Here is a 72,089-nt window from a genome sequence, read left to right on the forward strand (position 1 = left end):
CTCTCCTGCACTGCATCTTCCAGTGAGTCCAACCTCATACACTCTTCCAATTGTTCTGGAGGGTAACTCATGGCCTTGAACACATTGAATGTCATCTTTTCATTGTGTAATCTCAGGGTGAGATCACCTTTTTGGACATCAATGATAGCTCCTGCAGTAGCTAAGAACGGTCTTCCCAGGATGATGGAGGCCTTGGCTTCCTCCTACATGTCTAACACTACAAAGTCTGCTGGGAAGATGAAATTCCCCACCTTCACCAACAAATCTTCAACTACACTATAAGGGAACTTGAACGATCGGTCTGCCAGTTGTAGGGCCATTTTTGTTGGCTTAGCCTCCTCGATCTTCATTTTTCTCATCATAGCTACTGACATCAGATTTATGCTGGCTCCTAAGTCACATAGAGCTTTTCCCACTGTGATCTCCCCTATAATACAAGGGATCTGGAAGCTCCCAGGATCCTTCAATTTCTGGGGTAGTTTATGCTGAATGATAGCACTACATTCTTCGGTTAGTATCACAGTTTCGTTGCTCTTCCAACTTATCTTCTTAGTCATTAACTCCTTTAAAAACTTGGCGTAAAGCGGCATTTGTTCTATTGCTTCAGCAAAGGGTATGTTGATCTGTAGTTTCTTGAAGATTTCCAAAAATCTTAAGATCTGATTGTCATCCCCCTTATTCTTCAATTGCTGAGGGTATGGGACTCTTAGGACGTCTGGCTTCAACATTTCTTCCTTTTTTTTTTGCGGACTCGAAGTGGAAACTCGATCTCCATCTTGCTCTTCTTTCTTTTCATTTGAGCCCTTTTCTTGTGGTTTCTGGGAAGCTTCTTTCAGTTCTTTCCCACTCCTGAGGGTGATAGCCTGACACTCCTCCCTTTGGTTTGAGTCAGTATCGCTGCGAGGGTTGTGGCTGGGAATTTGCTTGAATAGGTAGCCAATTTGTGTCTCAAGTTTTTTGATGGCAGCATTTTGATTTTGCATATTGGAACGCACTTCTTCTCGGAATGCCTTACTGTCTTGAATCTCTTTGCATATGCCTTCAAGTAGTGTCTCAATCCTTGAGAGTCTATCTTCAGAGGATGGAGAGTTGAGGTTGGAGGGATGAGAAGGGCCATTTTGGCTTTGGTATGGATGTTGAGGTGTGTTGTTAGGTGGGTGTTGATATGATCTTTACGTGGAATGTTGGTGGGCTGCATTGTTGTTGGGGTTGTGGCGTCTCTGATCTTGGTCTTGGTCTTGTTGATTTCCCCACCCAAAGTTTGGGTGGTTCCTCCAACCAGGATTGTAGGTCTTGGAGTATGGATCATGTGCTTTCCTAGGTGAGTTTCCAATGTAGTTGGCTTGTTCTTGCTCATCCTCTGCCTCTGCATTCATTCCCTCTTGGGTTGCTGATGAGGTGGTGATTGCTGCTACTTGGTTCCTCTCCATCTTCTTGGTAAGATCAGCCAGCTGCTTGGTAATAAGCTTGTTTTAGGCCAGCAGTGCATCCACATTGTTCAGCTCCATCACTCCTCTTGTGTTGCCTCTTTCAGAAGCATAGAAGTAGTCATTCTCTGCTACAGTCTCAATGACATCTATGACTTCTTTAATGGTCTTCTTCTTGTTCAAAGATCTCCGAATGAGTGGTCTACTGCCTTCTTCGATTCATAAGAAAGACCTTCATAGAAAATGTGCAGCTGCACCCATTCATTGAACATATATGGTGGGCACCTTCTAGTCAGGTCCTTAAACCTCTCCCATGCTTTATATAGAGTCTCACCATCTTGCTGCCTGAAGGTTTGTACCTCAGCTCTCAACCTGTTGATCCGTTGAGGAGGATAGAATCTTGCCAAGAATTTGTTCACCACATCTTCCCAGGTTGCTAAACTCTCCTTTGGGAAGGATTCTAGCCATTTATATGCATTGTCCTTGAGTGAGAAAGGGAATAGAAGTAGTCTATAGGTGTCAGGATGAACACTATTAGACTTCATAGTATCACATATCCTCAGGAAGGTGGTTAGATGTTGATTGGGGTCTTCTTGGACACTCCCTCCGAATGAACAATTGTTCTGAACAAGGGTGATGAGCTGTGGCTTTAGTTCAAAGTTGTTGGCATGTATGGTTGGCCTTTGGATGCTACTTCTGTAATTTCCTGGGTTTGGATTGATGTACGAACCCATAACCCTTCTCTCTTGCCCAGCCTGATGTGCTGGACCTTCTCGGCCATGGTTGTGAGCCTCTTCTTCATAATGGTTCTTCATATTCTCATCCATATCTGGTTCAAAGTACTCCTCCTCTTCCTCAGCACCAACTACTCTCTTTCCTCTTGCTTCCCTCCTTAATCTAAGGAAGGTCCTCTCAGGTTCAGAATCAAAGGAAGTTGAAGCCCCACTTCTTCTACCTGTCATACAACTAACAAGGCAACCGCAAGAAAGAAAGATGCAGATAGTAACTTCTTCAGAAATGCTGTTAGTGTGAGTGATGCAATATATTAAACAATTAGTGGGTTAGTGGCTGAATTGTAAACAAGTAAGAAAATGGGTAAGGGAAAGGGAGGAAAATAACTGAACAGAAAGTAAATTACTCAAATGAACTTAAATCAAATAAAATAAAAACAAATGCTCAATCTAGTTATCCACCAATTTAATCATTGTTGATACAAAATCAATCCCCGGCAACGGTGCCATAAACTTGATGCATGGAAACTTGTCTCTCAACAATTTTCCTTCGGCAAGTATACCGAATTATCGTCAAGTAAAAACTCACAATAGAGTGAGGTCAAATCCCACAGGGATTGATTGGTCAAGCAACTTTAATTAGAGGAATGTTCTAGTTGAACTAAGCAGAATTGGATTTGAGATTTGCAGAAAATTAAATGGCAGGAAAGTAAATAGCAGAAACGTAAATGCTGGAAATAAAGAGTGGAATGTAAATAGCGAAAAGTAAATTGCAGAATCTTAAATAGGAAGGGGAGTTTAGCATGAAATTAAATAGCAGAAAGTAAAGAGAATGGGTAAGATCAGAAATGGGAAATTCATTGGGCTTAGGAGATGTTGCATTCTCCGGATCAAGTTCATTTTCATCTCTTCCTCAATCAATGCATTCATTGATCTCCTTAGCAATCTTAAGTGATTGAATTCCAATTTCATGGTAATTCAATCTCTCAAATCTTGATCAATAGCCAATTCCTTGGTCAATTGCTCATGAGAAGAGATGAAGTATGGTCACTGATTATACCACATGTATTTCCAAATCAAAGTGTTGGTAGGATTATATGTCACTATATCCATCCAAACCCCAATTTAGTCCAACATGAGAAAGCATTTCTAGCATAATCTCTTCATTCCTTTTCCAAAGTTCCGAAGAGATCCAAGTATGAATAGCTTCTTTTCCAAGATAACTACCCAATTGAATGAAGATTGAAAGCTTTCTAGTAAAATCAAGAGAAAAGATAGAAGAAGAATAATGAAAACTAATATTGATCCATCAAATTTACAACAGAGCTCCCTAACCCAATGAAAGGGGTTTAGTTGTTCATAGCTCTGGGAATGAAAAACATAGATGGAGAGTACATTCTTGAGAATTAAACTAAAAGTTACAGAGAAAGTAAAATACAGAGAGTAGTTCTCAAATTTCCAACCCACTTTCTGATTCAAAACTACCCCTATATATACTACTCTTCTGATCTTCTAGTTGGTTCTTCAAATCTTGGATATGGGCCTTTGGATCTTGAGTTTGAAGCAGTTATCCTCTTTAGTGGGCTTAGCTTTACTTGCAGAGAGAAAGTATGAAGTAGGCAGGGACTTTTAGCTTAGGACGTTAGTGGCGTTAACGTTAAGTGAAAGTGTGAGTTCGAGAACGTTAGTGGCAGTCACCTTTTTCACTAATGTTCCTAACCCAATGGTGACCCACGTTAACTTCAACGTTAGTGGCACCAACGTGACCACTAACGTTGCCTCTTGATCCTTCACACACGTTATTGGGACTTACCTTTTCCAATAACGTTGAGAATCCTCCCTTCCCTACGTTAGAGTTAACGTTAGTGTGGCTAACGTGACCTTTAACGTAGGCTTTCCAAATCTTCAAAAACGTTAGTGATACTTACCTTTGTCACTAACGTTTCAAAACGTCGCTACTTCCCACGTTAGAGTTCACGTTAACTAGGTTAACATGGCTTCTAACGTGGTGGTGATAGCCATCTCCAATGTTAGCGACAAAGGTGAGTGTCACTAACGTTGGCTCATCATTCTTTCATCCACGTTAGCTTCCACGTTAACTAAGTTAACGTGGGAGTTAACATTGCTCATAGTGGCTCATTCCAACGTTAGTGACAAAGGTGAGTGTCACTAACGTTGGTGATTCTTGCTCCCTCCACGTTAGCTTCCACGTTAACTAAGTTAACGTGGCAACTAACGTGGCTCAAAGTGGCTTAGTCCAACGTTAGTGACGAAGGTGAGTGTCACTAACGTTGGCCATTCTTTTGCTTCCCCACGTTAGAGTCCACGTTAACTGAGTTAACGTGGCTCTTAACGTGGCCAATATGAGCTTGGTCCAACGTTAGTGACAAAGGTGATTGTCACTAACGTTGGCTTCATTTCCTTCTTCCATGTTAGAGTTCACATTAACTTAGTTAACGTAACTCTCAACGTGGGCTATGATGGCTTCGAGGACGTTCTTGGCGATTACTTTTCTCATTAACGTTGCAAGCTAGCTCCCATTCCACGTTAGAGGTCACGTTAGTTAGACTAACGTGGCTGCTAACGTGGTTCTTCCTTGCTTCCTTTGTCCTGAAATCAAGCAATAAAGTGCATCAAAGTTCTAGTCCAAGTTATGAGATATGCATCATCCAATTTATCATTCAATTTATGCATAATTCTCATGAATTCATATAAAAATCACAATATTTGCTTGAATCAAGATGTAAGTGAAATTCTACTCAAAACTTGCTTATTTCCTAAGAAAGTGCATGAAACTACCCTAAAACCATAAAGAAAAGGTCAGTGAAACTAGACAAAATGCCCTGGCATCACCCCCTGATATAAATTCCTCCTAACAAGCTTTCTTTTATTGTGGTTAACTGGATTCTCCTTGCTTGTTGGGGTAGAGGTTAGATTATTTTTTGCTGACCTTCTCTTTTTCATGGATATTTTCTTCTATTTCTTGGTCAAAATCCCTTTTCAGTGCTTTCCTTGGTTGCCTTCACTTCTTTAATTTCAAAATTTGGGTGTTGTGTGATGGTTGGTGTGTACCCTTTATCCAGAATTTCTTTAATTGGTGGTTCAATAAAATCACCCTCTATGCCACTCTCTGCTTCGTTAGGACCAAGGAAAGCATATTCAAGTGTTGGGGGAGAAGACTTCAATTCAAATGTGATCAGTGCATTCAGATTTTTCTTCTCAGGAGCTTGCATGCAGAGAATTATAGGGACTTGTATGGCTTCCTCCGGAATTATTGGAATGTGCAAGCATGGAGTGTGCATGGCTTCCTCCTTTGTTGTGTATCATCCTCCTTTGTTTGTGCATCTTCCTCCTTTATTTTTGCATCTTCCTCTTCTTCCATGTGTGAGGATGGAGAGTTCTCTAATTCATTGGAGTATGAACTCCTTTGATTGATTTTCTCACTTTCTTCCATAGGATCTCACATTGTATCTCTTGGGAAGGAATTTGCTTGTTCCTCTTCTTGGGGCTTGGTAATCAACTTCACATATTTTTCTATATTTTTTACACTCATCTTCATATCATGTATGAATTCTTTCATGGATAGCTCAAGAGCTAATGGTTCTTGATATGAAAAAGAAGAGGAGGGTGGTTCTTGATATGAATAACTAGGAGATGATGGTTCTTGATAAGAGTAAAAAGAGGATGGTTCTTGGTATGGATAGGGAGATGGTTGCTCTTGATATGGGTAGAAAGATGATGGTTCTTGATATGGATAGAGAGGTGGTGGTTCTTGGTATGAATATAGATATGGTGGTTCTTGATAGTTGGAACATGGAGCATTGAAGTTTCTTTAGTTTTGACTTTGCCAACCTAAATTCGGGTAGTTCCTCCATCCACAATAATATGAATCACTCCTTGGGTGTGAGTAGTAACCCATATGATCTCTCTCCATTATTTTTCTTAGCACAAAGCACCAAACAGAATTAAACGCACCATGTGGTAAATAGACAAGCAAAGAAGAAAGAACATAAAAAAAATAAAATAAAATATAAAAGAAAAATAAAATAAAGAAAATAAACTGAATAATTAAGAAAATAAAATAAATAATAAGCAAAAAGGAGTATAAAATTTAAACTCAATATATAAAATAACTAGGAAGAATAAAACAACAAAAGGGACACCAAACTTAATTTCAGAAATTAAGAGAAAAAAATTTAAATAAAATAAATCAAAAAAATTATTTTATTTAAAGAAATAAGTTAAATCAAATTAAAGCAAGAACGCCTAATCTAAGTAATCAAACAACCAATAGTTTTTAATCACAGTCAATCTCCGGTAACGGCGCCAAAAACTTGGTGCGGAATCTAAAGTCCACAAAATAACCGACAAGTGAACCGGGTCGTACCAAGTAATACGTCAGGTGAGTGAGGGTCGATCCCACAAGGATTGATGGATTAAGCAACAAAGGTTAAGTGATTTACTTAGTTAGACAAATAGAAAAGAGTGTTGAGATTTCAAATGCATCAAACAGTAATTCAGAGAATCAGAAAACAAGTAGTAAATTGAGGTGAAATATATATGGAGAAAACAGTTAAGGCTTCAGAGTTATCTATTTTTCATATTGACTTTTCTTACTAACTATTTTAATCATGCAAGATTTAATTCATGGCAAACTATAAGTGACTAAACCCTAATTCCTTAGATCTTTTTAGTCTCCTCAGAACCTTCATTAACTGCTAATTCCTTGATCACTTAATTCCAATTAGAAGGTGAAGTTCAATTCTAGTTTATATGCCACAGAAATCATAATTACCCAAATATAAGAGGATTATATGTCATGTATCCCGTTAAGACCAGATAATTAGTGATTTAGGAGAATATGTTTTCAAGCTGTTGTTCAAGTAAAGAGCTTTTTCAAGTTATACAAGAACTCAGTTAGAACAAGGGTCATATTTCTGTTCCACCCAAATTCATAAAATAAAGAACAAAAACAATTCTTGAATTATAAATTAGTACATGAATTAAAATAGAAAAATAATAGTATCAATCCATACAATAGACAGAGCTCCTAACCTTAACAGTGGAGGTTTAGTTGCTCATGGTTCAAAGAGAAAAACTAGGATTTGTAAAACTGTAAAGTACGGAATGAGGTAGAAGAGAAGAGAAGAACTCGAAGGGCTGATTCTTTTCCCTTTTATATCTAATCCTAATTAATGTAAAATATATTTCCTAAAAACTAAATAATATCTTTTCCAAATTTTAATAATAAAAGTTAAATCAAATTTGCAAAACCTTCACGTGTAATGCATCCTGGGACGAGTGGGGACCATTGGACTCATTAAGGTTGACGCCGAACTTGAAGAACTTCAAGTTTGGCATGGAGAAGGCAGCGTTGCTTTCTCTTGCTTTCCTTGAGTTGATGCCGAACTTGAGAAACTCAAGTTCGGCATGGAGATGGCAGTACGATTTCTCTTTGGAGGCCTTGAGCTAGCGCCAAACTTGAGCTTCCTCAAGTTTGGCGTGAAGTGGCCCATACGAAATGGAAGAAAAGGGTATACTATTATATATTGTTGGAAAGCTCTGGAATCACGTCAATTTGTGAAGTTGAGATGCGAGTTGTGTTGGTACATGTGATATTTATGTTGATGTTGAGATTGAGGATGAGTAAAGGTGAAGGAAAATGTGGTAAGTTTGGTGTAAAATGACATAAAGGGTTGATTTTGATGATAAATAGAGTTTGGAATGGTTTGGTATGGTTTTGGTTGTGTTTTATGAGAAGTTGTGGAAATTGTGAATTTTGGGTAAAAGTTGGTTTTTTGGTGAACTTTGTTTGATTATAACTTTTGCCTCGGTTTTCAAAATTTGATGAAACTTATCTGGAATTAAGGATCTTTGAAAATCCTTTTAATCAATATAAAGTTTGTGAAATTTGGAATTTTGTAGAGGAAGTTATGATCATTCAAAGTTAGTGTTAAAAATCTGAAATTCTGCAAAGTTGCAGAATTTCAGGATTTCTGATATGTGCGCACGCACAACCCTGCGAATATCTTATTCTGTGCGGACGCACAGACCTGTGCGTACGCATAGGCAGGAAAAGGCTCTCTGCTTGCAACGTTAGCACAGCTTGTGCGCGAACACATCAATGAAGAATTGCAACCTGTGCGTACGTGCGTACGCACAGCCCTGTGCGCACGCACAAGTCGGGAAGGGTCGTCTGTTGGGGGTGCTAGCACACCCTGTGCGAGTGAACAGACATTACAAGTTTTAGTACCTGTGTGTATGCACAGGGTGTGCGTACGCACACTTTCAAATTCTTCCTGGGCGTGCACACGCACACCTCTGTGCGTACGTACACGCCCTGTTTCACAAATTTAAACTTTGTTTTCAACTATTTCACCTTTCCAACAAAATTTTAAGCTTCTATAACACCATTTTAAGGCTTTTGGGCTTAATTTTGAGTATGGAAATATGGAAAATAAGCTAAGGGTTTTAGATAATATTATTTGGAAAAATTAGAGAACGGAGGCCTAGGTTTCTGGTGTGTTGGGGATGGTTTGATGGTATGTGACGAAAGGTTGATGTATAAGATGAGATTTGAGGAACTGTTGAGTTCGGGATGAAAATGTGAATTGACAGTGGTTGAGATGAGTCGAGGACTCGAAGGAGTGATGAGGAATTACTGATACGTTGAAAATATTTTCTGAAAAACCACTGTACTACTATTTTATATTGAGATTATGAGACGCTATGCGCTCGGCAGGGACGTGTGGTTGGATCCCGCCTATCGAGGTAGCGGCGGCGGCGTAAGGGCGGTGGTTCGTCCCGCTTGCATTGAGATGCAAGGTCGGTGGCAAGAGTATCCCTCTCGCATCCCTTAGATTAATAGAGCGTGCAGGCACAAAACCCTGGACAGTGATCCGAGCACTATATCTCGGGGGTTCCCATATGATGATTCCAAAGGACGACATCTCCATGGAGATGTGTCGGGTTGGCAGTTGAACCGACAATGTGATATCACAGCCAGTAGGGCAGGCATTAATCATGTGCATCTTCTATATGTTTGTTTGCTTTGCCGACTTGTAATTGTATGCCTATTTGTATAACATGTCTAAATGCTATTTGAGTTACTTGCTTTATATGCTTCTACTTGTGTATTACTTGCATTGTATATAACTGTGTTTTCTACTGGGATTGAGGAGGTTCGGAAGGCAGTGGCGATGGGATCGCATGGAGGATAGGTTGGGAAAGGCTGTGGGACAACGGTGTTTGGTTAGAATAGAAATCCCTAAGATAGAGTACCCTGTTTACTTATGATAAGGTTTATATTATCATGCTTTATTGTTTTAGTATGCCTTAAGATTGGAATCTCGTAATGGATATGGAGTCTAGGATTGCCTTCGGTGTTCCGAGGTCTTATATCCTACATCACTGGGCACTGTTACCATACTGAGAACCTCCAGTTCTCATACCATATTTCTGTTGTGTTTTCAGATGCAGGTCGTAACCCACCTCGGTGAGTTGTTTGGTTGGTGACAGAAGCGGAGGATCCGGATACTTCTTTTGAGTTATTTTATATTTCGTTTTGCCTAGAGGCATGTATTGAGAGAACAAACTTGTATAAGCCATTCTAAACTTCAGTTTCCTTTTTGTCTGTATATTTGGTTAGCCGGCTTAAACTCCACGGGCCGTGGCTAGTTTCTTATGATATTACACTATTATACTATTATCTTTGTTTATACCACATCTATTTCTTGTGCTTTAAGTTAGACGCTTCATTAGTACGTTTTACGCTTTTAAAATCCTATTTTTGAGTTATATCTTTCATCGGGCTTCTAGATTATATTATTCTTTCTATATATATACTAGGTATGAGCTTAGAACTGTCGTAATCTCTGATTAACCTTTGCCTTAGACGCGAGGTAAAGCTTAGGCTAATTAGGGTGTTACAGGCCATGAGCTCATGTGTCAGTTTGTTGCCCGATTCCTAACACTGGTCCTGAGATAAGCGTTTTGTATCGTTGTCCCTATCTCAACCAACCTCCCCTTCATGAGTGTTACGCATCGCCGTCCTCATGGGGGAAGCTTCTTTTCGGTCTCTAGTGAGCGTTACGCATCACCATCCCACTGACCCATCCCTATAGTATCAAGTGAGTGTTACGCATCGCCGTCCTCACTAGACACTTGGCACTAAGGCCCAAACAGCACTCAATTTCTTTTCAATTTTTGCTTTCTACTCTATTGCGGTAGAGATCCCTTTAACTAATGCCTTCTTTTCTATCTGCTCTGCTCTACTATGGTAAACGTTCATTATAATCTTTTCAGTCACTGCTCTCTGCTCTTCTTTGGCAGAGATCATTTTACTTAATACATTCTTCTCTTTTTGTTCTTTTTCTTTTCTTTTCTTTCTTATCTCTCTTCTTTTTTTTCTCTTCTTTTCTTTCCTATCACTCCATAATATAAATTATCTTCGTGTTATTCCCTCGCATTTTTCTAAGTGTCTTATAAAAAAAATTATAAAGTACTTTAATTAAGTCTGTATTCTCTAAAGCTTTTAAAATTATTTTGTTTACTCTGCTCTGACTTAAAATAATATTAATAATGTCTTACTAGATAATATTTTTAATAAAATAATAATAACAATAATACAAATAAGATATTTTAAATGGCAAATAAATAATATTTATATCTATTCTTAAAAATTAAAAGCTTTACGAAGCTAAGTTTTTAATTTTTAAACTCTTGTTATCTATGTTTTAAACTTCAAACTTTTAAATATTTTATTTTTAACTCAATATTTTTATAAAATTATATTTGAAACCTCACTCATCTCAGTATTTATAAAAGTAACCCTGAACTTTTATAAAATACTCATTTTTACTCCCGTACTTTATTTATTACCCAAAATACCTGAAAATTTATATAATTACAAATTGTATCTCGATTTTTATATACAAATATAATGTTTCCCTTCAAACATAAAGTTTAAATACTAATCTTTCTCTTATACCAAAACTTAAACCCTTAACCATTTCCTTTCAAAATACTACTTGTATTTTAATTCATTTATGAGTTTTTTGGCTACCGATTTTTCACAGCTTTTAATTTAATCTTTCAACCACCAAATTTCATCAATTTTCTCAATATTCAAGCTTAACAACAGCCCTCAAATACATCAAAAACAGTTTAGTTCTTATCAGATCTATAATGGACGAACTGTAAAGCATCAAAATCAACGAGATTCAACAAAACTTTAAGCACAAAATTATAATTATCAAACCAACAATCACACATCAAGAATACATTTAATTCACATTAAAATTACCAAACTCTATTTCCGTACAAAATTAAAATATTCGAAGCTCCGAAGAAGTTTTCTGATCGAGCTGTCGAAGCAAAAAACGTCAGAAATTACATATGTCTCCCAGAACTTCAATTGGCCGAATTTAAGGAAAAGGGAAGTTACGTCACCATCAACTTCTACTAAACAAAAATGACACCAACATATAGAAAAAGAAGATACAAATACTTTTATCGGATTAATTTTTTAATTAGAGTTACGAAATCAAGAAATCGAACGCCAAAGATCAAAAGCTCCATAGATTCTCATTCTCTCTCTCCATCGGTCTTCTTTCTTTTTCTTTCTTCTTTGGATTCGGTCACATTGAAAAAAAATGGGTGAGATGATGATTAATTAGGTAAAAGGTAATTAAATGTCATGCTTTATTTATATATATATATATATGCCAGCCACGTTTTGTTTCATTCCTTTCCTTTGGTTTTTTTAATGACATATATATATATATATATATATATATATATATATATATATATATATATATATATATATATATAAAAGTCATGTTTCATTTTCTTTCTTTTGCTGCCAAATGGCTTCGACCAAAAGAATGGAATTAAATAATAATAATAATAATAATAATAATAATTTTTTATTTTATTAAAATAATTTATTATAATAAAAATTATTTAAAAATTTTAATAAATTTTAAATTTAAAATATTATAAATATTTAATTTAATTATTTTAAAAAAAATAATTTTTTTTTAATAAAATAATAAATTATGAATAATTTATTATTTAATTTTCAAAAACTTAGAATTGTTATAGACTCCTCTTCCCATCAGTGGTCTTTTGCCATTTATGGCTATCAGCATTAACACGGGAACATTCCCTTAAACACCAGCAGTTAGACTTATTGGGTTATTTTCTTGGTATTACTCCTAAGTCATCTACGATATGGGATGAGATTTATTTGTGAAAGGTCTAATACTCTTGAATGTAATGGCATGTGCTCTCTTTCTTGTTTCGTATTGTTTTTTTTTATTTGGTCTGCTGTGCAAATAAAATTAACAAAATATGAAAATTGGATTGGTAATTTTGCTTTTTATTTGGCGATAATGCTGCTTTATTGCTGGTGAGCCATTTTCTATAAATTTTTTAAGTTGATATAAGTAGTATGCAGGTGGTGAGGGAGTTTGCTAAATAATTTTTGAAGTTACTTATTAGTTATTAATATTTACTTAAGCTTAAGTTTATTTTATTTTAGGATTTAGGTCATTTTAATTTAAATGGTAATAATTAGCGCTGTTGTTTGTGTCTTATATTTATAAGTTGTAAATGACCTGAAATTGATATGTTAAAATTAATTAGTTTAGATTTTAATAATTTTTTTTTTCTCAAAGACACTTAATGCTGGTCAAATTATATCGAAGTTGCATGTTATTGAGTTCGATGCACAATTAAGTCTACATATTTTTGCCTCTCACACCTGGCTCTGTCACTACTAGAAATAGGACTTTTTCAGACAAAAATTTCAGACGAAATTTATTTCGTCTGAATGACTTTTTAATTTTGGATAAATTTGAAACAAATGTTGAACAACTTTTAGTGGAGGTTTTGGAAGAATATATTATGTCCTAAGTTTTTTTATATTTTGTCCCGAATTTTGACGCCAAATTTTTTCTGGATGGTGCCAAAATTTTCATATAGATTAGCAACATATTTTGGACAAAAACTATAATTCATCTGTATTCCATCTGAATATGTGCAATAACTTTCGACGGATTTGGGACGTAATTTAAAAAATATTAATTCTATCCCAAATTTGTCTATAATTAGTCTTAAATGATTTTACTATAGCTAACCTTTCAAAGTAACCAAAACTTTTTTCCAAAAATTTCGGACGAAAATAACATTATTTGTATATTCCGTTTGAAAGTGCATCTGTTTTCAAACGGATTTCAAATGTTTATTTAAAAATTTTAACATTTAGTATAAAAATATTATTTATATTTTAAATTTGTCTATGATTTGTCCCAAATGTTTTTATTATTCCAAAATAAAGTTTCCTTTTTCTAAAATGACCTTAATTTTATATAACTTATAAAACGGTAAATTTTTTATTTCTAAGACTCAATTTTAAAACTTTTTTATCAAAATATGAAATAATGATCATACTAATTAACATCTCATTTATTATTATACATATTTTAAAAAATTGGATTAATAAGTACGTTAGTGCTTATTTATGCACCTGTCTTTTATAGTTACTAAATTTTTTGTCTTTACAAAATTAGTTTAATATGTTTTAATATTATTCATATATTAGTAATATTATCTTTTAATCCACACAAAAATATAGAATAAAATAAAATAAAAGTAAAACCAAACAAAATTTTTGTCTTTAATTTATGCAAAATTTATCTCAATTTCATTTCAAAATTCGTCCGAAAAATACTGATTTCTAATAGTGATCCTATGTATTTATTTTATGGCAACACGAGTGTTTAAAGCGGTTGTTGTATGTCGGCCATTTTATAAACAATGCAGATATTTAATTTTTGGCTTGTTTTTCTGCTTTTTTTTTTTTTACAAATATCCCACAAATACGATTTGATTTATGTGATTACCAAACTTGGGCTACTATTTGTGTATGATTTGGAGACAACAACTGTTGTATATAGAAACAGAATTTGCAATTAATCTTGCCAAAAGAGGAAATCTTGCTGAGACTGAAAAGCTGGTATGTCATTCTTTCGTAGAACTCAGCTTCAGTGAAAATATTTCTAAATTTGGGTTGTTGCCAAGGCAGATGCCGAGAATTTGAATGTGTTACCTATTAATTTTCTGCGTTTGATATAGTTCCCAAATGTTAACTTGCATGAAGTTTGATTGTCCGCTTGCAATAAAAATACAGTACTTAGATCGGTAATTTTTAAATTTTCATATTAGCATGCATGAGTTTAACTCCATGACTCTCTCCCGAGTCTTAATAGACATTTTCTTACCTTACTTATATTTGTCTCATACCTTGTTTATGAATGACCATGATGATGAACGTTGGAAATTTGTTGCTTTTTAAGTCACTTACTTTACATGTACATTCTACATTCTTCATTGTGTTGGTCACTTTTACAGACATTTTCTTACCCACATTTTTTCTCATTTTTACTAACTTTTCTATATTTTCATTCTTTTTTGTTTTGGGTCTGAACTATCTTGTCTAATTCACAACATTTCAAATTATGTAGGGCAGTGATGAAAACAATAGAGCTCACAAATGGATGATCACGTAATTATAAATTTTATATTTCATATTGAAGTATGTAAAGAAAATAAACATGTATAATTGTTAGAATTGTGGATAATGTATTAGGGATTCATAAGTAGTTGTTATCATCACTTTGATATTTGGTACTTTGTTAGAATGTTGTCACGTAATCAAAGTTTTTTTTGTGTGACAAATATGATGATGGAAGTTTATGTATGTTGGATTCCTTAATTTAAAATTATATATTGGATTTGTAAAGTTAATTAGGAAGATTCAGAAAAAAGTGTAGCCATAGGTTTTCTGAGTTAAGAATTAGCCATGCTTATGGTCATGTTGTACAGTTTAACTATAGGCACGCTTCGAAAGCATGTCTTAGGGTATGTAAAATCCCATATTTTTGGAAATTAAATAACAAGTTATTTACGATTTATTATATTTATTTAGGATTATATTTTCAAAGATTTTTATATATAAGTTGGACAATTTCTTATTTATAATTTAGAGCTTTAGTAATTAAAAAATAATGAGAATTTATATACTTTATTTTAAATATTTAGACTTTGGACATTATTTTATGAATAAAAGAAAAAATAATTTGATTAATCTCTAATTTTCATTGAATTAGTATTTATTTAAAAATAAATTTACAAGTTGATAATTAAATGGTATTTTAAAGATAATTATTTTGTATTATAATCTAATTTTAAATTATTACTCTACCTTTTTATTTTTATTAAAATTCTTACTCTACTCAAACCCTAATTTACACAATACACACTCTCCCTCACCCACGCTCCCTAACCCTAGCCGTCACTCACCCTTACCCCCTCACCCCTTACCCATGGTAAGAAAGAAAGAAAGGAAGAAAGAAAGAAAAGAGAAAGAGAGGGAGCTCAGAGAGGGAAGAGGTAGGAGAAAGGGAGACGAAGAGAGGGACATGACGGCGCCGAAGGGTCCGAGTGCCGTCGTCGCTGTCATTGTTAAGCATGAAGGAAAGAGATAGAGGTCTGCAGAGGAGAGAGAGGGAGCTTGTGAGGGAGCTGCCACCATCAAAACTGGGTTCGTCGCTGCCTTTCGTGCCTCCGTTACCGTCAGATCTGTCACTATCGTCATGCACACAGTCGCCGGGAGAGAAGCAGACACAATGGAGGGGAGGATGCTCATCGCTGCCGCTATTAGGTCCCGTTGCTGTCAGATCCGTCACCACTGCTGCATTGCCGTCGATGAAGCTTCTGTCAACGTCGCCGAAGCTTCATGTCGTCGTTCTAGCCGCCGAAAACCGCTGCTAAAATCCCCATTTTCTTGGTAAGCTCTAGCCTTGTTTTAGATTTCCTTTTTTCACTACAAGGAAAAGCAATATTTATAACAAAAAAAATTGCTACAAAAAAAAGGGTGTTGCAGTATGTTCCGTTACAAAAAATTTTTGTAACAAAAAATGGAATTGTTACAATTCAAAGTAATATTTTGTAACAATTTATTTTAATACAAAAACCAAAATTTGTTACGAAAGTGGTAACACTTTTTTACTTTTAAAATATTTTTCGTAACAATTTAGATTTTTATGTCATAATATTTTGTTACAAAATACTACTTACTTTTGTAGCATTTTTTATTCTTTTAGTTACAAAAATAGAAAGTTGATTTTAAAATATTTAATTAAATAATTGATATATCAATTAATTTTCTAATCCCACTAACTCAACATTTATATGATATATAATCATATAGATAATTAAAATATCTTACATGTCATTAAGATTCTTGTATAATAAAATAAGTTCTACAAATTCAACTAAACACAACTTTTTCCTAACATAAAATTATATCATATCGGATTTATAATTCTTGACTCTTTTAGCATATTTCAGTCAATATAAAGTCTAGCATGTTGGCATCAATTTTGTACCCCTGTAAATATAAATAATGAGAACCAAAATTAAAAAATAACACATAACACCACTATAAGATTTCTATTTATTTATGGGAATTTTTTTATGGAGATTTTTTAAAATCTCCCCAATATTTTTTATTTGTGGCATAATATAAAACTCCCATTAATTACTACTAGTTAAAATTTAAAAATCCCTAAGTCTAATTATTATCTAAACAAATCTTTATACTCTAAATTATTATAATTAAGCCCTAATAAATTTCACTCTAAATAAAAACTTGTCCAAACAAATTTATAATTGAAAAAAAAAATTTGAGATCTGAACCCTAGATCTACTCGCCGCATCTCCGCCATTATCATCATTAAGCTCGCTGTAGTGTTCGTGATCAGAGGGAGAGTAAGCTCGCCACTGTCGTCGTTCATATCCTCATCGTTGCCGCCATCAAGCTTCTATGTCAATGTCGTTGCTCACCGTCTTCCTCTGATCATTCCGCTGTTGTTCATCGTCATGTCATTCTTTTCTCACCATTGCCTCCTCTACTCAGTCCTTTGTCACAGATCATCGCATCGCTGTCCAGATCTGTCATTGCTCATCATCGTGTCGTTCTTTTCTCACCGTTGCCTCCTCTGCTTGCCGCCTCCTCTGGTCTCACTATTTTTGTTGTTCTTTGCTTTTAGCGCTGTTTATTTTTGTCTAGTAGCCAAACTTGAGAAATTGAATCTATATACTATGTTTGATTCTGTGTATGACTTGCATTGACTGGTAGTGGTAGGTGATATCTTCGTGCTTAAGCTAATTCGGCAGCTCTTCTCGTTAGGAAAACCTTTTTATTGATTTATTCATTTATGTATATGGAGGACATGGTTATGTTCTTCCCAACAATAAATTAAATTATAAATTTTTTTGAGTAAAGTATTGAATCTTATTTGAAGAAAAATTGGCATATAATACATAGAGTGGGGAATTTAGTATGCAATTCTTTGTAGTTATTTTTGGTCAAGTGAGAAAAAAAGGATTGGTCCTCAAATTCAGTATAATTTATTTGAGATATGGTGAACCATGAGTAGAATATGTTTGTAAATTTGCCTCAGTGAATGTAGGTACACTGCTATGACTATCATATAATTATAAAGTGAGCATGTAATAGTTACTCACCGATTTTAACTGAGAATTCAGATTACTTACTAGTGCGGGAAAGGGAGTATGGTGTCATAAACAGTTGAGCTCCTAAAGAATGAGATTCCTCTGGAGCAGGAGTCAGTGGTATTAACCGAAGCCACTGTCAATGGTCTTGTTCTTGTGGACATCATAAATGGATTCTATACTGTTAGTTCTGGAAATCTGGTACTCTTTATTAACTAGTATTCAGATTTGAGACCCTTCATGTGTGTTTGTGATTGATTTACTTGCTTTTCAGGCTCCAAGAGAAGCCAACAAACAGATATCAGGGATGATCAATAAATCAGAAAGGCTAGCAAGATTGTTCTGTGAGAAGAAATTTTCAGTCATGGCTTTCTTGGATTCTCACCACCCTAACAAGTCAGAGGACCCATATCCTCCTCACTGTATTGTTGGATCTGACGAATCAAATCTTGTTCTAGGTTTACCAATTGTCAAATCTTGTTTAGCTTTTTCTCAATAGTTCAAATAATTCAGGCATGACATGACATGGCATGATCTGTATAATTTTACATTGAATTGTAGCTTTAAGATAGTTAGAGAATGAAAGCAACGTCACAATCAAACGAAAGGATTGTTTCGATGGATACTTGGGGTCGATAGAAGAAGACATTTCCAATGTTTTTGTAGATTGGGTGAAGAAGAATAAAATCAACAGTGAGTAATTTGTGATTGTTTCTAGCAAAGTAAACTACTAATTTTTTATATCATATCATTACAAGTTATAACCACTAATGTAATGCATTTTCTTTTGTTGCTTGGATTGGGAAGCTGGTGGTTGTAGGCGTATGCACAGATATTTGCATGCTGGATTTCATGTGCTCAACCATGTCTGCTAAAAATCGCGGCTTTCTGGAGCCTCTAAAGAGCATAGTGGTGTATTCGCGTGGCTGCACAACCTTTGATATCCCACTTGAGGTAGCCTATGACACCAAAGGAACTCTAGCTCATCCTCAGGTTTACTTTATTTTCACTATTTCCTTTTCATGTAATACTCTAACTACCAAAGCTCCTGCTTCCGGCTGCGCGACTCTGATAGCTCGGACATTACGATGACACTTATACTATTTAATAGTAAAATATGAGCCTGTTTAAAACTTTAAACCGTAATACCGCTCCCAAAAATACTTTTGCTATATAACGTACATCCATACATACCATACAACTTACAGAAACTCATAAAGAGTACATCCATATATATGCATAAATATATATAAATAACATTACAAGCATTAACCAATACAATTCCTATCCCTCTTACAGAATATATCAAGATAAAGGCGAGGGTACAATAAATAATCTAAAGCAACACAGAGCATTTCAACAACAATTAAATAAACTCTTCGTGACTTCTGCGCCCATATCCTGAAAGGGGAAAAATGTAGGGGGGTGAGAACATCATCCTCGAAAGGGTTCTTAGTAGAGGGTTTTTGGGAATTACTGTAATAGGATACGTGAAGATAAACCGTACCAGTGATTAATAACCGTCTTATGCCTCCTTTTCAAAAATAACGGTTTACAATAAAAGTAAAGTCTAAAAATCCTTTTTGAAAGAAGAACCGTTCAATTCTCAAAAACTCAAAAGCCTTTCAAAAAATGTTTATCTATGCTGAACTAAAATAGCCTTTCATATTTTTCCAAACCAGAAACACAAAGCCGAAGTCAACCATCGGCTCATCTCATTTCAACCACGGCCCTAGGCCCAAACAATCCAACCATCAACCAATCACCACAATCCAACAGAGTCCCAGTTGCAAACACAGATAGGAAGTTCAAGCACAAACAAACAGTTACAGCAAGTAGAACAAATAGCAGTTAATCACAAGTAGTCACAAAGGCAAAACAAGTACAATATGCACACCCAAACAATGTCACATAGATGCATATGATGCATGCCTGTCCCTAGTGGCTGATGATATCATCTGTCGGTTATATAGCCAACCCGACACGTCCTGGTAGCTAACCATGGACAGAAACACCCATCGCGGAGCAAGTAGGTTTGAGCTACAACCCCATTGCTACTACCCGCTCAACCCAGAGCCAGTGGAATAACCACTACTGCGGCTACTACCCAGGCGGGTGTTTAAAAGCTCAACCTGGAGCGAGTGGAATCACCACTACTACCGTTACTAGCCAGGCGTCACAGTCTCTGACATGGAGAAAGTGAGATGAACCACAACCCTTGCTACTATCCAGGTATCTCAAGGATATATTCATTCAGTCACAGCCATGGATCAACATCCATCTCAGCCATCCGGCTTAAATTCATAATTCATAGTCATCCATACGGCCCATAACTCATTCAGCAATCAGCCATAAATCAATATCATACACAGCCATTCCGGCTCACAATTCAATCCAAAACCAGCCAATATTCATAATCATACACAGCCATTCCGGCCCATAACAAAACAGCACTTCCACCATTCAACATCATCAAATTCAAAAAACCGGCATTTAAGCCACAAATCACTTTTCTCAAGCTATTTCACTTTGAAATCAAATTTCAACTCTTTTCAGCCTTGGCTTTAAAGATCTCATTTCTCAAATCATCTCAGGCTCATAAGCCAAATTTACTCAAAGTGAGTTCCCTGTTTAAAACAAAAGCCACTCTCGGCATTCTCTTTCCAAAACTTCCAAAACCATGGCAAGTTTAAGATTTATTTCAAAGTATTCAAAACCACCCATCCAACAATGGGATTTTATAATAAAAGCTTCTCAGCAGAGTCCCAAGTTTTTAGGGAAGGTCAACCTATATCAATTCCTTAAAATTTATTGAAACTCTTAAAATCATGGATTCTCAGTTCAAGTAAATAAAACTGAATTTATTATGAAACCGACCATACAAAATCACAAGTTCCAACCCGGTCCAAAAATCAACTCATTTGAAAAGGAACCGGTTCATTTGAATCAAACCACTTTCAGGTTTCTTTTTGGAACCCATTTTTCTAACTCTTCCAAAATGCCTCAAACTTAATTACTCAATCAAAAGTCTAGATTCCTTTGAAATCACTAAAAGCTCCTTTTTATATTGAAATCAATATTAGAGCATCATTCTTTCCTTCAGTGATTCAAACGGTAAAAATAGTTCATTTCTAAATAAGTCAAACTCAAGGCATAAGGTTCACTAAATAAATTAAGCTTGAAAATATAAATATTCTCTTAATGAATCAAATAATACAGCTTCTCAAATCCAATCCTTTTTAAATAACTTTTCAAACAAGACTAGGATTTTGTAGAAATTTCGGCAGCACCTCCCCTAAAACTTGGACTTTTGCCACCCGGTTCGGGTCCCAACTAAACCGTTTCTCATTCCTTTTCAACAGCTCAAAACCAGAAATCAATTCAAAGCAAGCTAAATCCAACAGTCGCCTCAGTGGCATATCTCAAGAAAACCATTTCAAAATCAACTCAATATCAACCGATTTACTCATTTCCAAAGCTTTAAAGAAACGGTTCAGTAACAAATCATTTGTCCAAGATCAAGTCAATTAAAGTAAACCAGGCTGAATTCAAAAGTGCATTCGACTTTTCACATCATCAAATAATTGACTCAAATCAAATCAATTCTCAACGGATTAAACTCAGATTTCAAATCTTTAAAGAATCACTTCAAAACATTACATTTCACAAAGCCGCACAACAATTCAACCAACAGACGTTCATAACCAACCAAGGCAAATCAAGCCATACATAAGGTCGATACAATCACCAAATACACATTCTCTCACATTAGTATCCATATGTAATAATTCCAATATATAAAAATATAGTTTTTGGAAAGCGCCCCTACCTCAAAACGCAAATTCCATAATCCAAACGTCTCACAGAGTCCTTTCCGCCTCAACCCGAACTGACGGCAACCAAAACCTCGGCTCCCAGTCACGTTCGCAATAACCATAGCAATACTAATCGCAACATACAATAATCAGGACTCAACCCCACGTTATCAAAACTCATATTCATTAACCGAACACAACAGAATACTAACGCGAGGCTTTTCCAAAATATAAATACTTACTGAACTAGCAAAACGAAGTAGCTACAATTTCGAACAGGCCCGGCAACAGCTCCGGCGGCGGCCAGAAGCTCTGGTGGATCAACTATAAAAAACCGCGCAGCATCAAAATCTTTTCGAAACCCAAAATGACAGAAACCACAAATTTAACACCCTTACCGCAAAGTCGGAACTCGCAGAAATCACTGACCATAGCAGCTCCATCAACGGCAGCTCGTACCGCAGCGACCCAGGCAGCGGCATCAGCTAAACAGCAGCTCCGATGATGCTATTCCAGTGAGTTTCCTTACTTTGGCAGTAACACAGCGACTCAGAATCAGCATAGCCGCACGCAATCATCAACGGCGACTCGATTAGCAACCACCATAGCACCCTGGCCTCAACAGCGGCTTCCAAAGGCAACGGTGGCGGTAGGGGAATTCCGGTGGCATGAACCCCTTTTCTGACATGGTGGCTCAATGGCGGACCGATTTCTCCCTCGCGTTCTGTTCTTCCCGCACTGATCTCTCCTCGCCGGCGACAGTGACGGAGGCAATCCCCAACAGCGGAGGCAGCAAGGCCGACTCAACTGTAGCAGAGCGCGACACACCTCTCCCCTGATCTCTCGCTCCCTCTTCTAGCCACGGTTCACGGCGGCGATAGCAGCGCCGTCCTCCACTCCCGCGCATGCGCTCTCGGCTCGTGGGTCACCAAGGACAGCGATGACGGTGCAACCTCAGGGAGCGGCGGCGCTTCCCTCCGCGGACCCTCTCTCTCTCTCCGTCGCATCTCTCTTCAGCTGGCGTCGATGAAGACAACGACACGGTGACGGGCTCGGCGGCAACGCTCCTCGCGGTTCCGGCGACGGGGATGATGGCGTCTCTCTCTCTCTCCACACGCGGGGAACTCCTTTCCTTCTCCCTCAAATTCGTTTCTTCCTTCGTTCATCTTGCAGCTGCTGCTGCGGGAGTATTGGTTTGAGGAAAGGGGGAAAGCAATTGCGTTGCTGCTGCTAGGTTGGGTGAGGAGGAAACCGGGTCATGGGTTAGGGTTTTTGAGAAAATTAGGGCTAGGTGCATTTTAGTAATTTTCAATAAAATTGTGGATAATATAGTAATTGAACCCCAATTTAAATCCAACACTAATTGCATATAGAAAATATTATTTGCTCATCAATCTTACAAATTATTTTCCATAAAATGCCCAAATCAAAATAATTAGAAATAATATAATTAAACCCTTTATTTTCCAAAGTAACAGTATTAATATTTAGAATATTAATTATCTAACCCAAATCATATAAAAATCCTTATTATTTCATAACTACCAACTTTATAATATAATTATAGAAAATAATCCAATAATTATAAAATTGGATAATAATCTCAATTTATTTCAAATTCAATAAATCAAAACTTGCTTTAATTTTCTTTAATAGAGAAGTTTCTGAAATTAAAGCTACAGAAATACTGAATTTGAAATTAGCTAATCATAGCCCTCTTTCAAAGGTTTTGGGTCTTACATTCTACCCACCTTATAAAAATTTTCGCCCTCGAAAATTGATACAAAACGAAAGAAATTTCATAACAGTTCACCCTTGAACACATTTAAGGAATAAGCAAAAATATCTCAAAATATAAACATATATCCGGTTTCCAAATACTTGGATGGTCGTATACATAAGGATACAAAGGTAGGAGTATGATTGCAAAGCGAACATTACAAGACAGGCTCAACGCAAAAAGGTGACATGGTTCAACATGTAGAAGAATAAGGCATCAAAGGCTATAAAACAGCATGGGGTTAAAACGATGTGCTCAACATTCGCACACTGATCTCATATCAACCTCAAAGCTTTAACTTTCTAACTCCATCAAGCACTTTACAATCCCCATATTCGATCATAAGCCTGACAACCGCAAACCCGTTCGCAAGAAACAAAACACCCACAACTCATAACGTTGCACACCTACCGCTTCAACTTCCATATACCCATATCACGTCTTAAAGAACTAACGCATCACGTTACTATGTCTACAAGTCGCACATGATATCAAAACAATTTTCGAGTCTACTCAAAAGGATACCAGATTCAGAAAGGAAAGACATATGTCAAGAATAATACTCATAGATTTGGGAGAATGTATCCAATCCAGGTAAACAAAGACACTCAACCAATGAAATTTGCTAGAAATAAATCGATTGACAACTTCAAAGATAACCCTTGTATCAAAGAAATCCAACAGGAATAATAAGAAGAAAATTCAGCGCATTATTTTGAAACAAACTCAAGCTGAGTCGAGAAAGCATGAGGTTTACAGAAGAGAATATTTCAAACCCAAGACAAAGCTCACAGATCTCAAGAGCATGATTAAAAATACTTCTGAATACATTGTTCATGAAAGAGTCGAAAGCTTGCAAAAATCACTTTGCAGTCTGAAAGAGAAGTTGAACAACAAGCCTTCTTCAAGAGAGATAAAAGCATAAGCATGGTTTTGCTTTAATACCATTTCATGTTGAAATAGATTATGTAGAGTTTTAAAAACAAAATGCACACAAGTTTGGCTAAGAGCTAAAATATTTTCTCAAATATTTTAGAAAGATAATTAGGTGTACAGCCTAACCAAAAGAAGTTCATAAAAACTCGAAAGTAATCAAATGCTTGTTCAAAAATCCTCAAAGTTCATATTCAAACAAGCGTGTATAACATTTATAGCAAGGACGAAAGAGGAAGTTAAACTCTTTTTAGAAAAGAAACTCTGGGGTAAAAATTTGCTTACAACTTGGTAAAGTAAATAAGTGATGCGTTACAAACGAACCGGTTTCCACTAAACAAGGAAGCTTTCCAAAACCTCATTTAAAATAGCGCATGCCAACTTTAAATTAACTTCGTCAAAATTGAACAATGGTTTCAATCTCAATCAAGCAACAGAAAATAATTTCCGTTTCGTATTTCTTCAAAGAGAATTCAAAACTTCTTTAAAAGTTCAAAACAAGACTCCAAAAGTGTTCTTGAAATCACCATCTCAGAAGAACATTCAAGAAGTTTAAGATGTACTAAAAAGGAGTCAAGCCATGTAAGAAAGGATCTTAAACCAAGATAGTTCAAACAAGATCCACTAGGCATGAAACATCAAACAAGCTTTCAATTGATTCAAAAGAGTACAAAAGTCATAGGAAAATACAATCCAATCATTAGTAATTTTCCCAAGGATAAATCTTTGACTAAAAACTCTTGTAAAGACAATGAGAGGATAAATGATGCACTATTTTTGAAACGAATCAAACTAACTCATAAGAATGAGATTCACCAGAGAAAGGAAAGTTGAGATTGATTGTAGTGTTCCCAAAAGGTAGATGTATAATTAAAAACAGAATCACATATGACATTCATAGAGGTGAAAAGCTTATGAAGGAACGAGTTCGCTCATAAGAAAGCCATGAATCCAACATTTTCAAAAGAACAATAATGGAATAAACCATGTAGTATGCTAAACCAAATTCCAGTCAAAAATAAATTAGGTAAAGTTTATCAAACGAACTCAGCCGGGATAAAAGTGAAAAATCCTTTCTTTCCAGAATTTTGAAAAATACCCAAATACATAATCAAATGAAGATGTGCACTGGAGCTATAGTAGAATTACTAGAAAGTCAATTTACTTTTAAAGTAAGTGCAGTTCTGTAAACCAGTAAAAGTACAGGCGAGGTATTAGAGATAAATTGTTAAACTGTATAAGAAATCTTCAAAGTTCCACATATAGATAAGTGTATATCTAGTCAACAGCAACTTTTATAAAAATCTCAAAATTGGTTGTAATCACTGTCAAGTAAGAGAAAAACTGAATCAACAATTTCTCAAAGAATGGACTCAGAACCTGGAGTTAAAAGGCACAGTGCATTAAGACAAGTTCAAAGCTATATCAAAGAATACCTAAATCAAGAAGAACTCAAACAGAGGAAGATAGACGCAACAAGGATTTCAAACAAGCATATGCAATTAAGATCAAACAAGAATGCATATGAATAGAGGAATAGAGTTGAAAAATCAAACTACTTTTCAAAAGGATTAGCAAACAAGAACTTCAAATTAGGACATGAAAGAAAAGGTTGACTCGAACAGAATTCAAGACACACAACTGAATAGCCTCGAGAAATAGTTTCCAACGTTCCCAAAACTCGTGATTCGCTTTACTCAAAACTCGTATATCATCTATGATAACCCATCAGTGCTTTCATATACATGATTCACTAGTATTAAGCCGGCCAAACTTAATATCAGGAATCATGCAACTCGAAATTAACAGCGTTAATCAATAGATCGTCATGTGCATAAAGCTCTAATTCTCGTCATTCGACAAGACCTATTACATGACAATTACTCAGAGTATGCAATCGAAACATAGTCGGTCCATCCCTCAGGCTCTACAGGAAAGACCGCTCTGATACCATAACGTAACAACCCAGACCACCCGCTAGCACGATATTGTCCGCTTTGGCACACAAGGCCTCACGGTTTTGCCTTTGACGATAGGGATGATAGCCGAAGCCCCCCACACTTACTCGTCAAAACGCGTCATGCTAGGGAGAGGTATCCACATCCTTATAAGGCATGCTTCGTTCCCCTCTCCAACCGATGTGGGCCTTACAATCCACTGTGGAGAGAGAGAGAGACGCCGTCATCCCCGTCGCCGGAACCGCGAGGAGCGTCGCCGCCGAGCCCGTCACCGTGTCATTGTCTTCATCGACGCCAGCTGAAGAGAGATGCGACGGAGAGAGAGAGAGGGTCCACGGAGCGAAGCGCCGCCGCTCCCTGAGGTTGCACCGTCGTCGCTGTCCTTGGTGACCCACGAGCCGAGAGCGTACGCGCGGGAGTGGAGGACGGCGCTGCTGTCGCCGCTGCTTCCATGTCTTCCAACGGCGCTGCTATCGCCGCCGTGAACCGTGGCTAGAAGAGGGAGCGAGAGATCAGGGGAGAGGTGTGTCGCGCTCTGCTGCAGTTGAGTCGGCCTTGCTGCCTCCGCTGTTGGGGATTACCTCCGTCATTGTCGCCTGCGAGGAGAGAGCAGTGCGGGAAGAACAGAACGCGAGGGAGAAACTGGTCCGCCATTGAGCCGCCGTGTCAGAAAAGGGGTTCATGCCACCGGAATTCCCCTGCCTTTGGAAGCCGTTGCTGAGGCCAGGGTGCTATGGTGGTTGCTAACCGAGTTGCCGTTGATGATTGCGTGCGGCTATGCTGATTCTGAGTCGCCGTGTTACTGCCAAAGCAAGGAAACTCACTGGAATAGCATCATCGGAGCTGCTGTTTAGCTGATACCGCTACCTGGGTCACTGCGGTACGAGCTGCCGTTGATGGAGCTGCTACGTTCAGTGATTTCTGCGAGTTCTGACTTTTCCGTAAGGGTGTTAAATTTGTGGTTTCTGTCATTTTGGGTTTCGAAAAGATTTTGATGCTACGCGGTTTTTTATAGTTGATCCACCAGAGCTTCTGGCCGCCGCCGGAGCTGTTGCCGGGCCTGTTCAAAATTGCAGCTGCTTCGTTTCGCTAGTTTTGTAAGTATTTATATTTCAGAAAAGCCTCGTGTTAGTATTTTGTTGTGTTCGGTTAATGAATATGAGTTTTGATAACGTGGGGTTGAGTCCTGATTATTGTATGTTGCGATTAGTATTGCTATGGTTATTGCAAACGTGACTGGGAGCTTAAGTTTTGGTTGCCGTCAGTTCGGGTTGAGGCGGAAAGGACTCTGTGAGACGTTTGGATTATGGAATTTGCGTTTTGAGGTAGGGGCGCTTTCCAAAAACTATATTTTTATATATTGGAATTATTACATATGGATACTGATGTGAGAAAATGTGTATTTGGTGATTGTATCGACCTTATGTATGGCTTGATTTGCCTTGGTTGGTTATGAACGTCTGTTGGTTGAATTGTTGTGCAGCTTTGTGAAATGTAATGTTTTGAAGTGATTCTTTAAAGATTTGAAATCTGAGTTTAATCCGTTGAGAATTGATTTGATTTGAGTCAATTATTTGATGATGTGAAAAGTCGAATGCACTTTTGAATTCAGCCTGGTTTACTTTAATTGACTTGATCTTGGACAAATGATTTGTTACTGAACTGTTTCTTTAAAGCTTTGGAAATGAGTAAATCGGTTGATATTGAGTTGATTTTGAAATGGTTTTCTTGAGATATGCCACTGAGGCGACTGTTGGATTTAGCTTGCTTTGAATTGATTTCTGGTTTTGAGCTGTTGAAAAGGAATGAGAAACGGTTTAGTTGGGATCCGAACCGGGTGGCAAAAGTCCAAGTTTTAGGGGAGGTGCTGCCGAAATTTCTACAAAATCCTAGTCTTGTTTGAAAAGTTATTTAAAAAGGATTGGATTTGAGAAGCTGTATTATTTGATTCATTAAGAGAATATTTATATTTTCAAGCTTAATTTATTTAGTGAACCTTATGCCTTGAGTTTGACTTATTTAGAAATGAACTATTTTTACCGTTTGAATCACTGAAGGAAAGAATGATGCTCTAATATTGATTTCAATATAAAAAGGAGCTTTTAGTGATTTCAAAGGAATCTATACTTTTGATTGAGTAATTAAGTTTGAGGCATTTTGGAAGAGTTAGAAAAATGGGTTCCAAAAAGAAACCTGAAAGTGCTTTGATTCAAATGAACCAGTTCCTTTTCAAATGAGTTGATTTTTGGACCGGGTTGGAACTTGTGATTTTGTATGGTCGGTTTCATAATAAATTCAGTTTTATTTACTTGAACCGAGAATCCATGATTTTATGAGTTTCAATAAATTTTAAGGAATTGATATAGGTTGACCTTCCCTGAAGACTTGGGACTCTGCTGAGAAGCTTTTATTATAAAATCCCATTGTTGGATGGGTGGTTTTGAATACTTTGAGATAAATCTTTAACTTGCCATGGTTTTGGAAGTTTTGGAAAGAGAATGCCGAGAGTGGCTTTTGTTTTAAACAGGGAACTCACTTTGAGTAAATTTGGCTTATGAGCCTGAGATGATTTGAGAAATGAGATCTTTAAAGCCAAGGCTGAAAAGAGTTGAAATTTGATTTCAAAGTGAAATAGCTTGAGAAAAGTGATTTGTGGCTTAAATGCCGGTTTTATGAATTTGATGATGTTGAATGGTGGAAGTGCTGTTTTGTTATGGGCCGAAATGGCTGTGTATGATTATGAATATTGGCTGGTTTTGGATTGAACCGTGAGCGGAAATGGCTGTGTATGATATTGATTTATGGCTGATTGCCGAATGAGTTATGGGCCGTATTGCTGACTATGAATTATGAATTTAAGCCGGATGGCTGAGATGGATGTTGATCCATGGCTGTGACTGAATGAATATATCCTTGAGATACCTGGATAGTAGCAAGGGTTGTGGTTCGTCTCACTTTCTCCATGTCAGAGACTGTGACGCCTAGCTAGTAACGGTAGTAGTGGTGATTCCACTCGCTCCAGGTTGAGCTTTTAAACACCCGCCTGGGTAGTAGCCGCAGTAGTGGTTATTCCACTGGCTCTGGGTTGAGCGGGTAGTAGCAATGGGGTTGTAGCTCAAACCTACTTGCTCCGCGATGGGTGTTTCTGTCCATGGTTAGCTACCAGGACGTGTCGGGTTGGCTATATAACCGACAGATGATATCATCAGCCACTAGGGACAGGCATGCATCATATGCATCTATGTGACATTGTTTGGGTGTGCATATTGTACTTGGTTTGCCTTTGTGACTACTTGTGATTAACTGCTATTTGGTCTACTTGCTGTAACTGTTTGTTTGTGCTTGAACTTCCTATCTGTGTTTGCAACTGGGACTCTGTTGGATTGTGGTGATTGGTTGATGATTGGATTGTTTGGGCCTAGGGCCGTGGTTGAAATGAGATGAGCCGATGGTTGATTTCGGCTTTGTGTTTCTGGTTTGGAAAAATATGAAAGGCTATTTTAGTTCAGCATAGATAAACATTTTTTGAAAGGCTTTTAAGTTTTTGAGAATTGAACGGTTCTTCTTTCAGAAAGGATTTTTAGACTTTACTTTTATTGTAAACCGTTATTTTTGAAAAGGAGGCATAAGACGGTTATTAATCACTGGTACGGTTTATCTTCACGTATCCTATTACAGTAATTCCCAAAAACCCTCTACTGAGAACCTTTTCGAGGATGATGTTCTCACCCCCTACATTTTTCCCCTTTTAGGATATGGGCGCAGAAGTCATGAAGAGTTTATTTAATTGTTGTTGAAATGCTCTGTGTTGCTTTAGATTATTTATTGTACCCTCGCCTTTATCTTGATATATTCTATAAGAGGGATAGGAATTGTATTGGTTAATGCTTGTAATGTTATTTATATATATTTATGCATATATATGGATGTACTCTTTATGAGTTTCTGTAAGTTGTATGGTATGTATGGATGTACGTTATATAGCGAAAGTACTTTTGGGAGCGGTATTACGGTTTAAAGTTTTAAACAGCCTCATATTTTAGTATTAAATAGTATAAGTGTCGTCGTAATGTCCGAGCTATCAGAGTCGCGCAGCCGGAAGCAGGAGCTTTGGTAGTTAGGGTATTACATTATGGTATCAGAGCCAGAACCCGGATCGATGTGCCAGCGAGGGCGCTGGGCTCCCTTAGGGGGGTGGATTGTAAGGCCCATATCGGTTGGAGAGGGGAACGAAGCATGCCTTATAAGGATGTGGATACCTCTCCCTAGCATGACGCGTTTTGACGAGTGAGTGTGGGGGGCTTTGGCTATCATCCCTATCGTCAAAGGCAAAACCGTGAGGCCTTGTGTGCCAAAGCGGACAATATCGTGCTAGCGGGTGGTCTGGGCTGTTACATTTCATATGCATGTCTTCTACTCGCTTCTTTTCAGGTAGCTCTGATATTGGAGGATCTTTTGAATTCCCTTGATTCATTCTTTTCTATTATTTCTAGTGCTAACTTTTTTTTAGGTAGCACTTGTAAGTAATCTAGATTTCAGGTAGCACAGATATCTAACTCTTATCAATGTTATTGTCAATTCTAGAATTTTATTTTTTCAAAAAGAAAGAGTATCACATGGTATTGATTGGCACTTCCAACATGATGAAATTATTCATCATTCATGCCAGTTTTAAAGCACACTAGAGTTCATATATTCTTATGGTTATAGAAGATGGAAGAATAAATTAAATTAAAGTGGGGAAAAAGTGACCCCTACACACATGGAATAATGCACAATGGAATGTAACAGCCACACACACTTCTATCACTCTACTTCACCTTTGCCATATATATATATATATATATAAGTATTACATCATCCACACATGCACCGTAATATTTCAAGGCCTTCCTAAGTTTTACACAATATTCACATTCTCATTGCTGCATAATCTATATAATGGATTTTGAATTAGATTGTTCTCTTGCTTATTTAAGTGACTGAATTTGCATTTAGTTAAGACTTTTTATTTGCTTTGTTAATTGATGGAAAAGATTGAAAGAACTTCACAAATCTTGTCAAAGAGAATCCAACTGTTGGAGGTTTATGCAATAGAAATCCAGATGTACACAGAGACCAAGAACAATAAAAAACTCAAGGTCAGCATTTGTTTTAGAAAATTACTTTTGTGTACCTAACATCTAACTGTCTACCTCACCAATTTATTATTGCTTATTCTAGAATTTACTTTCAATTATATATCAGACTTCACTTACTGTTTGTTAGTTTAGAATGAATTCTCAAATAATTAATATATATGTAATTTTTAGATCTTGTAATCTGAAGGCACAGGCTTATGCTAAGCTTCTTGTGGAAGAAGATATACGCATCCCTGCATGGTTCTCTTTTAGCTGCAAAAACAAGACCCATGTGATTAATGGTGATCCCATTTAGGACTATGCTTCTATGGCTGACTCATGCTCACAGGTCATTGCAATTGGAGTCAACTGTACAGCTCCCAAATTTATTCATGGTTTGATTTCATCTATTAAAAAGGTGACACTTCAATTTAATTAATTGAATCGAAATCCTCTGTTATGTGTTGTACTTGTGTATATATATAAGTATTAAATGTCAAAAGAAATTTAATGGCATTTTAAGCTTTTTATTAAATGTAAAAAAATGTTTAAAAAAGTAATGGACATTGGTAACGTAGGGGAGTATGTACGGGTTATGATTTCCTTATTCCCTTTTGTATGTAGGGCATCAAGAAAAAAAGGATGAAGATTTATTGGTATTGCCAACAGATGTTGTTCTTTTTGAGGATTCATCCTTCAAGGTAAGTAATTGGAGTTTAATTTTCATGGCTATTTTACAAATGCACATAAAATTAAACTTCTGTGTAACTTGCAGGTTTATGCTGAGAAATACGCTAAGGATCAGGTAGCATTCTTCAACGATTATGCTGAAGCCCATGCTAAGCTAAGCAACCTTGGTGCAAAATTTGATCCTCCAGAGGTTTGTTGATTTTAAGTTACCTTACTTTTGTTTAAATTATATATCATGGACTTGCTTATGTGACGCACATCTGGAGATTTTGTTCTTGTTTATATAAAGCTTTCTGAGCATTTCATTTCATTTCCTGCACATACGTGGGTCCATATAATGAGTTCTTGACCAAGTTACCCAGTAAAAGTTCCCCTTGGTATGTGTTTGTCATGGCATAGTTATTAATTGATGTATAAAAAATCTGGTATTATATTGTTGTTGCTTAGTCAAGTGTGATCTAATTCTAGCTATTTAATTATCTCATCTTTATTGTTTAGATGATCATCAAATAGATGTACTTTTTATTATGTTAATTATTTGTGTTCTATTTGATGATAACTTAGGATCAATGCAAAAAATCTCCATGGCAGATGCTAATAAAGTAACCGAATGGGATCTAATATCCTGCTGTCTTCCACTTGATGATAAGGTAATAAATTTTTATTTTAGGTTTAAATTTTTGTAGATTCTTTCATAGTTGAATCAACTTCAAGAGTTTGCTTATCTGTTTATATGTTATTGTCTTTGATCTAGTATTGTTTAATTTGAAATGATGCAGGTATGAGTTCTAAGGTTCACCGGATGCATCCTCTACTTCAATTCATGAATATAAAATAGGTCTTATGGGATTGTATTCATATTTTCATTTTGAGACTTTTATGTAATTAGACAATATTAAAATATTGAAGTTGTTTTATTTTACTTTCTAAAGAAAAATAGTAATAGTTATGTAGAACAATACTATATGGAATTATGTTTGGAACTATTGACATTGGGAATTTTTTATATATAGAGTTATGTCTTATATTGAGAAATTGTGTTATAAAAGATTTAGTTTTTAAATTTTGATATTAAAAAATAAATTTTTAATTTAAGAATATGTAAATGAGATGAGATTAATGAATGATTCGAAATTAAAAATAAATAAATAACTACAAGATTTGTGGAGGTTTGAAAATCTCACAAAATAGTTAATTTGTGTTAAATTAAAAAATCAATTTGTGGGGGGTTTTAAACTACTACAAAAGTGATTTAAAACTGCCACAAAAGTTCAATATAAAACCCCCCACTAAACACATACAAAACCCCCACTGAATAGATTGTGGAGGTTTTTAAAAACCCCCCACAAAAGACCTCGTGGCACCTCAAATTTTGGGGGTTTTAGAAACTCCCACAAACCATTTGGTGGGGGTTAACCTCTACAAATAAGAAAAAAACTGCCACAAATAAACATAAACCTTGTAGTTCACTATCTTCATTCAAGTTAAAATTTAGAACTTACAAGTTAAAATTAACTAATTCCTTAAGAATATATTCTCAAAGTTCAAAACTAGCCAATCAAAAATGCAAAATTATCAAGAATTAACAATTCAATATATAAACTTGGGCTAACTAATCACAATTCAATCACAACTTAGTGAACAAATTTATTAAATTTACATAAGTATCAATTGTCAAACAATCATTACAAAACACAATTTTCACCAAAATCTTCATAACAAATATACTTGACTTTTTTTATGCTTTTACACTCATAAAGTTCCATAATAAGGTTTATGTCAAAACACAAGATAAGAATATAGAGAAGCACCTGAACAGAGTTTCTTTTATTGCAGAAGCAATAGTGATGCAGAGAAAGTTTGGAAATAGAGAATGGTGGCTATAGAAAATTAAGCAAGGTTCAGAGCAATCAATAATTGGCAATGCATTCATAAAGAATGGCGGCGGCAGAAAATCAAACAAGGTTCAGAGCAATTAGTAATTAGCAACGCATTTATAAAGATTTGCTAATTTTGCCTTGTATTTTTTATTTTGCAGTAAATACAAGGCAATTAGCAATGCATTCATGAAAGATAACACAAGGCAATTAACTGTCACAAGAAAGATAACACATTATTTTCTTGATAATTAAGACTTCTTAAGAAACTGTGAACTAATTTGTCATATAGATTGAAAATACTGTTTTTCCATAACATGAGCTAAACCTCATATCTAGCAAGAAAATTAGTGCAACCATAACATTACACTTAACAATATCAAATTTGATAATCATTTCTTGAATCAAAGATAGGTGGAAGTTTAGAACTCACATTCATGTCATAGAATCAGAACAAATAAGCTATTATCACCCCTGGTGCTCTCCCAAGTCCAGCAGTACAATGCACATAAACTCTTCATTTTCCCTCTGAGATTGCCCATTCCAATTATGAGACTGCTTTAGGTAGAATATTTCGCAAGAAGTTTGGATCAAAGTCTATTACCTAATAAAATAGATTTATAAAATATATCAAGCTATGAATTATAATCTAGTCTCAGAAAAGCAAGCAAAGCATTTAACAAACTCACAACTCTTTCAGAAAAAGGTTTTCTAACACATTTAAAGTGCAATGTCAATTGCACCAAAAGTATATGGATCCTTGACTTAGCCATACATTGTATTAACCAGATAGGAAAAATTAAAATTTCTATCTCATGACAATGCCATTAAGCAAGATAAGTTGGCATTGTTGTATATACTTTCATAAAATTCAGAGTGAGAGTCTATTTTCTCAACAAAATTGACTGAAATGCAGGCTTGCAGCTTTCTTACTTACCGACCTCCTCATATGTCGAACATCGAGTTCGTGACACCTTGTTATCGACTTCAAGTCTATTCCCAATATTCTACATCCTTATCTTACTGCAAATTCAGAATGTATGTCACACCCTATTCCTTCTTGAGGTGATCGATGTCTTCAGGTTTCTGTGGTTGGGATCCCACAATGAGATTGTCAGTTATAAGTGTGTAATTCATACCTGAAATAAATCAATCACAGATTGCATCAGCAGCAGCAATCATATTACTGTGCTATGCATTTTATATAATAGACACAAATTAATACAGCACTAACTGTTTCTTCTAGCACTTATACAAAATGCAAGTAATTAACAAAGGAAACTCATCATTATATCAAACAGTTGGCAGTCATAACTAACAAATAGGGAAAAAAGAGGAAACAAACCCAGATCGTGGTGATACTCATAAGGATTCCTCATCATCCTCTTCATAGCAAAATTGTAATCTTCCATTCTGTCCTTGGATTTAAAGGCACTCGTATTGCTGGTGGAGGTTTTGTGCTTCTTCTCTTCAATGCCACTTTCTAATAGCTTCTTGTAGCATATCCGAGTGATAGAACACGATTCAAAAGCAGCGACGTCCAAAGGGGCAGATGACAGCATGACAGCAGAAGCAGAAGAGGTTCTGTTCTTCGAATTCAAAAGCAGCTAACAGTGCAGCCTCGAACCCCTCTTGCGTGTTCTGTTCCTCGCATGAACGGCGGCTCAGCAGCGACTTCGCGGGCTCCCTCTCTCCCTACATGAGCTCGCACTGGTGACAGCCTCCTCGCGGCTCCATGATGGCGATGATGGCGAGCCTGCAGCAGACGCGACGACAACTCTCTCCCCCTCGGCGATCTCTGGCCTGACCCACGGCTCTTCTCTCCACGCATCTTCTCCTGGCGAAATCGACGGCAATGGCGAGGCATGTGACGGCGGCAGCAGTCCCCTTTTCCGTCGGTGACATCCCCCTTCTCCTCTCTTCCTTCTTCTGGCGCAGCTATTCCTCGAACCTTCTCTCTTTCCTATGTTTTCTGTGTTGTGTCTGTGTTAGGTTAAAGGAGAAAGGGGGATTCAGGTTAGGATTTATAATTGAAAATTAAGGTTTTTTATTTGGGAATTTAAGGTTAAGTTTTTATAAAAAAAATGGATAAAATAAATATTTTGATAAAATTGAATGATGGAATAATAATTTCAAAATTAAATGTACTTCATTAAAAATATTTAAGAACATAATTTATTAATATATTGTTCAGTTCTAATAATTATTTTTAATTTAAATTATAAAATAAATATATTAATTATACTTTATAAAGTACAGTTTAATCCTGAAATATCAATTATTTAATTTAAATTATTTAACTCTTCATTATTTTTTTATTACCAAAAGTTTAATTTCAAATTATATAAAATAACCAACTATAATAAAATTCACAAAAATATTAATTAACTTAACTCTAAATATTTATAAAACTAATTTAACTACTTTAGATTAATTTTTAAAAATAAAGAATTCAAATTAATAAAATAAATCATAATTTATTCATAATAGAAATTACTTAAATTAAACTATATAATTCTTCTATTATTATTGAATTTTAATCTCTATCATGTAAAATATTAAATTATAATAAAATTACATAAGAATCTTGATTAATAAAATTACATTAGGAAAAATGGTGAGGATTAGGGTTAGAGTTTGGAGAATGTGTGTAAATTAGGTTATTTTTTATTAGTGAGGATTAGAATTAGGGTTTTTACTTTTTACATTTGTTTTTATTTTTAAATTTTAACTACTTTTATTTATGTTTAACAATTTTTTTTTTAATTTAAAAAATTAACTTTTAGTCAACATTTAAGACTTGATTATTAGTAAAAATTATATATTAATTTTATAGAAAATATAAAATAATATATACTATTTTTAAAAATTAATCATTTAATCTTTAATTTTTATAAAAAATAATTAATTAATATAAATAATATTTTAAAAAATTAAATTTTTGAACCAAAATAAAATTATCTTAAAGATTTTAACATTTTAAAATAATTTTTTTTAGTTACAAAACTTCTTGTATTTTGTGACAAACAAATAACTTATTACAAATAATATTGAATTTTGTGACAAATTAATTTTTTGTTACAAAATATTTTGAACTTTTGCAACGACTTCATCTTTTGTTACAAAATATTATAAAATTTTGCAACAAAATACCGATTCGTTACAAAAGCCAATATAAGTTGTAACAAAAAAATTAAGTCGTTACAAAATAACAAAATATTTTGTAACAATTTTAAATTTGTTACAAAGTTTTTGTTACAAATGTTCCATTTTCTTGTAGTGTTTGTCTGTCAAAATCCTTGTTACTGTAAGAGTTGTTGCTGAGTTTGTCTATGCTAGGAATATGATTATCGTGAGTTACTCTGTCGTACGCCGCCGTTGGAGCCACTATCCCACTGCTGCCGCCTCTGCTCTGAGCCGGTGTTGCAGCGAGTGTTGTTGTCGCTGCTGCTACTGCTCGGTTTGGTCATTTCTCTTTAGTATGGTATGCTGTTCCTTGTTTCAAATCCTTTTAGTTGCTGTTCTATTATATGAATGGGTAGAATTTTAAGTCCGATCCTAGTTTATGAGCCACACAAACCTTAAGTACCCAAAGATAAAATGATTATATGTCACATATCACGTTAAATACAGGCAATTAGAGAATTATGAGGAGTTGATTTCAAGGTGTTATTCAAGTGATTTAACTTTTCCAGTATTCAACAAGAATTCAAGTAGAAAAAGCGTTATCTTTCAATATACTCTAATCCCTAGGATAAAGAACGAATTCAATCCTTGAAAATAAAATAGTGCATTGATTAAGAGATGAGTGACAATAGTATTAATCCATTAAAATAATAGAGCTCCTAACCTTAACAGAGGAGGTTTAGTTGCTCATGGATCAGAGAAAAACCTAGGGTTCAAAAAAGTTGAAAGTGCAAAATGAGGAGGAGGAGAGAAAAGAGAGCCCGAAGCGCTGAATCTTTTTCCCTTTTATATCTAATCTTAATTGATTTTTGAAAATCAAATAAAAATAAAAAATAGAAACCCTAAAAGATTTGTTTTATTTTAATTAAAAATCGAAAACTAAAAGCTAAACAAGGTCTTTTGTATATCTTAAAAATGCGCTACTGGCGCTAAACGCCAGGCTCATCGTTTGGCGTTTAGTGCCGCTGAACAGAGACGAATTCTGAGATTACTAGTCTCTTGGCGATAAATGCCAGGTAGTGGCATTTAGCGCCACTAGCGTACATTATGGGCACATATTACGAAGCTCCTGGCACTAAATGTTGGGTCGTGGCATTTGGCGCCAGGTGACAGCTAATGAGCGGATATTTTATACACTTTTTGACATCATTTTCATATTTTTTAGTAGTTTTTATTTAGTTTTCATTGAGTTTTTATAGGTTTTAGTGTTAAAATCACATTTTTGGATTTTACTATGAGTTTTTGTATTTTTGGAAAATTTCAGGTATTTTCTGGCTGAAATTGAGGAGCTGGAGCAGAAATCTGACTCAGAGACAGAGAAAGCACTGCAGATGCTGTCCAAATCTGACCTGCCTGCATTCAGAAGAGCTTTTCTGGAGCTACAAAAGTCCAAATGGATCACTCTAAACGGCTATGAAAATCTGAATTCCAGAGCTTTCCATCAATATATAATAGTTCATACCTTGCTTCGGATTAGAATTCCCGAAATTGGCATCCAACGCCAGCTACCTACTCCCTTCCAGGCGTCCAACACCCAAAGAGCAGAGCCCAACATCCAAAGGCCCAGAGAGGACTCCCTAGCTGATGTTCCATGCCCAAGAAGCCTCATAGTACGTGGATCTCATCAAAGCTCAGTCCAAACACTCACTAAGTGGGCTCCAAAAGTGGATTTTAGCACTAAAAAGACTGTTTTACCCTTACTACTCATTTGTTTAGTATTTAAGGGATTAGATTCATGTTATTCGTACACTTTTACCACCATTCAGCATTATTTCATTTATTCCATTGTATTTTCACTTTCAGTATGAGTTTCTAAACCTCCTAGGATGAGGGGAGGAGCCCTGCTGAGTCCTATGAATTAATAAAAGTATTACTGTTTCTCTTCGATCCGTGTTTGATTAATTCAAAGATGTATATTCGTTCTTTATCAATATAAATACGTTGAACTGGCATAAGGTTATCACATTCTACATGGGTTCAGAGTGCGTCTTTCATCGGACAATGATGAACCATCAGCTTAAATATACGTCTCTCAGACGGCTAATCCACGATTTCATTGGAGACTTCTCGAGACATCAGTTCAGTCGATTTACGAGGAGATTAGGGTCTCTGTGGTAGAGGCTAGAACCTAAGGCGCAGCATCCTCTGATCCAGAAGATTCGACCTTGTCTGTGGCATTTTGAGTAGGATCATCAAGAAGAATGAACTTCAGAAGCTTCACCCTTAATCAGAATGGATCCGCACTAAATATGGGGTTCAGATCTGGAGGATTATTGGCAGCTGCTCAAACCAGTGTCAATCACATACAACCTGCTATTGAAGAAATTACTCACAAGCAAAGGAAGCAGTAATACCAAAGTTAATTCAGAAATACAAAGCATCTCCAATCCTTAACCCTATTCCTATCATTATTTTCTACCTCTTTTGCTTTATTCCATTCAAAAATTCACAATCAAATTGCATTTCAACAAAAATCTTCTTATCTGCCTGACTAAGACCTGCAAGATAACCATAACTTGCTTCAAGCCACAATCCTCGTGGGATCGACCCTGACTCGCTCAGGTATTACTTGAACGACCCAGTGCACTTGCTGGTACTGCTGTACGAGAGTGTAGGGTTCGTACGCACCAACAACATCCAAATTTCTTCTTTTTCTTCTGTACGAACTCTGTCAACTCGCACAAACTTTACCTGAAATAATCAGAACAACAGTGCGAATCAAAGTAGTGTCCAAACTGGTCTAAAACATCAAAATCTAATAAAAATTCAATAAATCTATATCTAAATTACTATGAAAGTATAGAAAAGATACTCACGCATCAATGAATATGTACCAAATTCTCAAAATTTTCTAAAAAAATCCAAAATATCCATTTCACTTTCTCTACCCATGCTCTCAAACTCCATTCCCCCACACTTAGATGATGCACACTCACTAGTCTAAGCTAATCAAAGATCCAAATTAAGGACACTTAGATGATGCACATTCACTATCCAAATCAACATAGAGGCTCCTATTCCAAAGGAAATTGGGGAACTTAATCTTCGAGTAAAGGCTGCTGAACTTATACGGATCAATGGGAGGTGTATTCTAATCAGCTCTGTCTCTCTCACAGATCTGTCTGTCATAAAATGCTGCATCCATTTTTTTAGTGGTCTATGAAGTCTGCTTCCTTTTACTGGATCCTGTGGCCTTTTCGTTGCGTATCTTGTCAGACATCCTAAAAAAAAAAAGAGGAACGGGCATATAAAATGTATTTTAAAGGCACATAAAGTGGAGTGATGTGACAAGCAGGCAAAAAGTAAAAAAAAAATAAGGTAAAACTATAAGTGAAGTGAAAGGAAATAATAGAGTTGAGTGGAAGAAGAAGTGAAATGACAAAACAAAATCAAGCAGAAATCACATCCTCCAATCAATCGAAGTCAACTATAGTAAGTCAGCTTGCCCATTCAATAAAAAGAGAACGTAGGGAAACAATCTTGCTATGTCTTGAGAAAAAGAAAAAAGTTAGTTAAAAAAAAGTGTTAATGGAAAAAAAAAGTTAATTGTTATGCACATAGCATGCATGACCCTTAACGTTGAGAGGTTTAAAAATAATATAAAATAGACAAGCTCACTTTCAACTTCACAAGTAAAGCAATATGTTAAAAATGACTAGTTCAAGTATGTGTAGTGCACATATTTAAGCAACTAAGCTTCACAAGTCATTAACGCATATGCACAAATCATTGATAATAAAACAAGTAAGAAAAAGTGGAAAACAAGGCATAATCATGCATCAATGCGTTTGACCACTAAAATTGTAAAATTGGCGTGGAAAGGAGTAAGAGTGATACCTAATGTAACACAAGAATCATTTAAGAGCCAATAGTGTAATTGAATGGTTAAAAAGGTCAAAATGTACCAATTTTGCAAGTATAGTCAAAAGGGACCTCAATTAAGCATAATTCACGAGTTTTGGCCATGAAGAAACATAAAAGCATTCACTTCAATGCAGTGATATAAAATGAATTGAAAATAATCTTTGAAGGAGAAAATTTTGACAAAAAACCTAACAATAAAGTCATTGAGGTAATTTAAGAACCAATTGGCGCAGCTTCAACCAACACATCTCTATGGAATAGCTTCAACCAAAAACTTAAGCAACATAACAGCAGCAAATAAGACATCATGCACCTGGACAATTGGTTAATGGAGTTGTACATAGTGTGATAACATTGTTGGCATTAATACCAAACAAGATCATTATAAAACTCATCTCAATCAACAACAATTATCAAGGGTGCACAAGTTAAACAATCAAACAATTCAGGCAGCATAATTTTAGCAAAAACAACAAGTAAACCACATGGTTCAACAGCTCACTGAATCAGAAGAATATCAAGTGAATTCAGCAAATTGTCATAAAATTCTAGCAGCAATTCAGTTAGAATTCAAAATAATTCACTCAATCAACATTTATCTATATGAATTCAACAATAATTCAGCAATTAAGTTATAGGAATCCAAACGAACAAATGTGACTAAGTAAAGCAGTAAAGTTCATCATATAACAAAAACATTGAACCATCATCATCCAATAAACAAAGAGTAATCCAAACCAAACAGTAGAAAATTCTAGACTTAAGATCCTCTACAAACTATATTCAAATCTACCAAACCACCTAAATCAACTAAAACATGCATTTAACTACTTTAATTAAGAAAAATTAACTAATTAATCTAACAGTTAACTAACAAAAATTAAAATAAGGCAAAGAAAGGGAAAGAACCTGGAACAAGCAACAAATGGAGAAAGGAAAAAGAAAGTGGTGGTGTAACCACGGTAGCAGAGACAATGGCAACCACAGGGGTTGCGCTGGTGGCACTTGATGCACGGAAAACTTGTCTCATAACAAATTTCCTTCGACAAGTGTACCGAATTTGTCATCAAGTAAAAACTCACAATAGAGTGAGGTCGAATCCCACAGGGATTGATTGATCAAGCAACTTTAATTAGAGGAATGTTCTAGTTGAGCGAATCAGAATTTGAGTTGAGAATTGTAGAAAATTAAATGGTGGGAAAGTAAATAACAGAAAAGTAAATGCTAGAAATAAAGAGCTGAATGTAGATGACGGAAAGTAAATTGCAGAATCTTAAATGGGAATGGGGTAAGTGCTCATAAAAGTAAATGACAGAAATTAAAGAGAATGGGTAAGATCAGAAATGGGGAGTTCATTGGGCTCAGGAGATGTTGCATTCTCCGGATCAATTTCATTTTCATCTCTTCCTCAATCAATGCACTCATTGATCTCCTTGGCAATCTTAAGTGATCGAATTGCAATTCCTTGTAATTCAATCTCTCAAATCTTGATCAATAGTCAATTCCTTGGTCAATTGCTCATGAGAAGAGATGAAGTATGGTCACTGATTATACCACATGCATTTCCCAAATCAAGTGTTGAGAGGATTATAGTCACATATCCATCCAAACCCAATTTGGTCCAGCATGAGAAAGCATTTCTAGCATGATCTCTTCATTCCTCTTTCAAGGTTCAGAAGAGATCTAAGTTTGAATAGCTTCTTTTCCAAGATAACTACCCAATTCGATGAAGATCGAAAGCTTTCAAGTAAAATCAAGAGAAAAGATAAAAGAAGAATAATGAAAACTAGTATTGATCCATCAAATTACAACAGAGCTCCCTAACCCAATGAAAGGGGTTTAGTTGTTCATAGCTCTGGAAAATGAAAACAAAGATGGAGAATACATAATGAAACTAGAAGTGCAGAGAAAGTAAAATATAGAGAGTAGTTCTATGCCAAGAGGCTCCCTATAATTTCCAACTCCCATTTTAATTCAAAGCTACTCCTATATATACTACTCTTCTGATCTTCTAGTTGGCTCTTCAAGTCTTAGGTATGGGCCTTTGGATCTTGAGTTTGAAGCAGTTATCTTCTTCATTGGGCTTAGTTTTACTTGCAGAGAAAAAGTGTGAAGTGGGCAGAGACTTTAGCTCAGGACGTTAGTGGTGTTAACGTTTAAGTGGAAATGTGGGTTCGAGAACGTTAGTGACAATCACCTTTTTCACTAACGTTCCTCACCAAAGTAAGAGCCACATTAACTCCAACGTTAGTAGCATAAATGTTGCTACTAACGTTGCCTCTTTGTCCTTCGCACACGTTATTGGGACTTACCTTTTCCAATAACGTTGAGAAGTCTCCCCCTTTCCTACGTTAGAGTCCACGTTAACTTAGTTAACGTGGCTCTTTTAACGTAGGCTTGCCAACCTTCGAGAACATTAGTGACACTTACCTTTGTCACTAACGTTCCAATGTGCCCCTATTTCTCACGTTAGAGTCCACGTTAACTAGGTTAACGTGGCTTCTAACGTGGCCATGCTAGCGATCTCCAACGTTAGTGACAAAGTTGAGTGTCACTAACGTTGGCTCATCATTCCCTTATCCACGTTAGCTTCCACGTTAACTAAGTTAACGTGGGAGTTAACGTGGCTCATTGTGGCTTGTGTGGGCTCCTTCCAACGTTAGTGACAATGTTAGGTGTCACTAACGTTGGCGATCACCTTCCTTCTTCACGTTAGCTTCCACGTTAACTAGGTTAACGTGGGAGTTAACGTGGCTTATTGGGGCTTGTGTGGGTTAATCCCAACGTTAGTGTCAATGTTTGGTGTCACTAACGTTGTCGATCACCTACTTTCTTCACGTCAGCTTCCACGTTAACTAGGTTAACGTGGGAGTTAATGTGGCTTATTGTGACTTGGCCAACGTTAGTGACAAAGTTGAATGTCACTAACGTTGGTTTCCCCTTTACTTCTTAACGTTAGAGGCCACGTTAACTAAGTTAACGTGGCAACTAACGTGGCCACTTATGAGCTTGGTCCAACATTAGTGACAAAGGTAAGTGTCACTAATGTTGGCTCCATTTTCTTTCCTCCACGTTAGAGTTCACATTAACTTAGTTAACGTGACTCTTAACGTGGCCAATGATGGCTTCGGGAGCGTTATTGGCGATTACTTTTCTCATTAACTTTGCAAGTTACTCCCATTCCACGTTAGGAGTTACGTTAATTAGATTAACGTGGCTGCTAACGTGGTTCTTCCTTGCTTCCTTTGTCCTGAAATCAAGCAATAGAGTGCATCAAAGTTCTAGTCCAAGTCATGGGAAGTACAACATCTAATTTGTCATTAAATTCATGCAAAATCCTCATGAAATCATGTAAAGTGCACAATGTATGCTTGAATCAAGATGTAAGTGAATATCTACCCAAAACTAGCTTATTTTCTAAGGAAATGCATGAAACTACCCTAAAAACAGTAAAAAAAGATCAGTGAAACTGGCCAAAATGCCCTGGCATCAGCACTTACCACAGGTGCTCTGTTTGGCTACCTCAGAGATGGAGAGAAAGGCAGGAAAAGGGCGAAAAAAGAGAGATGAAAGTAAGGGAAAAAAGGGTGGTGAATGGCTGTGACGACAACTGAGCTGCGACGATAATGGCAGAGGAAGAAGAGAGGGGGAATGGGAGAGAGGGATGAAAAAGAAGAAGAAGAAATGAGAGAAATGGATAAGAAGAAGAAGAGGCTTAATGGCAGCTGTGGTGGTCGCCGACAATGGTTTGTGGAGGTAAATTGAATGGCAATGGAGGTTGGGAGGGAGACGTTGGAGACGAAGAGGAAGAAACGTTGGGGAAGAGAAGGGAATGCTGTACGAACACCTTAGGCTTCACACATAAGGGGTTGGAATTTTAAATTCATGCATACACACAAATAGGGCAATTGAGGGGTGGTGCGTATGTACAAGCCCGTGCGTACGGATGTGACAGAGGGTTCAAAATTGGGGTTGCGCACGAACAGCTGTGTGCATATGCACAAATAGAATTTTTTTTTGACATATCATTAGTGCATACACACACTAGCGTGCGTACGCACGCAACAGAGGACTCAAAAATTTTCTGTGTGTATGGACAGCAGTGTGCCCACGCACAGAACTCTGTTTTTGCAAAATTTTGGGACTCTAGAGTCACCAAACATGATATTCAACATGGTTTTCATCCTCCAAAACCTATTCTATCATATAAATACTAGATCAATACAAAAATTCTACCAAACTAAGCTAACCAAAAAAGCAAAAACTCAATAAACAAATGCTAAAAGAAAAGAAGAGTTAGAAAGATATTACCATGGTGGGTGTCTCCCACCTAGCACTTTTATTTAAAGTCCTTAAGTTGGATATTTTGGTGACTTCTTTCAAGGAGGCTTGTGCTTGTACTCATCCTTGAGCTTCCACCAATGCTTGGACTTCTAATGATCTTCAAGATTCCCAAGTAAATGCTCCAAGCTTTGATGAAAGTCGAACCAAGCTCCGAGCTCCCAAAATTGATCTTCATCTTGTAATTCATGCTTCCAAATCTTGTTTTCACACCCATCTTCAAATTAATCATCATGATTCTATTCGGGTGGCAAGACCTTGACATTCTCACTTAAGCACCCAAACATCTTCCGAGATCCATTCAATTTGGTATTTTCCCAACCATGGAAACCAACCCTTGGGGTTTAACTTTAATGAGCCTTGTATTATATTTTCAATCACTACCCAACTCCCTCTTACTCTCTAATCCACAAAGAGTCCTAAGTTGATTATCTGTTTCAAGCAAACCATATTCAAGCAGGATAATAAAGCTTAAGGTTAAGAGTTTTACCCACTTAAATGAAGGAATGTGTGGTGACTTTAGAAGGAGAGGTTTCCAATGGCTTTGGCAATGTGAGTTCCACTCCCTTTTGCATCTCTTGTATGATTTCCACCTCTTTACAAGCTTCCTCAAGCTTGTTTCCTTGTTCAACTTCTCCTCTTCAACCATTTCTTCCAATTCCTTGATCTCAACCTCCTTCACTTGTTGCAACTCATGCTTCAACTCCTCTTCTTTTCCTTGAAGTTCTAAGCTTTCTTCCACTCCACATGCTTCACTTAAAGTTGGTTCTTCACTTTTATCCATGGAAGTGCTCGAATTATTGGAAGAATGTATTGAAGCTAAGTGACATAGAGCTCCAACTAAGGTAGCCATAATGTTCTTTTGCCTCTTTTGGTACTATTCTTGCTCTTGAAGGAACACTTGGAGTGCTTTCTCCCTTGAGAGTTGTGGGGAAAAAAGGGCTCATCAATTGGGAGAAGGTTTTCATATGTAGAAGGTGTTTAATATTGGTGAGAATGTTGAGGTGATGTGTATGGAGGTATGTATTCAAAAAGGTTTTGAGGGTATAGATGTTAGAAGGGTGGTAGTTCTAAGGGTGGCTCATATGGTTGTTCATGAGGCCTATAAGGTTTGTGGCATGGTGGATATGAGTTAGGCTCATATGGAGGTGTTTGGTGGTAGAATAGGACTTGAGAATGTTGTGGTTGAGGACTATGTTGAGGGTATGATTCAAAGGCATATGGTGGTGGTTGATAACCGTAAGAAGATCTACCATATCCATTGAATTGGTACGCACCATAGGAAGGATTGTGCTCATAGTGAAGTGGAGGAGGTTGTTGCCATGAAGGTTGTGTATAAGCATGTGACTCTTCCCTCAATTAATTTTTCGTCCCATAAATGCAAACTGGCATTGAAATCACCATTGCTTACAACATAGTAACAACCAAACTCCAAGTCAAAAAGGTGAGAATTCATAGAAATGATAGAAAATAAAAATAAAAAATACCAAGAATCAAGAAAAACACAATTCTAACTATTAACAAAAACAAGCAAACAACCAAAAAATAAACTATTAACATATTCACATATTCACAATAGCCAATAATATAACACCATTGTAACTCCCCAGCAATGGCGCCAAAAACTTGATGAAGGGCCAAACATCGGTTTAGAATTTCTCAAAAAGAATTACTTCATCAATAGCATAGTTCCAAACTAACAAATGACCCTAATCAAAGTTTAAATCAAGATTGTCACAATACAAACCAAAATAACCAGGAGTGTTAATCCTGGGTCATTCTCCATTGGAATTGCAATCAAGTGCTCAATTATTGGCTATAAGGAACTCGGGGATTTTGGTTAAAATAAACAAGAAATATAAATAGCGAGAAATTAAATGAGCATGCAAGGAATTAAACTAAAGGCAATTAAAGTAAAGGAAATGAAATTCAAATACTAAAAAGAGTTTTGGCAAGGGTTGAGAGTCAAGGTTTCTATCCTATTCATTGACCACAAACATGGCAATTATGAAGAGTTAATCCTACTTAGTCAACCTATATACATTGAGAAAAGTCAAATGGACATAATTGATTTCAATCCACAAATCCTAGCCAACTCACTAATTAACTTAATGAAAGACTAGCGTTAGTGAAAACCAAATCAACTAACAACCCTAAATTACAAATCAATATTGAACATCAATGACTCAAGGTCATCTAAGTCCCCAATCCCTGCTAAGAGTATGAAAAACTACACTAAAACTAAAAGAGGAATTTTATTAAACACTTGACATGTATAAAAGGAAAAAAATGGTAAATTGTATGAATAATAAAATCTAAACTACCAATTGCAAGAAAATAATAACAATAACTCAAACAAGCATCAAAGAAACATAAAATATCAAATTCCATTAAATAAAATCAAAATTAACAAGGGTTCACAAACATGAAAGCAACAAAATAGATGAAATTAACAAATAAACTAAGAGAATTAAGATGCTAGAAAAAGAAATTGTAAATGAAACTAAATCAAAGAAAGTTCAAAACTTAAATCTATAGAGAGAAATAAACCTAAAGCCTTAAATTTTAGAGAAAAGAGAGAGCTTCTCTCTCTAGAAATCTAACCTGAAACATAATAAAAATCTATCCTAATTGCTCTTTCCTTGATCCTTCTTGAGTTTGGCTTGAAATACTTTAGAAATGAGTTGGATTGGGCTCAAGAAAGTCCTAAAATCGTAACCCACATGTTCACTTAAGTGAAGTCACGTGTTGGCAGTAATGCGTACGCATGAGGCATGCATACGCACAACTTGATATTCATGCGTACGCATAACCCTGAAATTCTCCAAACTCCATTTCTTCATGAATTCTCCACTTTTGCATACTTTTTCTTCACTTCCTTCAATCCATCCTTGCCTTGTAAGCTTGAAATCACTCAACAAATATATCAAGACATCGAATGGTATTAAAGTGAATTAAATTTATCAAATTAAGGGCCTAAAAAGCATGTTTTTAATCTTGAACATCATTTATGAGGAATTCATAAAACCATGCTATTTTAGTGAACAAATATAGGATAAGTTCATAAAATCCACTTATTTCAATATAAAATAAACTATCAAATTGTGGTTCATCAGCTTCACACATAACTCTTTTCTTCCAGAGTGCTTCTAGTCTTTGCCTTTCATTTTTCTTGCTTTGAATACGCCCGTGACACTTTTGTATCCTAATACTCCCCTTCCTTTCACCATTCATAACCATTTGTGCCTCTGTTCTTAACTTTCTCTTTCTTTTAATAATTCTATTTTCTTTCATCACATAGAACTATTAGCTTCAAGCTTCACACACTCTTACCTCTCTGTTCAATCTTTGGCTTGAGGACAAGCCAATATCTTAAGTTTGGTATGGGATGAGTGATAAACCACTATTTTATGGTTTATCTTGTGCTAATTTGAGTGGTTTTCATCAGCTTTTCACCCACTTATTCATATGATTTGCATGGTTTTACAATTCCTTCCTGGATTTATTCTATGGTTGAAAACTTACTTCCTAAAGCTTTAAATTGTGTATTTTAATTTCTCCTTTATACCATTCGATGCCGTGGTCTGTGCGTTAAGTGTTTCAGGCTTTATAAGGCAGGAATGGCTTAGAGAATGGAGAGGAAGCTTGCAAAAATAGAAGGAGCACAAGAAATTAAGGAGATGACCAACGAGAATCGACGCGGACGCATGGCTCACGCTACCGCGTAAAAATGGAGAAAGCGCAGTGACGCGTTCGCGTGGATTTGAATCCACACAAGTGACACGAACGCGTGAACAACGCGTACGCGTGGCAAGGAAAAACGCTGAATGACGCGCACGCGTGGACGACGCGTACGCATGACCTGCGCGATCTGCAGAAATAACAGAATACGCTGGGGGCAATTTCGGGCCGCGTTTTAACCCAGTTTTCGGCCCAAAAACACATATTAAAGTCAGGGAACATGCAGAGACTCAGGATATCAGCTCATAATTCATAATTTTTAGTTTTAGATGTAGTTTTAGAGAGAGAGAGAGAGAGGCTCTCCCCTCTCTCTTAGGATTTAGGATTAGGATTCCTCTTAAAGGATTTATGATTTCTTATTATTTCAACTTACAATTTCTTTTGAGTTCCAGGTTCAATGTTCCTTTTATTTATTTTCTCAATTTAGTTTATGAACTCTATAGATTAATTTTCTATTTAATATAATTTGAGGTATTTCATAATTATGATTGCTTTCCTTTATTTATATAAATAATTTAGATTTTCTCCTTTTTGCTTTGGTTAATTAATTGGTAACTCTTGAGTTGTCAAAATCATCATGATTGATAATTGATATCTTTGCTGATTGATTTAGATTCCTATAACTCTAGTCTTTCCTTAGGAGTTGACTAGGACTTTAGGTGTTAAATTGATTTATCCACTTGACTTACCTTCATAGTTAGAGGTTGACTAAGTGGGAGCAAAAATATAATTCTCATCACCATTGATAAGGATAACTAGGATAGGACTCCCAGTTTTCGTACCTTGCCAAGAGTTTTCTTTGCTATTGATTTAATTCCCTGTAATCTATTTTCCTTGTTCAACCTTTCAAAAACCCAAAAATATACCTTTTTCCATAACCAATAATAAATCATACTTCCCTGCAATTCCTTGAGAAGACGACCCGAGGTTTGAATACTTCGGTTATTTATTTTTATTGGGTTTGCTTAAGTGACAAACAAAACTTTTGTAAGAAAGGAATTCTTGTCGGTCTAGAAGCTATACTTACAACGCAAATTTATTGTGAAAATTCTAGATCACGCGAGAGTTTCGTTCTTTCAAAATGGCGTCGTTGCCGGGGAATTGCAAACGTGTGCCTTATTATTGGTTATTGTAAATATTTGCTTTTTGCCTGTTTATTTGTTTTTATTTTTAAAAAAAATTCAGATTCTTATTTTAAAATTTTTATCTTATCTTATCTTAGTTTTAAATTTCAAAATTCAAATCTTTTTCAAAAAAATCATATCTTTTTCAAAATCTTATCTTATCTTATTTCAGATTTCAAATTTCAAATTTCAAAAATTCAAAATTTAAAATTCAAAATTTAATTTTCAAATTCAAAAATTTAAATTTCAAAACCTCTTAATTTAAAAACTTATCTTCTCTCGCCTAACTTATCTTTTTTTTTTCTAATCTTAAAATCAAATCTTTTTCAAACCTTTTCTCTTATTTATTTTATTTTATTTTACCTGTTTATTTGTTTTTATTTTTATTTTTAATTTTTATTAGTTACCATGAATTCTCACCCATCTCGCTTTGAGTTTAGTTCTAATGCTGTTGCAAGGAATGGAAATTATAACAGGAACATGCATCAAGGTCAAAACAATAAGAGATGGAAGGAGCCACGAGGATCTGATCAACCCTTTAGGCAATAACACCCTCCAAGATACCATGGACCACGACCATTCCACAATGCATGTCAAGACAATAGTTATGGTGGACCTTCTTGTAATTACCAACAAGCCCCATCATATGCCTATGAACTACCTCCTCAACGCAGCTTTGAACCACCACACTCACAAGCCAACTACCACCATTCACCTCCATATGACCCTAACCCTTATCCACCCCAATTCCAACCCAATTACTCCCAAGAACCACCACCTCCCTATGCACCATGTCCATATCTATCACCCCAAGAATCAAGGGAGAAACTCAAGGAAACATTTGAAAATTTTCATGCCACAGTTCACCAATTGAATCAAGCGATAAATAGACTACCTTCCCGATGTTCGGACACTCAAGGAACCCCCATGGCTTCATGTGGGTAATCTAATGAAGAACGTAGCATGAAGGAGATACTAGAAACTCCAATGGACAGTATGGAGCATGACTTTGTACTGGAATAAGTGGAGGAAGCTGTAATTATTGAAGAGGAAGAAGTGGTTGAAGACTTAGGAGATGCTGAACCCCTATGGGAAAGTCAAGTTATAAAGCCTCCTTCAAAGATGTTTGAAATTGATGTTGAGGAGGGTGTACAACCTCCAAGGCATATCATGGTTGAAGACTTTGAAGAGGTTGATCAAGAGATGGATTCAATCATTGATAAATTCATATCTGCAATTGAATCCTCTCCCATTAGAATTGACATAGAGATTAAAGAAGAAGAAGCATAACCTCCCCTGCCCTTGGTGAACAATGAAGAAGAGATTGAATTAGAAGAAAGCTACCAAGAGGAAGAGGTTGAAATTGAAGAAGCTTGCAAGGAGGTGGAAGTTGTCAAAGAAGAGCTCAAGGGAATGGAGCTGGAATCACCTTGCCAAAGCTGTTGGAGACCTCTCCCCCAAAGCCATCACCATCCATCCCTTCATTAAAGTGGATAAATCTCTCATCTCTAAACTTAATTAGCTCACTTGAATATGCTTTACTTGAAACAGATGGTCAGCTTAGAGCTCTTTATGGCTATAAGAGTAAGAGGGAGATGGTTAGTGGTAAGAGTTGTCATGCAAGGTTCAATATGGTTGCATGCTCCAAATTGAAGTACAAGGGTTGGTACAATTCTCAATTGAATGGGTCTAGGAAACTATTTGGATGTCTCAATGAGAATTTACACTGCATGTCACCCGATCGGAATAATGATAATCAAGGCAAAGACGGGTGCAAAAGCAAGGTTTGGGACCCCGGAATTCATTCTAGAAATCAACACTCTTGGGGCCTTGTCACTTGCTTCAACCTGCTTGAAGGCTTTCTGCGCCTAGTTTGGGATCCCGGAGGCCATTAGAATTACAAACATTGGTGGGGATTCAAGGATCAGTACAAGCACAAGCCACCATAATAAGGAGCTCACCAAATGTCCAACTTAAGGACTTTAACTAAAAGTGCTAGGTGGGAGACAACCCACCATGGTATGATCGTCCCTTTTTCAGTTTTAATTCTAGTCTGTTTTGTTTGTTTTTTAGTTTTGATTGGACCTGGAATCATGCATAACATACATATTAGCATTGCATTCTGCATACTGCATTATTATAAAAAAAATCGCACACGACGCAACGGCGTCGCCGACGCGTCCGCGTCACCAGTGCATTGGAAAGAAAAGAAAATTGAACAGAGAGTCACGCGAAAGTGTGGCTGGAGGCGTGCCTTTGGCACAAATACGCTCACACGACCGCGTCGCTAACGCGTCCGCGTCATATGGAAAAATAGCCTCCCACGCGTCCGCGTCACCCACGACATCCTTCTTTACCGTGCATTGATTATCATTTGTTATGTTCCCTTCCTTGCTCGAACTCTTACCTTTACATATTACTTTCCTTTTCCTTTTTAGGATGGCCACCAAGAAGGGTAAAGAGAAAGCGACTCCCAGGCCACCGGCAAGGAAAGGAACAAAAAGAGCACTAGCTGCGGAGCCACCTGTCCACTTGTACATCTAAGCATGCACCGAGGACGGTGCAATCTTTAAGTGTGGGGAGGTCGATACCGACTTCCATGGGTTAGTTACTTCATATTTTAACACCAATGTTTAATTTTCTTTGTTAAATTAGTTGTTGCATTTGCATATTTGTTTGATTTTATGCATTTAGTTACTACTTGGTTAAAGTAATAAATTTCTTTTAAGACCCTATTTTTGAAAATTTTCACTAATTTAAATTAAATTAAAAAAATAATAATTAATTAAAATCTTTTGTGTTAAATTTGTTTGAAGTTGTATTTGGAACATGGTTTTTGAGCCAAAGAACACACAACCTGTGAGACTTTGAGCTTATTTATATGGTTACATTATTTAACCATAATATTTTATTCTTGTGTTTTTTCTTCCCTATGATTGCAATCTTTGCTTTGTTCCATTCTATATGTTCAATATTTAGTGTATTTACATGATTGCATATGATTGAGGCCATTATTTAATTTTTGCTCACTTATCCCAAATAAGCCTACCCTTTCAATTACCTTTGTTAGCCACTTTGAGCCTATTAATCCCCATTTGTTCTATATTTTACCACATCACTAACCTTAAACGAAAAAATAATTAAATACCCCAATTGAATCTTTGGTTAGCTTAAGATAGAGATGGTGTAACAACTAAGTGTGGGAAAACTGTGGGAACATGGGTTAATAAGGGAATGTGTTATGTTTTTACTTTGATAAAATATTGGAAATTTGGGTACCTACTCATGTGAGACCAGAAAAATTAAAAATCCATGTGCATTGATAAGTTATGTTTATTTTTCAAAAAAAAAGAAAGAGAAAAAGAGAAAAAGAAAAAAAATCCAAAAAAAAAATTCAATAAATAAGTAAATAAATAAGGGGACAAAATTACCCCAATGTTAAGTTTAATAAAAGATCAATGCACATGTAATAAAAATTAAAGAAGAATTTGGTACATGAGTATGTGATGAAAAAGTGAGAATTTTGGGTAGCAAGGCATGAATTTAAAAGTATATAGAGTGTGTATATAGGTGAGAGCTTAGGATAATCAAGATTTAATTTATAACTCACTTAGCCATATATATACTCTCACCTTTACCTTTAGCCCCATTACAACCTTGAAAAGACCTCATGATGTTTGCATTGGTACACTAAATTTTTGTTGATTGGTTAGATGAAGAACAAAGTTTAGAAAGCATGATTAGAGAAGAGTAGAGTGATTATCCTATACACTAGAGAGACTAGAGTGCATATACACCACCAAGGAGGGTTCAATGCTTAATTCTATGTTCCCTGCTTTCATGAGCTATCTTCTTACAAGTTTACTTGCTTTTTATTGTACGATTCAGATTGGTGGAAATTGGTTTGTATTTGTCTTGGAGAACTTGTCTACTTTTAACTAAGTAGATAGAATCATTTTAGCATATAGTTGCATTTATATTTAGGTTGCATTTCATGAGTCTCACTTTCCCTTATTCATTCTCTTTATCTCCTTGAGCTTAGCATGAGGACATGCTAATGTTTAAGTGTGGGGAGGTTGATAAACCACTATTTTATGGTTTATCTTGTGCTAATTTGAGTGGTTTTCATCAGCTTTTCACCCACTTATTCATATGATTTGCATGGTTTTACAATTCCTTCCTGGATTTATTCTATGATTGAAAACTTGCTTCCTAAAGCTTTAAATTGTGTATTTTAATTTTTCCTTTATACCATTCGATGTCGTGATATGTGCGTTAAGTGTTTTAGGCTTTATAAGGCAGGAATGGCTTAGAGAATGGAGAGGAAGCTTGCAAAAATGGAAGGAGAACAAGAAATTAAGGAGATGACCAGCGAGAATCGACGCGGACGCATGGCTCACGCTACCGCGCAAAAATGGAGAAAGCGCAGTGACGCGTTCGCGTGCCTGACGCAAAAGCTTGGATTTGAATCCACACAAGTGACGCGAACGTGTGAACAACGCGTACGCGTGGCAAGGAAAAACGCTGAATGACGCGCACGCGTGGACGACACGTACGCATGACCTGCGAGATCTGCAGAAATAACAGAATACGCTGTGGGCGATTTCGGGCTGCGTTTTGACCCAATTTTCGGCCCATAAACACAGATTAAAGTCAGGGAACATGCAGAGACTCAGGATATCAGCTCATAATTCATAATTTTTAGTTTTAAATGTAGTTTTAGAGAGAGAGAAAGGCTCTCCCATCTCTCTTAGGATTTAGGATTAGGATTCCTCTTAAAGGATTTATGATTTCTTATTATTTCAACTTACAATTTCTTTTGAGTTCCAGGTTCAATGTTCCTTTTATTTATTTTCTCAATTTAGTTTATGAACTCTTTATGTTTAGATTGATTTTCTATTTAATATAATTTGAGGTATTTCATAATTATGATTGCTTTCCTTTATTTATATAAATAATTTAGATTTTCCCCTTTTTGCTTTGGTTGATTAATTGGTAACTCTTGAGTTGTCAAACTCATCATGATTGATAATTGATATCTTTGCTGATTGATTTAGATTCCTATAACTCTAGTCTTTCCTTAGGAGTTGACTAGGACTTTAGGTGTTAAATTGATTTATCCACTTGACTTACCTTCATAGTTAGAGGTTGACTGAGTGGGAGCAAAAATATAATTCTCATCACCATTGATAAGGATAACTAGGATAGGACTCCCAGTTTTCATACCTTGCCAAGAGTTTTCTTTGCTATTGATTTAATTCCCTGCAATTTATTTTCCTTGTTCATCCTTTCAAAAACCCAAAAATATACCTTTTTCCATAACCAATAATAAATCATACTTCCCTGCAATTTTTTGAGAAGACGACCCGAGGTTTGAATACTTCGGTTATTTATTTTTATTGGGTTTGCTTAAGTGACAAACAAAACTTTTGTAAGAAAGGAATTCTTGTCGGTCTAGAAGCTATACTTACAACGCGAATTTATTGTGAAAATTCTAGATCGCGCGAGACTTTCATTCTTTCAGTGAGCAAGCTCAGCACTTTTATATCATCAGAGGCAATGGCACCAAAGATGTCCATAAGGAAGGGAAAGGAGCCGGTCACTCCTTCATTTGATTCAAACAGATTCTCTTTTTTAGAGAAGGAAGAAAGGTTCTACAACTAGACATATGGTAAAAAAGTGATTGTTAAAGTTTCTTTCAACCTCAATGAATATGAATACCCAGAGATATAAGAACAAATAATGAGGTGAGAATAGCAGGAGTTAACTAACCCAAGACCAAAGGTGGGCCAAATCTTGGTTCAAGAATTCATGGCAAACGTTTGGCTCACTGATGAGCAAACAAGGGTGAATAAAACCTCTCACATTTAAAAGCTTTGTAAGGGGCAAGGTAATAGATTTTAGCCCAGCAAGCATAAGGAGAATTCTTAAGCTGAGAATTTTAGCTTCTGTACCTTATGAAATGCCTTTCCATGAGAAAAAATGACAATCAGATATATGATGATGTTGTAAGGGAATTGGTTTACTTGGAGCTCTGAGAAACATTCATGGAAGAATAGTTCATCTGAGAAGAAGTGATCTTAAACCAGAAGCTATAGGGTGGATGGAATTCATTCACTATTCAATCACACCCACTAGCAACAGGTTTGAACTTATAAAAGAAAGGGCTATGATGGTTCACTGTATCATGATTGGAGCAGAGGTGAGAGTAGATAAAATAATACCAAATAAAATTTATCACCTATCCTCAACTTCAGTTTCAAGCTCTCTGTTGGATTTTTCAAATGTTATCCAGCGCATTTATGAAGAGGCTGGAGTATGCATTAAAGATGATATTTCCATCCCATCAGAGAGACCAATCACAAAGAAATCAATAGAAAAGGTGAGAACAGCACCTCATCAGCAAATACAAGAAGTGCATGAGGAGGAAGAGCCACAATTTCTTGAGTCATCACTTTAACAGAGTCATCCATCATTATTTCAACCCCCAATTGCCTCAATTTCAACAATTTTAGGAAGGTTCAAGCCAAGCATTGCAACAAGCTCAAGAAGGAACTCAATTTAATTAGGAAGAGCTTCAAAGAACTTTGCAAGGCATTTTTTACCAACAATTAAGGTTTCAAGAACAACAAGTCCAGTTTCTAGAACAAAAACTCCAATATCAAAGGAAACAACAAGCACAAATTCAATAGTTACTTGAGGTACAAAATCAACAATAAAGGAAGTTTAGGGAGTTTAGAGCTCTAGAGGAATGCAGATATGGGAATAGACCAGAAGATGAAATTAATGCTCAAGCACAGTTAGATTACCTGTGTACGGGATTCGAACAAGCGCATCCAACTTTACCACCGTACCCAAGAATAGTAAAGAAACTTGTGCAAGAAATGAGAGGAGTTCGAATCATTCATGAAGAGAGAGTGCGAAAAGGAATGGAAGAGCAAGGATTCTGGAAATCAAAGACACCAAATGTCTGGGAATCAAGACATACTGAGCCAAACAATGATGAGGATTATTAGTAAAGAATTTGGGCCCAAGAGGTTGTGTTGCTCCTTAACTATTTGCTGTTTTATTGCAATTTCAATTATGTTCTTGTTCTGTTTGGTTATCTTCTCTATTGTTGACTAGTCTATGCCTTACTTGAAGTTGTTATGCATGTCCTAGAGTAATTTGAATTTGAATTGAATAAATTAATTGTCTATGGAAGAAAAATAATTGAGTTTAATCTATAAAGAACAAATAAATCATCTAAAAGAAAATGGTGGTATATGAGTTATGGTTATGATTTGTGAAAAGTAGTGAATTATGAACAATGGTTAGTGATAGAATGATTTTCTTGAACATAGGTTTAGATTGATACTTGTGAGACTTCTAACTCAAAAAGATCCTTTCCATGAAAACCAAAAGGAAAAGAAAATAAATGAGAGAAGTAAAAATTAGGAAGTAATGAAAAAGAAAAAAGGGGAGGGGGGAGGATTAACAAATAATAAAGTTCTGAACATCAATGACCAAGGATCCAGTTTTGTGTCTATGGTGTTTGTGTTCAAGAAAGGCTTGCATAAGTAAATCCAAGGGGTGCTTCATCACTTGATAACTTGAGTGAACTAACTCAGGATTATCGATTGAAAGTCCACAATCAAGAGCTACCTTACGACAAAATATTTAGAAATCCAAAGAGGTTCTGGACACCAATGTGTGGAAGTAATCCCTGGTTATATGCTTATGGTGTAGACGTGTCAAGGAGAGATTTGAGTGTTTAAATCCTTTGGGGTGCCTCATCACCTAGTAATTTAAACCAATTAGTTTGGGATTACCGATTGAAAGCTTATTATCAAAAGTTTCCTTGAGACAAAACACCTAAAATTGAATGGATTGAAAATTCTCTTTAAAATAAAATACAAGAACTTGGTTCAAGGATCATGCAAATGCAATAATGAAGTCTCATAGTTTCATTTAAGCCTAAGTTTAAGGGAAGTCATCATTCTTAAGATTTTAAGGTTTCAAAATTCATCCAGGAAGAAAAGTTCAATCATAACCACCATGCTTAATTAATCCCATTGACTAAGATGGATACAAACCTTCAAAGATTGACTCAATTCTTGCTCAATCAATTCAATTCTTTCTTAATTCACTTGTCTCTAAATCTTTCTTTGCTTGAGGACAAACAATATTTTAAATTTGGTGTTGTTATGCATTTGCATCATTTGTAGTTTTCTTTTATGAATTTCATTTAAATTGCAATAGTTTTTGTTTTCTTTTAGTAATAAATTCATAGATTAGTAGAAAGTATGTTTAATACCTTGAATAATGTGTTTTATGAGATTTTGAAGATAAACTAAGCAAAACAAGACCCAAGAGGAGCAAAAAGAGCCTAGGACACACTTTCAAGCCAAGAATACACTTTGAAGTTAAGGTTACGCTTTGATTGACATGCTTTTGAGACCAAAAAGTGAAGAAATTGAGGCTTGGAAGCTTGGTCATCCAACGAGGGAGAAGTGGCATCCAACAGCGGTCATTGATAAACCACTATTTTATGATTTATAATGTGTTTAATTGTGTGGTTTTATCATGATCCTTACCCACTTATTCATATGATTAGCATGAATTTATATTTCCTTCCTAAAATTATTACATGATTGAAAACTTGCGTCCTAGAGACTTTTAATTATGTATTTTAATTCTCCTTTATTCTATTCGATGCCGTGATCTGTGTGTTAAGTGTTTTAGGCTATATAGGGCATGAATGAGTTGGAGATTGGAAAGGAAGCTTGCAAAAAATAGAAGGAACACAAGAAATTAAGGAGATGACCAGCGAAAAGTGACGCGGCCGCATGGCTCACGCGACCGCGCGGAAGAGAGGAAATCGCAGTGCGCGGCCGCATGGCTAACGCGACCGCGCGGATTGGAATAGCACAAGTGACGCGGAGGCGTGGACGACGCGCCCGCGTGGCAAAGCAAAATGCCGAATGACACGTCCACATGAATGACGCGATTGCGTGACATGCGCGATCTGCATAATCTGCAGAATTCGCTGGGGGCGATTTTGGGTCCTGTTTTGACCTAGTTTTCGGCCCAGAAAAGCAGACTAGAGCCAGAGAACATGCAGAAACCAAAATAACATTTATTCTACACAGTTTTAGTTTTTAGATCTAGTTTTTACTCCTCCTCTAGGTTTTCTCTACACACATTCATAGTTCTTAGGATTTTTATTTCTATTGCTCTTTGCATTGGGATATTGAGAAGAGTTATTACCTCATCAAGACTTCGTCATTCTAGTTCGTTTTCTTTACTTGGCTTTACTCTTCCATGTCCTTTAATTTACTCAATTTTATTATTGGATTATTTTAGAATTTATTAATAAAAGAGTTACTTTTATTTTTAATTGATTCCTTTGAGTTTTATTTATCATGTTTTTCTTTAATTTCCTTTCCTATGTTATGAGTTCTACATTCACAATGAGCGAGTAGTTCCCTAACTTGATGGGGAGTTGATTGAAAGAAACCCTTGAGTTGGAATGCTTAAAAGAGAAATTGTAATTGGGTTTATTGTTGGATTGCCATCTAGTCACTAACGCCAGTCCTTCCAAGTAAGCGAATTGGGACTTGTGAATAGAAACAGCATTCCAACTTGTTTGACTTTCCCTTACCTAGTAAAGGATAACTAAACAGAACAACCTTCATTTATCAATTAATCTTGAGAGTACTGCAACAAGAATAGGGCTTCTAACTAATCTACTCCCAGTCAATGCTTTCATTTAAATTACTTAATTTCCCCAATTTAATTTCCTGTTTATTCAACTCAAACTCTTTTTGAAAATATCTTATTAATAAAATAGCACACCTTTCTGCAACTCGTTGGGAGACGACCTGGGATTCATACTCCCAGTATTTTAATTTTAATTTTTGTGACAACCCTTCTAAATTGATAAGCGGATTTCTGGTTGGTTAAGAACTATACTTGCAACGCATATCTCATAACAATTCTTGACTTGCCAATTTACGCCACGTCAATTTTTGGCGCCATTGCCGGGGAGTTGCAATAGAGTGCTAAAGTTATTGATTGGATTTTATTTATTTGCATTTTATTTTATTTTGCTACTATGAGCTGCTTGTTTCTTTCATTAGATGACGCGTTCACTTCCTGATCCAAACTTGCCAGTATTCGATCCTGAGATTGAAAGAACTATTTCACGAATAAGGCAAGCTCGGCGTTGGTTAGTCCTCTCTGAAGGCGGATCTGAAACGTCACTTGAGAAAGAAACCAGTCCCCGTTTTACTGATTTAGTTGATTTACGTGCAGGTAACATGGCTGCAGCTAGGAGAGTTACTATCCAGGAGGCTAGAGCCCCTGATTTTACAATGCAACCATTTCAAGCGCATCACCCAGCGGTGGCTACAGACTTTAAAATAAAGACCGCACTACTCAATTTGATGCCCAAGTTTCATGGCTTGCCTTCTCAAGAGCCTATCAAGCACCTGAGAGATTTCCAAGCAGCCTATTCTACTGTCAAGCATGATGGTGCAGATGAAACTTCAATTTTGCTGAAAGCTTTCCCATTTTCTCTTGAGGGGAAGGCAAGAGAGTGGTATTACACTCAACAGCAGCAACTGTATCCAACTGGGATACACTGAGAAGAGAATTCTTGGAAAAATTCTTTCCAGCTGAAGATACTGATAAACTGAGGAAAGACATTTCCATGATTGTTCAGGATGAATCTGAGACTCTCTATGAATACTGGGAGTGCTTCAATAATCTTCTGGAAGCATGCCCCCACCATATGATTGACAAGATAGTATTACTCGGTTACGTCACACAGGGCATGAGGCCCCAAGATAAGACCACATTGGAAAGTGCTAGCAATGGGTCTATGAAAAAGTACAAGACCACTGATGAGGCATGGCAATTGATCAGTGACTTAGCTGAATCTACTCGAAATCACAGGCAGAAACAAGGCCGTTCAAAAGTCGTTGCAGAAGTATCCTCTAGCAGAGAGACTGTTGCTCTAACTCAGAGTATCTGTGAAATGACCAACTTGCTGAAGCAGATGCAATTGAATCAACAACAAGTTCAGCAAGCTCAACCTTCTCCACCACAGCAAAACCAACAGTTAGTCCCGTAGAGAGTTTGCGGAATCTGTGCTGATTATAGCTACTATACTGATGAATGTCCGCAGCTCCAGCAGGAAGACAACACCGTGGTAGCCACTCATAACTTCTATGACCGCCGCAACCAAGGGTACAATCAAGGTGGCAATTACAACCATGGATGGTAGGACAATTCTAACCATAATTGGAGGGACAACAACAATAACAGAGGAGGCAGAGACAATCAGGGAAATCAGAGGTGGAATAATAACAACAACAGGCAGCAGAACCCGAACCAGCCTTACAGAGCACCTCACCTGAGACAATCCCAAGGACCACAGAATACCCAACAGTAGACCTCTCAAATTACTTATCCTTCCTCATCTTCTAATGATGATTTACTACAATCTATTGATCGGAGACAACAGACCATGGAAAATAACATTAATACCACTCTAAATGGTCTGAACGCTACTTTGCAAGCTCTTGTCTCACAGATTGGATCAATAAATAACTCCAATAACCAGCCTTTGAGCTCCAGTAGAATTCCCTCTCAACCATTACCCAATCCAAAGGGTGGCATTAATGCCATCACCCTAAAGTCCGGAACCATACTGCAGGAGAGGAACCAGGAGGAGCCAAGCCCACCAGAACACACCTCAGCTGAAGAGGTAGTGGAAATAGAAGATGTTGAAGAGGAAGAAGACATACAGGACATAGCTGAAAAAGAAGAAGTTCAGCCATAGGAGGAAGCATCAAAAGGCACAGACACTGCAGAAGACACCACTCCTATTCCATTTTCACAACTTGCAAGGAAGCCCTGGAAGCAGCTGGAACCTGATCCCAAAATGGTAGAGATATTCAAAAAGGTTGAGGTAACTGTTCCTTTTTTTGATGTTATTCAACAGGTACCTAAATATGCAAAGTTTCTAAAAGATTTATGTATACATAAAGACAAAATTAAGGAATTAGAAACTATACCTTTAGGTAGTTCCATATCTGCTTTAATGGGTGGTTTACCTAAGAAGTGTAGTGACCCAGGTCCTTGTATGGTTAATTGTACTATTGGTGGTGTGATAATTTCTGACTGCATGTGTGATTTAGGAGCATGTGTGAGTATAATGCCTTTGTCTATATATGATATTTTGAGGCTTCCTCCCTTAAAAAGGTCGGCAGCTCGTTTTGTGTTAGCAGATAAAAGCATTATTATAGTGGTTGGAGTTGCTGAAGATGTATTAGTGGGCATTAAGGGGCTCACATTCCCCACTGATTTTTATATTCTGGAGATGCCCCAAAATGACTCAGAGAAGCCGTCATCAATCCTACTTGGAAGACCTTTCCTGAAGACATCAAAGTTCAAATTGGATGCTTTTTCAGGAACATACTCTTTTGAAATAGATGGCTGATTAGTAAGTTTCAATCTGAATGGAGTTATGAAGCACCCTCCAGAAGATCATTCTATCTTCCAGTGTGACATCATTGACGAAACCGTAGCTAAAGTTCACCAGGAGGAGTTAGAAGAGAAGCACACTGGACAAGGTCCGAGTGTGGGGACACTCTTGAACGACAATGATGGCACTTCGCCATTTTCACCAGCTTCAGACAATCCAGAGCCTGACCATGAGCAGAAGTTGGAGTTGAAACCCCTTCCTCCACACCTCAAATATGCTTACCTTGAGGACAAGCAAAAGTGTCCAGTTATCATTGCAAGGGAACTCACTTCTCAACAAGAAGAGCAGTTACTTAGTGTGCTGAGGAGGCACAAGAAGGCAATTGGGTGGAGTTTGGCGGATATAGTAGGCATCAACCTTCAAGTATGTCAGCACAGAATATTTTTAGAAGAGGGAGCAAGGCCCGTTCGTCAACCCCAGAGAAGACTGAACCCCACTATCTTAGAGGTTGTCAAGAAGGAAATGACCAGACTACTGGAGGCAGATATCATCTATCCCATCTCAGATAGTGAATGGGTAAGCCCAGTACAAGTGGTGCCAAAGAAGTCTGGAGGCACTACAGTGAAGAATGAGCATGGAGAGCTCATAGCAACCAGAGTACAGAACGCTTGGAGGGTCTGCATTGATTACAGACGCCTCAACCAAGCAACCCGTAAGGATCACTATCCTCTTCCATTCATTGATCAAATGCTGGATCGCCTGTCAGGTAAATCACATTATTGCTTTTTAGATGGTTACACAGGTTATTTCCAGATTCATATAGCTCCTGAGGATCAGGAAAAGACTACTTTTACATGTCCTTTTGGGACTTATGCTTACAAGAGAATGTCCTTTGGCTTGTGCAATGCACCAGCTACCTTCCAAAAGTGCATGATGAGTCTTTTCTCTGATCTTATTGAGGACTGTATGGAAGTTTTTATGGATGATTTTAGTGTTTATGGCGATTCCTTTAGCCTTTGCTTAGATGGATTATCTAGAGTATTAGATAGATGTGTCAATACAAACCTTGTATTAAATTTTGAAAAATGTCACTTTATGGTTAAACAAGGGATTGTACTAGGACATGTTGTGTCTAATACTGGCATTTCTGTAGATCCAGCAAAGGTGGATGTTATTTCTAGTTTACCTTACCCCTCTTCTGTGAGGGAAGTCCGCTCGTTCCTTGGCCATGCAGGTTTTTACAGGAGATTCATTAAGGACTTCAGTAAGGTAGCACTTCCCTTATCCAGACTACTGCAGAAGGATATTGAGTTCGAGTTCAGTGAAGATTGCAAACAAGCGTTTGATAAGCTGAAGACCGCCCTAACTTAAGCTCCAATTGTGAGAGGACCGGACTGGAGCCAGCCATTCGAAATAATGTGCGACGCTTCCAACCATGCAGTAGGAGCAGCATTGGCTCAGCGTGAAGGTAAGGATCCTTTTGTTATTGCTTATGCGTCTAAAACTCTAGATGCCACACAGTCCAATTACACGACTACTGAGAAAGAGCTTCTTGCTATTGTTTTTGCTCTAGATAAATTCCGAGCCTATTTACTTGGTACGAAGGTAGTAGTGTACTCAGACCACGCAGCTCTAAAGTATCTATTAGCTAAAAAGGAGTCCAAACCAAGGCTTATACATTGGATACTGCTATTACAAGAATTTGATTTAGAAATTAAGGATAGGAGTGGTAACCAGAATTTAGTGGCAGACCATTTGAGTCGCCTCGAGCACATTACAGATGACCCCACTCCTATAGCTGATAATTTCCCATTTGATAACCTGCAAGCAGTATCTGAGGTAATCCCTTGGTATGCACCTGTAGCTAATTATCTAGTTAGCCGCACCTTTCCTCCAAACTTTTCTAAGCATCAAAGAGACAAGCTAAAAAGCGAGTCTAAATATTATATATGGGATGACCCATATTTATGGAGATGTGGCGTTGACCAGGTAATTAGACGATGTGTGCCTCAATCAGAATTCCAGTCCATCTTAGAGGCCTGTCACTCATCTGAGAGTGGAGGACATTTTGGCCCTCAAAGAACAGCTAGAAAAATCTTAGACTGTGGATTCTGGTGGCCTACACTTTTTAGAGACGCTGCTGAATTTTGTAGATCTTGTTTCCCATGCCAAAAATTTGGTAATATATACAGGAGGGATGAGATGCCTCAACAAATTATGCTTTTCTGTGAAATTTTTGACGTCTGGGGCATTGATTTCATGGGTCCATTTCCAAATTCTAATGGTTATTTTTATATATTGTTAGCTGTGGATTACGTTTCCAAATGGGTGGAAGCAATTCCTACCCGCACTGATGATGCTAACACTGTTGTTTCCTTTGTGAGAAACCACATTATTTGTCGCTTTGGATCACCACGAGCAATCATGAGCGATCAAGGCACCCATTTTTGTAACAGGAGACTAACAGGATTAATGAAGAAGCATGGAATAATTCATAAGGTTGCAACAGCCTACCATCCTCAGACTAATGGGCAAGCCGAGGTGTCAAACAGAGAGATCAAGCGTATCTTGCAGAAGATAGTCAAACCTCATAGAAGAGACTGGAACACCAGGTTACAAGATGCACTCTGGGCATACAGAACAGCATACAAGACACCCATTGGGATGAGTCCTTTCCGCTTAGTCTATGGAAAAGCTTGTCATCTCCCTGTTGAAGTAGAGCACAAAGCCTTTTGGGCAGTAAAGGAGTGCAACATGGGAATTGAGAAAGCTGGAGCTGAAAGGAAATTGCAACTGCAAAAATTGGAAAGCCTTTGCCTAGAAGCTTATGAGAACTCAAGACTATACAAGGAGAAGATGAAGGCTGTACATGATCAGCATATTAAGAGAAAAGAGTTCCAACCTGAGAACTTAGTCCTCCTTTACAAATCTCGACTGAGGCTCATGTCAGGCAAGTTGAGATCAAGATGGGAAGGTCCATACAGAGTAGAGAAGGCTGAACCGTACGGAGTTTATCACCTAAGCCATCCTTCAAGCTCTGAACTTATCAAAGTTAATAGACATCGTTTAAAGCTGTACCATGGAGAGAGGATGCAGAAAAACAAGGAGCTCGAGATCTTCCTCTTGGAAGATCCTCACATAGCCGAAGATTGAGCTAATGGAACGTCCAACTTACGGACGTTAAAGCAAAGTGCTAGGTGGGAGACAACCCACCATGGTATGATCGTTCTTTTCTTTATTTTTAGTTTTTCTATTTAATAACTCTTCTCTTTATTAGTACATTTCATGCATCTGCATTTACATACTTTTACTTTTATTAAAAAAAAAATTTACGTGACGCGACCGCATCATTGGCGCGTCCGCGTCGCAAGGAGATGGGAGAAAATAGTAAACGAACAGAGAGTCACGCAGGAGCGTGGCTGGAGGCGTGCCAATGGCACAAATTGTCCCACGCGACCGCGTCGCCGACGTGTCCGCGTCAAGTGGGAACATTGGCCTCCCACGCGACCGCGTCACCCACGCGGCCGCGTGCCCTGGAATTCGACGTAAAAAGGGTGCACGACCGAAAGTTGTGCTAGAGTAGTGCTGGATTGGTGCTAATGCACAAATTCTTCCCACGCGGCCGTGTGACCAACGCGACCGTGTCATATCCTTCTCATGACCACTCGCGTGATCGCATGCCCCACGCGTTGCGTCACCCAATATTTGGAAATTAATGATTTTGAACAGAGAGTTGTGCAAGTGCGAGGCTGCCCTCGCGCCAGTAGCATAAAACGGGTCACGCGACTGCGTGACCAACGCGACCGCATCAATTATTATAAGCGCAAATCGCGCGACCGCGTGCCCCACGCGACCGCGTTGATTGTGCCGCACAGCTCCCTTGATTTGCCACTTATCTTATCTTTTTCTCCCCAAATCCTATTTTCTCTTTTCCCTCCTTATTTCTTCCTCCTCCCTTTTTCCTTCTTCATTCTTTCTCACTTTCTACTCTTTCTCTCTCACCCCCATTAACGAGGTTTTTCTTTTCTTCTTCTCTCCTTACTTTTCTATTTTTCTTCTTATTTTTATATGTTATCTTCTTTTCTTTTCTTTTTACTTTTATTATTTATATTTTCTTTTTCTTTCTTTTTTCCTTTTTACTTGGTATTAGAAATTTATTTGAGTCATTATTTCTCATTATATGCTTGTGGATTGTTCTAAATTTGTTTGGCAATTGTATATTACTTTTTAAAGGGTTGCTTGCATGTTCAATTTAATACTTTCCATACATTATTTCACCATGCATGCTATGTGTTTGTGAAAAAGCCAATATGGCATTATGCACTTTTCTACGTTATTCTATTCTACTATTAAATGCCCGTTTTTTAAAAAACCCCTTTTATATTTTATTCGTCAAAAATAATTGTCAATACAAACGTGATGGTTTGTTACAAGTGATGCTTGATCTATGCTACTCATGCCTTTGCCAGCATGCCAATAAACACCTTGCATTCACTTGTCATCATATGCACTAACTATTTTCCATTAATGACTTTTCACATGTAGTCATGACCATGTGTTAACATCATTTACCTTTAAATGTGCATTCATAACCATCCTTTTCCGTTCTCTTCCTTGCTCTATCTCTTTGAATTTAATTTACTTTCTCTTCCCTTTTTCAGAATGGCCACCAAGAAAGAAAAAGAGAAAGCTACTCCCAAATCAACAGCAAGAAGAGGAACAAAAAGAGCATTAGTGGCAGAACCCTCTTCAACTGCAGTTAAACCCTCAACAAAGAGACTTAAGAGGATTATAAAGGTTGATGATAAAGAAAAATCCTTCCCAGCAAAGGACACTGCGCGATTTCCCAATCGCTACTGTGAGTAGATGTTCCCCATCCTGGCAGAAAGGAGTTACAACAACGAATACATTCTTCTCCTCCCAAACCATATTGCTACCTTTGTTGAACCGCAAATTGCACAAAGACAATGGGGTTTCCTACAGAGACAGCCGTGGCAGGTCAATCTTTCTTGGGTAGTCGAGTTCTAGTCCAACTTCCACCTGCCAACCCTGCAGTCTGTCTTTGTCCGTCAGAAGCAAGTCCCCATTACAGAAGAGACCATTCAAAGAGCTCTAGGTCTTCCCCCTATTTCAGAAGGTTTGGACGCCTTTCAAGAAGCCGCACTCAAGCGCCAGATGTACAAATTTGACTGGGACGCCGTTCTTAGAGTTATCGCACTACCTGGCAGCCGATGGATCTACGGATACCATCGTACCCGCCCTAAGGGAATCTCAGCTTCAGCACTTACCTTGGAGGCTCGCGTATGGGCACAGATCATGTCCCATTACGTCTTTCCAAGCACTCATGAGTCCTCCTTCACTGCGGACATGGCCGTTCTACTATGGTGCATCCTTACAGACCAGCCTCTGAACCTACCAAGACACATCCGGAATGCCATGGGACACGTACAAATCACGGACAACTTACCTTTCCCCACCTTGGTCTCAGATCTCGTCTCCGCAGCCAGAGTCTCCTTCAGAGCTGGGAACACCAAAGACATGCTTCCATGGGATGATTAATATGTCCCTAATGGGAAATATATCAGACCCTCAGCAGCCACTACAAGCCAGCCTATTGAACCGGCTGCAGACATTCCTCCTTTCGTACCACAAGCACCTACCACAGACCAACTGCTCCATCAGATACTCGAAAGGTTGGATCGGCAGGAACACAAAGCTAAGATGAGAGAGCGATGTAACAAGCGCCGATTCACATACCTCAAGGAGCTGATCATGGGAAAATTCAAGGACTCAAACACTCCGGACTCCACTTCCTTTACCAGCACAGGGAGTCATGATGGTCCCGACTATGGAGATACTGCTACCAGCCCACCCCTGTTCCTGACAGATGGCACCGAGGACGGTGCAAAGCCTTAAGTGTGGGGAGGTCGGTTAGTACCTAACTCCCGGAGGTAATTTCTCTTCCCTAAACACCAATAAATTAGGATATTTAGTTAGTTTTTCTTTTATAGAATAGGATAAATTGCATAGTAATAGATTAGTTGCATGCATGTTCTACTTGATTGAAAAGACAATAAGTTTCTTCTAAGACCCTATCTTTGGAACAAAATTCTACTGATTTTAATCAAAACTTCTATGTTAAATTTGCTTGAAGTTGTATTTGGAACATGATTTTTGAGCTAAAGAACACACAACCTGTGAAATTTGAGCCTTTATACATGGTTACATTATTTAACCATAATTATTTTATTCTTGTGTGTTTACTTCTCTATGATTGTAATCTATATTTTGTTTCATCCTATATGTCCAATGTTTATTATATTTATATGTTTGCATATGATTGAGGCCATTAATTGTTTAGCTCACTTATCCAAATTAAGCCTACCCTTTCAATTACCTTTGTTAGCCACTTTGAGCCTTTGAATCCCATTTGTTCTATATTTTGCCACATTACTAGCCTTAAGCGGAAAAACAATTATATATCCCAAATTGAATCTTTGGTTAGCTTAAGATAGAATTGTGTGTGCTAATTAAGTATGGGAATTTGTGGGAACAAAAGATAATAAGGGAATGTGTCATGATAATATAATGGAAATTTGGAGACCTACTCATGTGAAACTATAAGAATTAAAAATCTATGTGCATTGATAAGCTATGCTTATTTTTATGCTTATGAAAAAAAATATTCAATAAATAAATAAGGGGACAAAATTACCCCAATGCTAAGTTAAGAATTCAAGGATCAATGCATGTGTGATAAAATTAAAATAAAAAGTTGATACATGAGTATGGAATGTGAAAGGAATTTCTGGGTAGCTAGGTATGCATTCTAAAGTTATATAGGATATATATAGAGGTTAGGTGAAAGCTTAGGTTAATTAAAGATTCAATTTATAAGCTTACTTAGCCATATATGTATCCTTACCCTTACCTTGGCTCCATTACAACCTTGAAAAGACCTCATGATGTTTGCATTGGTATATTAAATGTTGTTGATTGGTTAGGAGAAGAACAAAAATTAGAAAGCATGATTAGAGAAGGATAGAGTGATCACCCTATACACTAGAGAGACTAGAGTGTACATACATCATCAGTGAGGGTTCAATGCTTGAAATTCTATGTTCCCTGTTTTCATGAGCTATCTTCTTGCATTTTTATCTGTTCTTACTGCATGAGAATTGAATTAGTGGAATTTGATTTGTAATTGTTTTGAAGAGCTTATTTACTATTGATTAAGTGGACAAGAATCATATAGTTGCATTTACATATATAGGTTGCATTGCATTGCATGAGTTTTACATGTTCCTATTCATTTATTTTATCTTCTTCAACTAAGCATGAGGACATGCTAATGTTTAAGTGTGGGGAGGTTGATAAACCACTATTTTATGGTTTATAATGTGTTTAATTGTGTGGTTTTATCATGATCCTTACCCACTTATTCATATGATTAGCATGCATTTATATTTCCTTCCTAAAATTATTACATGATTGAAAACTTGCTTCCTAGAGACTTTTAATTATGTATTTTAATTCTCCTTTATTCCATTCGATGCCGTGATCTGTGTGTTAAGTGTTTCAGGCTTTATAGGGCATGAATGAGTTGGATATTGGAAAGGAAGCTTGCAAAAAATGGAAGGAACACAAGAAATTAAGGAGATGACCAGCGAGAAGTGACGCGGCCGCATGGCTCACGCGACCGCGCAGAAGAGAGGAAATCATAGTGACGCGGCCGCATGGCTCACGCGACCGCGCGGATTGGAATAGCACAAGTGACGCGGAGGCGTGGACGACGCGCCCGCGTGGCAAAGCAAAATGCCGAATGATGCGTCCGCATGAATGACGCGATCGCGTGACGTGCGCGATCTGCATAATCTGCAGAATTCGCTGGGGGCGATTTTGGGCCCTGTTTTGACCTAGTTTTCGGCCCAAAAAAGCAGACTAGAGCTAGAGAACATGCAGAAACCAAAATAACATTTATTCTACACAGTTTTAGTTTTTAGATCTAGTTTTTACTCCTCCTCTAGGTTTTCTCTACACACATTCATAGTCCTTAGGATTTTTATTTCTATTGCTCTTTGCATTGGGATATTGAGAAGAGTTATTACCTCATCAAGACTTCGTCATTCTAGTTCGTTTTCTTTACTTGGCTTTACTCTTCCATGTCCTTTAATTTACTCAATTTTATTATTGGATTATTTTAGAATTTATTAATACAAGAGTTACTTTTATTTTTAATTGATTCCTTTGAGTTTTATTTATCATGTTTTTCTTTAATTCCCTTTCCTATGTTATGAGTTCTACATTCACAATGAGCGAATAGTTCCCTAACTTGATGGGGAGTTGATTGAAAGGAACCCTTGAGTTGGAATGCTCAAAAGAGAAATTGTAATTGGGTTTATTGTTGGATTGCCATCTAGTCACTAACGCCAGTCCTTCCAAGTAAGCGGATTGGGACTTGTGAATAGAAACAGCATTCCAACTTGTTTGACTTTCCCTTACCTAGTAAGGGATAACTAAACAGAACAACCTTCAATTATCAATTAATCTTGAGAGTACTGCAACAAGAATATGGCTTCCAACTAATTTACTCCCAGTCAAGGCTTTCATTTAAATTACTTAATTTCCTCAATTTAATTTTCTGTTTATTCAACTCAAACTCTTTTTGAAAATATCTGATTAATAAAATAGCACACCTTTCTACAACTCGTTGGGAGACGACCAAGGATTCATACTCCCAGTATTTTAATTTTAATTTTTGTGACAACCCTTCTAAATTGATAAGCGGATTTCTGGTTGGTTAAGAACTATACTTGCAACGCATATCTTATAACAATTCTTGACTCGCTAATTTACGCCACGTCAGTCATGCGTACGCACAAATTTAGCAACAAGAGAGAAACGTGCGTACGCATTCATCATGCATACGCACAAATTTGGTAGATCAAGGAAGTCATGCGGGCACATTCTTCAAGCATACGCATGTGTTAAGCAAGTTTCCAATGTTGTGCATACGCATCCATCATGCGTACATTCAGGCACAAACCTACCTTAAGAGGAGAGGGGGCACTTGCCCCATTGGAATTTTAAGAAAAAACTGAAAATTATATATATCTGTATATATTTATTCTTATTATGATGTTATTGTTGCCCTATAATAAATTATAGATAATTTTTTTAGAATTTATCATTAAAAAGTATTTTATTTAGTTAAACTTAACATGCAGTAGTATTTATCTTGTTAAATCTGATTTAGTATTAAAACTAGAAATAAATGAATCAACTCAATAAAAAATTATCCAGCCTAATAACTCCAACGGCATAAGTAATATCCGGCCTGGTGCAAACCATAGCATACATCAAACTGCTAACTGTAGATGCATATGGAATCTTCTTTATTTCTGCTTTTTCTTTCTTACTTGTAGGACATTGCTGTGAACTCAGT

General features: G+C 36.7%; 2 non-coding genes and 2 pseudogenes across 2 annotated transcripts; 2 read left to right on the plus strand and 2 right to left on the minus strand.

Moving 5' to 3' along the window:
• Positions 1-1,694: 1,694 nt before the first annotated feature.
• LOC112781548 (small nucleolar RNA R71) lies at positions 1,695-1,801 on the plus strand. The gene has a single exon (XR_003192320.1). It is a non-coding gene; the product is annotated as a small nucleolar RNA R71 (small nucleolar RNA).
• A 16,002-nt stretch (positions 1,802-17,803) lies between these two features.
• On the plus strand, positions 17,804-33,074 carry LOC112777255 (nicotinamidase 1-like; annotated as a pseudogene).
• Positions 33,075-34,295: 1,221 nt separating this feature from the next.
• Positions 34,296-35,821, minus strand: LOC112778369 (phosphoglucan phosphatase LSF2, chloroplastic-like; annotated as a pseudogene).
• A 25,023-nt stretch (positions 35,822-60,844) lies between these two features.
• LOC112781512 (small nucleolar RNA R71) lies at positions 60,845-60,952 on the minus strand. Its single transcript, XR_003192287.1, has one exon. It is a non-coding gene; the product is annotated as a small nucleolar RNA R71 (small nucleolar RNA).
• Positions 60,953-72,089: the final 11,137 nt, after the last annotated feature.

This window comes from Arachis hypogaea, chromosome 19, assembly GCF_003086295.3.
Source record: "Arachis hypogaea cultivar Tifrunner chromosome 19, arahy.Tifrunner.gnm2.J5K5, whole genome shotgun sequence".
NCBI classification, from domain to species: Eukaryota; Viridiplantae; Streptophyta; class Magnoliopsida; order Fabales; family Fabaceae; genus Arachis; species Arachis hypogaea.